The sequence below is a fragment of the Myxine glutinosa genome, chromosome 9, assembly GCF_964187855.1.
Source record: "Myxine glutinosa chromosome 9, kmMyxGlut1.1, whole genome shotgun sequence".
In the NCBI taxonomy this organism is placed as follows: Eukaryota; Metazoa; Chordata; class Myxini; order Myxiniformes; family Myxinidae; genus Myxine; species Myxine glutinosa.
The window spans coordinates 117,914,751-117,986,839 of record NC_136269.1 but is presented as its reverse complement, the minus strand read 5'-3'; the positions used below and the strand labels follow the sequence as shown (position 1 = coordinate 117,986,839).

General features: G+C 44.6%; 2 protein-coding genes across 18 annotated transcripts; one reads left to right on the top strand and one right to left on the bottom strand.

Moving 5' to 3' along the window:
- The first annotated feature begins 20,971 nt into the window (after positions 1-20,971).
- Positions 20,972-23,524, top strand: LOC144893732 (uncharacterized). The gene is made up of 2 exons (XM_078785127.1): positions 20,972-21,331; positions 21,386-23,524. Exons 1-2 carry the CDS (start codon positions 21,053-21,055, stop codon positions 23,522-23,524), a joined length of 2,418 nt encoding a protein of 805 aa, XP_078641253.1. The 5' UTR covers positions 20,972-21,052.
- Positions 23,525-24,735: 1,211 nt separating this feature from the next.
- Positions 24,736-61,363, bottom strand: LOC144888167 (DNA repair protein RAD51 homolog 2-like). Of its 17 annotated transcripts, none has more exons than XM_078784734.1 (10): positions 61,240-61,297; positions 59,939-60,069; positions 56,323-56,426; positions 54,874-54,987; positions 46,275-46,385; positions 46,020-46,156; positions 41,929-42,048; positions 39,752-39,818; positions 27,357-27,521; positions 24,736-25,159 (listed from the first exon to the last, which is right to left on the bottom strand). In XM_078784734.1, exons 3-8 carry the CDS (start codon positions 56,404-56,406, stop codon positions 39,809-39,811), a joined length of 576 nt encoding a protein of 191 aa, XP_078640860.1. In that variant the 5' UTR covers positions 56,407-56,426; positions 59,939-60,069; positions 61,240-61,297; the 3' UTR covers positions 24,736-25,159; positions 27,357-27,521; positions 39,752-39,808. The 17 variants fall into 17 exon arrangements, with proteins under 17 accessions (XP_078640860.1, XP_078640852.1, XP_078640851.1 ...); XM_078784726.1 differs by having other exon boundaries at positions 27,412-27,521; positions 59,884-60,069; positions 60,851-61,269; XM_078784725.1 differs by having other exon boundaries at positions 27,412-27,521; positions 60,851-61,269.
- Positions 61,364-72,089: the final 10,726 nt, after the last annotated feature.

Below are 72,089 nucleotides of genomic sequence, written 5' to 3'. Positions count from 1 at the left end.
GTACATGTGATGGATGTAATGGACCACAGCGATGGTAAATTTGACCGTGGATTTTGAAACAGTATGGTCCATTTCCTGGAGGAGATGAGATCTGAGCACCCATTGATGCAAAAGCTAATGCCGAATTGTAATTCCGGATATTGTCTCGGAAGTTGCGACATTTTCCATCGTCACCCTGATAAAGTTGTTGCAGTCGAGCAGGTACGGCAAATAGTGGAGGCAATTTAACTTTTCCCTTGGAACAACACAGTGTAAATCCATCCCCTTGTCCTGTTGATTCATTTGTGAAATGGTGTGCAGAACAGTACACACATGGTGACGTCATTGGACCGCATTTATGCTCTTGAACAATATTATCGGATACTTCGGCCGGATCCATTATGGCTGCGGTTGTATATGTTTGCTGAGCACTCCAACGTCTTTGTTGCTCAGCATGCCGTGCGAGTCTGTGTTGGCGTTCATCGACGGTCTCGTTCTCGCACCTCATCGTTGTTGCAGCAGCATCCTGTGCGAGTCTGTGTTCACGTTCGTCGAGGGTCTCGTTCTCCCTCCTCATCGTTGTTGCAGCAGCATCCTGTGCGAGTCTGTGTTCACGTTCGTCGAGGGTCTCGTTCTCCCTCCTCATCGTTGTTGCAGCAGCATCCTGTGCGAGTCTGTGTTCACGTTCGTCGAGGGTCTCGTTCTCCCTCCTCATCGTTGTTGCAGCAGCATCCTGTGCGAGTCTGTGTTCACGTTCGTCGAGGGTCTCGTTCTCCCTCCTCATCGTTGTTGCAGCAGCATCCTGTGCGAGTCTGTGTTCACGTTCGTCGAGGGTCTCGTTCTCCCTCCTCATCGTTGTTGCAGCAGCATCCTGTGCGAGTCTGTGTTCACGTTCGTCGAGGGTCTCGTTCTCCATCCTCATCGTTGTTGCAGCAGCATCCTGTGCGAGTCTGTGTTCACGTTCGTCGAGGGTCTCGTTCTCCCTCCTCATCGTTGTTGCAGCAGCATCCTGTGCGAGTCGGTGTTCACGTTCCTCAACTGTCTCGTTCTCCTGTCTCATTCGTTTTCTTGCTGCAACCTGTTCAAGTCTGCATTGACGTTCGTCGACGGACTCGTTCTCCCGTCTCATTCGTTTTCTGGCTGCATCCTGTTCAAGTCTGCATTGACGTTCGACGACGGACTCGTTCGCCCTTCTCATTCGTTTTCTAGCTGCATCCTGTTCAGGTCTGCGTTCTTCATCCATTTTGGAAATGGAAGTTTCCACGCACCGCATGAATTGTCACGATCCTCAATAGGAAGTGTCTCATAATTATCAAATGACAAATGGCAAGTAAATTACATTGTGAAAATTTAATATTTCAAATAGACCTATTTAAAGTGTATGCGCAAATAACTAATAAATAAAAAAACGAAGAAATATGTCTCGGTAATTTCCTGAACTCGGTAATTTCTCGGTAATTTTACTTCCGGCTAAAAATGTTGAATGAAATAAAAACGAAGAAATATATGTCGTTTTGTGACGACTGTCACCAAAGGTAAACGGTGAATTCACTCGGTTTATTCGGTTCGGCTCGGTTTAAAGAAAAAGCGATAATGTCGAAATGTTGACGTCTGTGTCATGTTGGGCGGTGTATGATACTTGTTGGCTGTTGGGCGGTGATATGGTGTATTTTTAAAAATATATCTCTGCGTTTTCCCGCGTTGCTGACACCGAGTCTAAAACCATGATGGTGAGTTATATTGGAGATAAAGGCGTGAGAGAGACTCAATGGCCTTGAAGTTACAGGCATTTGAGAATTCATTTCGTTCTATAAACGGCAACTTTCATCGGATTTTCTTCTCTTTTTTTTTCAACCGAGTCTAAAACTATGTTAGCGACTGTGAAAAATGAAATGATATATCGAATTTAAAATAGATATCGACACATTGCCGTCGGTGTCATGTTGGGCGGTGTATGATACACCATGACGCGATTTTAAAAAATATATCTCTGCATTTTCCCGCGTGTGTGGAATGTTTGTGGAAAATTAAAGATTTCAAATAAACCTATTTAAAGTGTATGCGCACATAACTAATAAAAAAAACGAAGAAATATCTCTCGGTAATTTCCTGAAACATATTTTACTTCCGGCTAATATGTTGAATGAAATAAAAACGAAGAAATATATGTCGGCATCATTGTTGACGTTTTTGTGACGACTATCATCAAACGAAATAGTAATATATCATAACGGAAAAGCAAAAGCGAATTTTTAATATATATCGACACATTGCCGGCGGTGTCATGTTGGGCGGTGTATGATACACCATGACGCGATTTTAAAAAATATATCTCTGCATTTTCCCGCGTGTGTGGATTGTTCTCAATTATTGCTGACACCGAGTCTAAAAGTAAAACCATCGATAAAAATGAAATCATATGGTGAGTTAGATTGGAGATAAAGGCGTGAGAGAGACTCAATGGCCTTGAAGTTACAGGCCTTTGAGAATTCATTTCGTTCTATAAACGGCAACTTTCATTGGATTTTCTTCCCGTTTTTTTTCAACCGAGTCTAAAACTATGTTAGCGACTGTGAAAAATGAAATGATTTATCGAATTTGATTTGAAATAAAACTGGGGGAGAGCAAGACACCACGGGCCTACAAAACAGGACTCAAAGCTATGCGAGTTAATAAAATGGTGGATATTTGTTTATAGCCACTCCCAGAATGGGTGGAGCTATGGGTGGAGCTACTCTGCAAACCGAGTAAGCCACACCCCGGACAGACACCCAACAGATAGACAGACAGACAGACAGACAGAATCATCTACGGCTATTATAATATAGATAGATATAGATATATATCAATGTAATCTTGTTTAAAGTGGATATGTTTTACTTTACGAATGAGTAAAGTGCATAGAACTAACCGGTGGGCAAGAGAGTTAATTTAAGGAAACAGAATGTGTAATGCTCGTGGACTGCCATCTGTGTAGAAAAATAGCCTATGGTCAGGCCACTGCCCATAGGCTGCAAATTCTTCCTCAGCAGGTCAGAGTATTTGACCTCTTGAACAGAAATAAGTACAAGCTAGCCAAGAGAGCCAAATAAGGTTTTGGATAAGGTACACCCTGCATGCTCTGTAACATCAAAGGGTTTTGGGGCTTTAAAACCAGGAGAAAGTTGCGAGCAGCGCGCAGAGTGGACGGGGAACAACTGAAGACTGGTCAGCAACTGAACGAGCTTCAAAAGACCTACAGACCGAGCTTCAACCAAGACCTACCAAACGAGCTTCAACAAAGACGAACAAAGACTCATTAAAGATCTCGGCTTAGTATACAACAATTCTCAAGTATACAACAAATTCTGAAAAGTGAATAAAACATTGATTTTGCTAAACCGAGTCTCTTGAAGTTTTAGTAACATAACACCAGAAATTGTTAATAATTCTCCAAGAATTGCATGCGGGTCCACTTGTCCAGCAACATTGCCTGCGGGTCCACTTGTCATGCAACATTGCCTGCGGGTCCACTTGTCCAGCAACATTGCCTGCGGGTCCACTTGTCTAGCAACATTGCCTGCGGGTCCGCTTGTCATGCAACATTGCCTGCGGGTCCACTTGTCCAGCAACAATGCCTTCATGTCCGCTTGTCTAGCAACATTGCCTGTGGGTCCACTTGTCCAGAAACATTGCAAGCGGGTCCGATTGTCATGCAACATTGCCTTCGGGTCCACTTATCTAGCAACATTGCCTGCAGGTCCGCTTGTCATGCAACATTGCCTTCGGGTCCACTTATCTAGCAACATTGCCTGTGGGTCCACTTGTCTAGCAACATTGCCTGCGGGTCCACTTGTCCAGCAACATTGCCTGCGGGTCCACTTGTCTAGCAACATTGCATGCGGGTCTGATTGTCATGCAACATTGCCTTCGGGTCCACTTATCTAGCAACATTACCTGCAGGTCCGCTTGTCATGCAACATTGCCTTCGGGTCCACTTATCTAGCAACATTGCCTGTGGGTCCACTTGTCTAGCAACATTGCCTGCGGGTCCACTTGTCCAGCAACATTGCCTGCGGGTCCACTTGTCTAGCAACATTGCCTGCGGGTCCGCTTGTCATGCAACATTGCATGCGGGTCCACTTGTCCAGCAACATTGCCTTCATGTCCGCTTGTCTAGCAACATTGCCTGTGGGTCCACTTGTCCAGAAACATTGCATGCGGGTCCGATTGTCACGCAACATTGCCTGCGGGTTCACTTGTCCAGCAACATTGCCTGCGGGTCCACTTGTCTAGCAACATTGCCTGTGGGTCCACTTGTCTCGCAACATTGCCTCCATGTCCGCTTGTCTAGCAACATTGCCTGCGGGTCCACTTGTCCAGCAACATTGCCTGCGGGTCCACTTGTCTAACAACATTGCCAACATGTCCGCTTGTCTAGCAACATTGCCTGCGGGTCCACTTGTCTAGCAACATTGCCTGTGGGTCCACTTGTCTGGCAACATTGCCTGCGGGTCCACTTGTCCAGCAACATTGCCTGCGGGTCCACTTGTCCAGCAACATTGCCTGCGGGTCCACTTGTTGAGCAACATTGCCTGCCTGTCCACTTGTCTAGCAACATTGCTTGCGGGTCCACTTGTTGAGCAACATTGCCTGCGGGTCCACTTGTCTAGCAACATTGCCTGCGGGTCCACTTGTCCAGCAACATTGCCTGCGGGCCCACTTGTCTTGCAACATTGCCTGCGATTCCACTTGTCCAGCAACATTGCCTGCGGGTCCACTTGTCTAGCAACATTGCCTGCGGGTCCACTTGTCTGGCAACATTGCCTGCGGGTCTACTTGTCCAGCAACATTGCCTGCGGGTCCACTTGTCTGGCAACATTGCCTGCGGGTCCACTTGTCTGGCAACATTGCCTGCGGGTCCACTTGTCCAGAAATATTGCATGCAGGTCCACTTGTCTAGCAACATTGCCTACATGTCCACTTGTCTAGCAACATTGCCTGCGGGTCCGCTTGTCTAGCAACATTGCCTGTGGGTCCATTTGTCTAGCAACATTGCCTGTGGGTCCATTTGTCTAGCAACATTGCCTGCGGCTCCACTTGCCAAGCAACATTGCCTGCGGATCCACTTGTTTAGCAACATTGCCTGCATGTACGCATGTCATACAACATTGCCTGCGGGTCCACTCAGTCTGTGCACTTGGTTGAGCTCCATTAGGTCGCTATCTCCTTCTCGTCTCGGCAGGTACATTCTCGGGATGCATTGATTTTTATGCCTTCGCCGACAGAGTTGCCAGAGGCATTATGTTTTCGGGTTGTCCGTCAGTACGTCTGTCTGTCCGTGTTAAACCTCGTTTTTCTCAGCAACCATGTGTCGGATTGAGACCAAACTTTCAGGGTAGGAGTGACAAACATGCAGAATGGTTTTATGATAATTGTGACGTCATAGGTCACGTGGTGTGGCAGCCATCTTGGATTAAAAGCAAATAATAAAAATATATTTCTCAGAGTTTGAAATCATCCAAGCAAATTGTAAAGTACTGCAGATGTTTCACCTTTTTAAAATCTCTTTGGACGTTCTCTTATTTGATGCCAGGGTGTATCCATATCCTTGCTCATTCATGAGGTTGTTCAGTGGGTCCAAGGCCAGGCAAAACAGGAGGGGTGAGAGGCTGTTTCCCTGTAAGATTCCTCGATGTATCTTAACTCCTCGTATTGTGATCTTTCCAACCGAATGCTGTAATATCAATGTGGTATTCCAAAGCTCCATTGCTTTCTTTATCAGTTTGATTATTTGGGGGTTGATCTTGTACAAATGATGGCTTTTCATTATGCATGGATGTGGGGCACTCTGAAAAGCTTTTTTGTCGTCCATCCATGCTGAAGATAATTTAGTTCTTCTTGTATTGCAACTTCAAGTATGGTCTTGTTTAATAACAGGTGGTCTATCATTCCATAGCATCCTATTGCATCCCTTCTGTTCTTCGTCTTGGCCTCCTTATAGTCTACTTGCCAAGCCTATAGAGCCCTCTTGTGAACCCGGAAATGTTGAGTACCCCAACGTTTTAAGTTAGAAATGTACAGTATGGGTCCCCAGCACTTAGAAACTGCCGGATGCTAACTTGCATATGTTGGGCAATTAGCAAAATTCGCATTAATAGCATTAACCCTATCAAACATAGGCCTGGGACACTGAAATTTCTGTTTCGCTCTATTGCTCCGTTTGAATGCTTCGTGTGAGCAAACTATTTGAAGGATCTGTATGAAATTTGGACATAATACACTTAGACAGATATGCTTTCCGTGAGTGTTCTTATAAAATAATTCCTGCGATCAAAATTTCATGTGAAAAAAGGGATGTAAAAGCCGTGGATTGTTTTTTACCCAACATGACTCCACCAGCTCTGAAAGAAGTCCCAAGAACTGATGCTTTCCAAGATGCCATCAAACAGAGTGTTTCAAGAGCACAGAAGAAGGATGCTGCTTGGCTCTCGCAGCTCCACTCTTCCCTCTTCCCCAGGACTGGGCAGCCTACAATGTTGTGCAAGATCTGATGACAGTGCTCCAAAGCTGAAGACGATAAGTGTCTTTGGACCACTGCTTGACTCGCCCCCTGCCCACCCTGATACAGTGCTCAGTACCATTGCCTACTTAGACACATCACTGAGGCAGCTTGGCATGAGCCACAGTCATATCACGTTTGACATGCAGCTGTACGTGATCGCTTGCTTGATCAAGTGGAGTGATTTGCAGCGATGGTCATCAGTGGTTCTCAGACCTGGGATGATGCACACTCTCATGTCATTCATCGGCTCAATCGGACAACTGATGAATTCAACAGGTGTGGAGGAGCTAGTCGGTGCATCATTTGGAGGCCTGAAATCCATCTTCAACGGGAAGGCCTGGCCCAAGGCTATGTGAGCCTTCCGTATGGGTGTGTCTGCTCTTCTTCATGACTTCTTAGAGGAGGGAGAGAAGACTCACGAGCAGATAACGGCATTCCTGGAGAAAGCCAGAGAGCACCCCACAGGCCGGCTATGGGTGGATTGTTTCATCACCCCTACCCTAATAGCTCACAGGTTCTGGCGAGCAGAAAGAGAGGGTGATTGGATGCTGCAACAACACTGCCTTGAAGAGATGCTGCCGTATTTCTTTGCTGCCGGTCATCACCACTACGCAAGATGGATCACATGGCATCTGCGCGACATGCAGTACCTTCCTGCTACTGCCAAGGATGACCTTTACGCTGGAAGCCATGTGTGCCGCCACTCTGATGATGCAGCTACAGTGAGTGGAGACATGTTTGGGGAGCAGACATGCATCAAGCAAGGGAAGGGAGTAGGAGGCATGAAGGGCATCTCCACCAACCCTGAGCAGGTCGCCGTGTGGATCCAATCTTTCGGCATCTGCTCCTATCTCTCCAAGTCATTGGATGAGATTTACGACGATGCTGAAGCACCGGATAAGACAATGAAGCCCAACAGACACAAAGAAGAGGGTAAAGGACGGCGGGAATTGGACGCGGAGGACCGGGCTAAAATCCTGAGAGTGCTACAGGAAAACTCCCATCCACTCACCATAGAGACCGCGACCCTCCACCATATCATAAATGGCCAGGTGGCAGATGAAAAGGTGAATGTGCAAGATGCATTGAAGATCGGACAGGACATAAGCACACTGTTCTCTTCATCACTTCCTGAGAGATTTCATGCGCCCATCTCAAATAAGGTGGTGACAATGACATTCACCAAAAAAAGAGTGAAGGTCAATGCGAAGATCATATGTGACCTTGAGGCGTTGTTTGCTCGGCTGCTGGTGGTGGGGAGCAAGAGAAGTATGGAGCTCTCTGCCCTCTTTGACTACGAGATCGGCCCGGTCCCTGCATCCATCATCGATGAGTATGGATGCCTCAGGAAGGGTAACAAGTCTGTGATCGTCCAGCGTCTTGGACTCCTTGCCCCCAATCCCCACCCACCACATGTTGTACTCGTTGATGCATCGCAGCTTATCTACCACGTGGTGTGGCCATCGTCAGGCACTGTGGCTGACCTCGCAGCCAGCATGGGGCGCCGGCTTAATCACTACATCACCGAAACATTTGTCATCTTTGACCGGTATGAGCAATTCTCTGCCAAAGACCACGAGAGGCAGAGAAGAGCTGGGGAGAGCTCAACAGAGTACCGACTCTCACTGACAACCCCTCTACCTAGCCGCGACAAAGTGATGAAGAACAAGACAAACAAACGGAGACTGGGTGAGCTCCTGTGCACACACAGCATAGGAGATCACATCAAGATGGTCAGCAAAGCAGACAGTATTGTCACTCATGACGAGGCTGACGTCTCCCTCATCTCATACATGTTGGATGCAGCCAGTCGCGGAGCTGAAACTGTCCGCATTCTCAGCGACGACACTGATGTTTTCGTACTCATGATCTATTGGTGCTGGAAGGTGGGTATCACATGTAACCTGCAGATGGAGAGATGGGATGGCACTATTCTCAACATCAATTCGACAGTAGAGAATCTCGGTGATCAGTGTCGCTCCATCCTGGCTATGCATGCTCTCTCCGGATGCGACACCACCTCCTATCCCGCGGGGAAAGGGAAGGTGTCCGCACTCAAGGCCATGAGAGTAGTACCTGGTGACCTGCTTCACTTCATCGGAGAGGAGGGAGCTACTGATTTACAGATTACAGAGGCAGTGAGTGGTTTCTTCCTGGCTCTGTACAACGAGAGGGAGTCGGCATCTCTGAACGTCGCCAGATATGACATCTACCGAAAGCGCAAAACCCCCCCGGCACTGAAGACACTGCCTCCTACAGAGCGCAACGCTCTCCTCCATGGCCAGCGTGCCCATCTACAGGTGCTGCTTTGGAAAGCAGCAGACTGCCCTGACCCACCAGCTGTGGACATAACAGAGTTTGGATGGAATAAGAAGGAAGGCGAGAAGGGAGAGGAAGTCATCATGCCCATCCTGGATGCAAGCCCCGTTGCTCCTCCTGCCGTGTTGGAAATGATCAGCTGTAGCTGCAAAGCTGGGTTAAAGCCCTGTTTAACAGCAAAGTGCAGCTGCGTAGCTGCAGGCCTGGCCTGTACCAGCTACTGCTTCTGCAAAGGCTCTGATCGTACATGTTGCAACACACTCACACACTCACAGCAAGAAGAGCAATATGACAAGAATGTCGAGTCAGGAGAAGAAGTTGAAGACGATGAGGATGAGTTTTATGATGAGGATATGCTTTATAACAGTGCAGAGTAGTAGAAGTGCAAGACGCTCTTTCTTGATGGAAGTTTTATGTTGTGTAACTAGTGCACATCTTTTTCAGCTCTGATAATTTTGGGTATACTTGTGTTTTAATTTTGAGGATATTATTTACCCATAGTCATATTATTCTAGTTTGGTATGGTACTTGCCTTTGTTACCTCTAATACCTGTGAATAAAAGTGGAGCAATAGAGCGAAACAGAAATTTCAGTGTCCCAGGCCTATGTTTTATAGGGTTAATGCTATTAATGCTAATTTTGCTAATTGCCCAAAATATGCAAGTTAGCATCCGGCAGTTTCTAAGTGCTAGGGTCCCATACTGTACATTTCTAACTTAAAACTTTGGGGTACTCAACATTTCCGGGTTCACATTGCTGGCAAGTCGACTATTATTGTATTAGGTGATTGTAGATCATTTCTGTGATGATTCCCATCAGGAGTTTGTACGTTGTTGGCAGACAGGTTGGGGTCATGTTGATCCTCTGTAGCAAATGTGGATGTAGAACTGTTGGAGGAGTAACACGACAAACGCACTAACTAACACACACACACACACACACACACACCGGTCCGTGAATTATAGTAAGGATTCATATCTGTTCTGCCATGTCCTTCAATACTCTCGGATGTTTACCCGGCATCAAAGCTTTTTCCTCTTTCGTCAACTCCAAGAAAGACCCAAACTAATGTGAAAGGCAAACAAATAACTAACACCAGGAGACGGGACTCCCGGCTTAACGTCCATCTGAGGGATGGACGTTAAGTTGTGGGAGAGCGGAGTTGTGGGAGATATGTTGAAGGCAACAGGAAGTTGGGGTGTGAAGAGAATGACAGAGATCTGTAATCTGGTGGTGAAAGAAGGCCGCATTCCAGTGGCTTGGGAACTGAGTACCCTCATCCCTCTATACAAGGGGAAAGGTGACCCTCTGGACTATGGCTCATATCGAGCGATAAAGCTATTGGAGCATGGAATGAAGGTATTGGAAAGGGTGTTGGAGAGGAGGATAAGGAAGAAGGTGAAGATCGACGAAATGCAGTTTGGATTTATGCCAGGAAGAGGAACGACAGACGCACTTTTCATTGTGAGGCAGTTGCAGGAGAAGTACATGGAGAAGAGGAAGAAGTTGTTTCTTGGGTTTGTTGATCTGGAGAAAGCATTCGATAGGGTTCCATGCGAAGTAGTGACATGGGCATTGAGGAAGTTAGGAGTGGAGGAATGGTTGATCAGAGTAGTGATGGCAATGTACAAAAGAGCGCGCACAGCTGTAAGGACGAAGGACGGGAACAGTGGTGAGTTTGAGGTGAAGGTGGGAGTGCATCAGGGGTCGGTACTAAGTCCAAGACTATTTGTAGCTGTGATTGAGGTGCTACCTCAGAACGTAAAGGAGGGTTTACCGTGGGAGTTGTTGTATGCAGATGATCTGGTGTTGATTGCAGAAAGTATGGATGGGCTGAAGGAGAAGATGAACAAGTGGAAGGAAAGTATGGAGACAAAAGGTCTGAAGGTGAATATCGGAAAGACGAAGGTGATGGCAAGTGGTAAAGCATGTGGTGAGGTGGAAAGAACTGGGAAGTGGTCGTGTGCTGTGTGCAGGAAGGGTGTCGGAGTGAACTCCATTCAATGTACAATGTGCGCTGAGGTGGTTCATCAAAAATGTAGTGGTCTGAGAGGGTCATTAACCAGTGTGGCAGCTACATTCAAATGTAAGGTGTGCACAGAGGGAGGTGCAGATGGAGGAAATGTTGAATTGGATCTTGGAGATGGTGTGAAGCTGGAAGGTGTGAAAACATTTTGCTACCTCGGAGACATGCTGAATGGAGAAGGTGGATCAGACTCAGCAACGGTTGCTGGAGTGAGATGTGCATGGAAGAAGTTTCGGGAACTGAGTGGCGTTCTGATGAGGAGGGGAGTGTCGTTGAAGCTGAAGGGAAATGTGTATGCTGCATGTGTGAGAAGTGTTATGATTTATGGGAGCGAGACATGGGTAATGAACGTAGAGCAGCAACGAAGGCTGGAAAGGGTGGAAATGCGAATGGTTCGGTGGATGTGCGGAGTATCGTTGAGAGAGAGGAAGACAAATGATGAATTGCGAAAGATGATGGGAATAGAGCCTGTGATTGGTGCTGTGAAGAGAAACAGGTTAAGATGGTTTGGTCATGTGTTGAGGAAGGATGAAAGTGACTGGTTGAGAAGAATGATGGAAATGAATGTAGAAGGAAGTAGAGGACGGGGAAGACCGAGAAAGACTTGGCTAAAGATGGTGGAAGAAGAAATGCGGGCAAGGGGGTTAACAGGGGGAGATGCAGAAAATAGGGCAAAATGGAGAAGACTGTCATGGGGACTGCAAGGCTAACCCCCGCTCTAGCAGGGAAAATGGCCTTAAAATGCATGTTGTTTGTTGTTGTTGAGGGACACGGCTCACATGTTGATGAATCACCTTACTTGTGAAACACCAGGATGGAAAATATATATACCTGGGTCTGGATTGCGAACCCAGGCTAGACAACTTGAAGGGGAGTATGCATATCTCTCGGCCATCCCGCCATCCCGAACTGTTATGATGCTCCAATAAAACTCGACTGAATCGACAAATAATGATCAATTGTTGTTCATTTCTTAACTCTCAGCACACAGGGTCGTTTCACGCCCGTGCCATCTGCACTCTGACATAACTCGCCGGAAATTGAAAGAGACCCGTTTGAACACGGAGAACATTTTGTACATCGATGCATGCCATCCTCCCCTTCATGTCCACAATTACGAAGAGCAATATAAAAAATAAAATAAAAAAGTACCAATATGTGTCCGAGGGTAGACTGCCCCAGTCAGGAAGCGGACAAGGGGATTATTTTGCCCCTGAATGAGTCAACGCGAAAATGAAACACAAAAACACACAATTTCACAGATTCAAACGGGAGGGTACTCTTCTCTGGCGCATTGAGCGTTGTGGAGGAACGGTGGATACAGAGTCCCAGGTCATTCTTTCAGTGTCCAAGACGAGCGGAGCGTTCGCGCAAGTTTTCGAGGAATCCGAGCCACCCGGAGCGGCCACGACAATCTCTGGTGGTGGTGGGTCAAACTGTTGTTCTGGCTGTGATAAAGCTGCAGGCTCGATTGACTGACAGTGACGGTCGGTCACATGATCCTGGTGTCGACAAATTTTGCGGCCGTTGTGCAGGAGAATCTCATAGGACAGTGGACCTGGCTTCTTGATGATGTCCCCAGGTAACACGTCGCACCCGCGTCAAAGTTGTGGGCAAACACTGGATCTGCAATGTTGACACAGCGACTGTTGGACGACTTATTGTGCACCAACTTTTGATTAAAGCTGACTCTGATGAACATTTGACAACATGTCTGCTTTGAGATTGTCAAGCGCCGATTTCAGGTGTCGTTTCATCAACAACTCAGACGGAGTTGCACCTGTTGTTGTGATATTTGAGCAGGAGACGGGACAGCTTTGTCTCAAAGTTTCCCTTCCGAAGTTTCTGTAATCCAGATTTGTTGATTCCCGCCAAACGTTCGACCAAGCCATTCGAAGCCTGGTGATGTGAGCTGACAAACTTATGTTCCAAACTGCCTCTGGAAGCAACGTCAGCACAACTGTTCAGAATACGTGTCAAAATCTCCCCATGAGGGTCGAATTGGTCGATATGGCCGAAGGCAGTCATGCTCTGGGTGTTTACCTTCATCTCCATGTGATGTAACTCGACTGAATCGACAAACAACGATCAATTCTCGTATATTGATAAAACTCTCGTCACACATAGACATTTCACGTCCGCACCATCTGCACTCTCACGTCACTACCGGAAACTGAAAGAGACCCATTTGAACACGGAGAACATTTTGGACATCCATACGTGACAGATACTAAATAGAAAAAAAAACTTTTTTAGTTTTGAAAAAATATCTTTTTTTTGATGAAAAACGTTGGTTTGACACGAACTGATGTGTGTGTTTACTAAAAGGGGGTTCTTCTTCATTGTGAAATTGAGTGTGTGTTATTTACTTATTTCTGCTTTTGTTTACAAATCATGGTAAAATGTGTTTCATTTATCACTCGTTTTGGGACTCAAATGGTAATCGTCATGTTAAAACTTGATGTGACGGTAAATCTGATGATGACGTCAACATTTTTTCAGGATCCGGTATTTCAACATTTGGCGTCCCACCACAGGTCATAATCCGTCCATAAAGTTTTGGGATATCGTGCCATGTAACGTTTTTGAGCCGGCCATCTCTCAATGGTGAAAAATTTAAAATTTCTCCGGATTCGTCCTCGACACACTCAGCCATTATGACGTCACGACGGTTGGGCATGGTCACAATGATAGATAGAGACGTACATTGTTGACCTCACTTGGTGATCGACGAGCAGCAGAGAAGATGTGGTTTCTCATCGCGGTGTTGATACTCGCTCTTAGCCGAAGTTTTGTAACATCACGACCAACACAGCAGGTAACGGGTTTGTAAGAGATAATGTACTCGGGGAAGGTACACCACACGACAGGAGATACGTAGTTGTAGTTGTGAAATACTTTTGCTGTTTAAACCGGTAACTATGGAGACAACGAAAATGCAAATGACATCTCCTGTCACGGAGCTGGTAATCTGGGCCTGAGAGAAACGAACGAACTACCTATGGTGTCAAATCTTTTATGTAGTGTATGTTGAACAAACTCCTTAATCTAGGCCCCTATGAGATTTAGCTCCCGGTCTAGTACCACACATTGCACTCGTTTGTAAGGTGCAAATTGAGAACCGATAACATACAACTCAGGCTTGCCAAGGCTTAGTAGGTTGCGCACTCACCTTGAGCTGTCCTACCTGGGTTTGAATCTTGATCCATGCATAAACTGCCACCCTGGTGTTTCACGTGCAGAGTGGTACATCAGTGTGTGTACCAACCATCGGAGGAACGTTAAGCCAGAGGACCCGTCTGCCAGCACTCGTTTCTCACAAAGAGGAGGCGAGTTATCACCAGCATTCTGAACAAATCACAAATTGCTTCCCAAACCCTCTTGCAAAACTGCCCTTGGTCACCAAAACAATATGACCAGTAGGAGTTCAATGGGGGCTTCATCCTGTGTCCAGTGGATTGAAAACGGGCTGATGGATGATGGATGATTGATGATGGTGATGAAATGCATCTTGAAAAGTTGGGTCTAAACCCTTTTCTAAAACGGATGATAAAGTTTCCCCGGAAAAAAAAATTCACAAACATCTTGTTTTTTATGTCACCAAGTTTTCGATTTTGTAAGCGAATTGTAAAAATATTGTTTAGTTTAATTTAAAATGTAATAAACGTTTCTCCTGTCCCTGCCCTTGTCCATGTCCATGGATGTTCCAGATCGATGCTGTGGAGGGAGCAATGATGTCCCGAGTTTGGGATGTCCTGGTGGTCGCAATTGCGATGTTATTGTTTGCCGGAGTTAAATCATTTGAACCATCTTCCTGGTTCAAGAGGAAGAGCCACAAAACAAAGCCCCGCACTCAGTGGTGAGGAACACAAGTGACGTTTAAATCAATGTTTTACTTTCTCTCAATATTTTCATCCAAGGGGACAAGATAGCTCAGGAATTTAAAATGAATTGACGTTGAATTTTTACAAATAACTAGCAAAGGATCGACCCTCTGGTGGGTCGAGTTTGCACATTACTTGCTGAAAAAGAACAGTCGGTGTTTTCCAAGAAAACTATAGAGCTGTTTGTGTGGTCTGTTTTATGGGACTTCAAAAGGGTTAAGGGTCTTAAGTGTGTCAGGGTTGCAGGAGTTCTAAATGGTCTTTGGGGTCGTCAATGTTCTTAAAGGGTTTTGGGTTCCAAAGGGTCTTCAGGGGTGCAAATCGAAAGAGGTCCAAGGGGTCCAAAACAACAACAACATGCATTTTAAGGCCATTTTCCCTGCCAGAGCGGGGGTTAGCCTTGCGGTCCCCATGACAATCTTCTCCATTTTGCCCTATTTTCTGCATCTCTCCTTGTTAACCCCCTTGCTCGCATTTCTTCTTCCACCATCTTCAGCCAAGTCTTTCTCGGTCTTCCCCGTCCTCTACTTCCTTCTACATTCATTTCCATCACTCTTCTCAACCAGTCGCTTTCATCCTTCCTTAACACATGGCCAAACCATCTCAACCTGTTCCTCTTCGAAGCATCAATCACAGGCTCTATTCCCATCATCTTTCGCAATTCATCATTTGTCTTCCTCTCTCTCTCTCTCTCTCAACGATACTCCGCACACCCACCGAACCATTTGCATTTCCACCCTTTCCAGCCTTCGTTGCTGCTCTACGTTCATGACCCATGTCTCGCTCCCATAAATCATAACACTTCTCACACATGCAGCATACACCTTTCCCTTCAGCTTCAACGCCACTCCCCTCCTCATCAGCACGCCACTCAGTTCCCGAAACTTCTTCCATGCACATCTCACTCTAGCAACCGTTGCCGCGTCTGATCCACCTTCTCCATTCAGCATGTCTCCGAGGTAGCAAAATGTTTCCACACCTTCCAGCTTCACACCATCTCCAAGATCCAACTCAACATTTCCTCCATCTGCAGCTCCCTCTGTGCACACCTTACATTTGAATGTAGCTGCCACACTGGTTAATGATCCTCTCAGACCACTACATTTTTGATGAACCCACTCAGCGCACATTATACATTGAATGGAGTTCACTCCGACACCCTTCCTGCACACAGCACGTGGCCACTTCCCAGTTCTTTCCACCTCACCACATACTTTACCACTTGCCATCACCTTCGTCTTTCCGATATTCACCTTCAGACCTTTTGTCTCCATACATTCCTTCCACTTGTTCATCTTTTCCTTCAGTCCATCCATACTTTCCGCCATCAACACCAGATCATCTGCATACAACTCTCATGGTAAACCCTCCTTTACGTTCTGAGCCAGCACCTCCATCACAGCTACAAATAGTCGTGGACTGAGTACAGACCCCTGATGCACTCCCACCTTCACCTCAAACTCACCACTGTTTCCGTCCTTCGTCCTTACAGCTGTGCGTGCTCTTTTGTACATTGCCATCACAACTCTGATCAACCATTCCTCCACTCCTAACTTCCTCAATGCCCATGTCACTACTTCGCGTGGAACCCTATCGAATGCTTTCTCCAGATCAACAAACCTAAGAAAGAACGTCTTCCTCTTCATGTACTTCTCCTGCAACTGCCTCACAATAAAAAGCGCGTCTGTCGTTTCTCTTCCTGGCATAAATCCAAACTGCATTTCGTCGATCTTCACTTTCTTCCTTATCCTCCTCTCCAACACCCTTTCCAATACCTTCATTCCATGCTCCAATAACTTTATCGCTCGATACGAGCCACAGTCCAGAGGGTCACCTTTCCCCTTGTATAGACGGACGAGGGTACTCAGTTCCCAATCCAATGGAATGCGGCCTTCTTTCACCACCAGATTGCAGATCTCTGTCATTCTCTTCACACCCCAACTTCCTGCTGCCTTCAACATATCTCCCACAACTCCCGTCGGCCCTCCCGCTTTTCTACTCTTCATTGCTTTTATCGCTTCCTCAACTTCCTTCTCAGTTATCTTCTCTGCCGGTCCTAAAACTGGGTTACTCTCTATGTTGCCATCCCATTCATTCTCTGCATTCATCAGCATTTCCACATATCTCTTCCATCTTCAAACTTGTACATGTGCAGAACCAAATTTGCAAACAAAGCGGCCGGATCTGAACCCATGGGTATGCCCACTGTCTGCTAGAGTATCTTGGGATCTGAACCCATGGGTATGCCCACTGTCTGCTAGAGTATCTTGGGATCTGAACCCATGGGTATCCCCACTGTCTGCTGGAGTATCTTGGGATCTGAACCCATGGGTATGCCCACTGTCTGCTGGAGTATCTTGGGATCTGAACCCCTGCGTATGCCCACTGTCTGCTAGAGTATCTTGGGATCTGAACCCATGGGTATGCCCACTGTCTGCTGGAGTATCTTGGGATCTGAACCCATGGGTATGCCCACTGTCTGCTGGAGTATCTTGGGATCTGAACCCATGGGTATGCCCACTGTCTGCTGGAGTATCTTGGGATCTGAACCCATGGGTATGCCCACTGTCTGCTGGAGTATCTTGGGATCTGAACCCCTGCGTATGCCCACTGTCTGCTAGAGTATCTTGGGATCTGAACCCATGGGTATGCCCACTGTCTGCTGGAGTATCTTGGGATCTGAACCCATGGGTATCCCCACTGTCTGCTGGAGTATCTTGGGATCTGAACCCATGGGTATGCCCACTGTCTGCTGGAGTATCTTGGGATCTGAACCCATGGGTATGCCCACTGTCTGCTGGAGTATCTTGGGATCTGAACCCATGGGTATGCCCACTGTCTGCTGGAGTATCTTGGGATCTGAACCCATGGGTATCCCCACTGTCTGCTGGAGTATCTTGGGATCTGAACCCATGGGTATGCCCACTGTCTGCTGGAGTATCTTGGGATCTGAACCCATGGGTATGCCCACTGTCTGCTGGAGTATCTTGGGATCTGAACCCATGGGTATCCCCACTGTCTGCTGGAGTATCTTGGGATCTGAACCCATGGGTATGCCCACTGTCTGCTGGAGTATCTTGGGATCTGAACCCCTGCGTATGCCCACTGTCTGCTGGAGTATCTTGGGATCTGAACCCATGGGTATGCGCAATGTCTGCTGGAGTATCTTGGGATCTGAACCAATGGGTATGCCCACTGTCTGCTGGAGTATCTTGGGATCTGAACCCATGGGTATGCCCACTGTCTGCTGGAGTATCTTGGGATCTGAACCCATGGGTATGCCCAATGTCTGCTGGAGTATCTTGGGATCTGTACCCATGGGTATGCCCACTGTCTGCTGGAGTATCTTGGAATCTGAACCCATGGGTATGCCCACTGTCTGCTGGAGTATCTTGGGATCTGAACCCATGGGTATGCCCACTGTCTGCTGGAGTATCTTGCGATCTGAACCCATGGGTATGCCCACTGTCTGCTGGAGTATCTTGGGATCTGAACCCACGGCTGTCTGCCGGAGTATCTTGTTGCCAAATGTAAAGAAACTGTTGTTTAGCAGAAATCGAATACTTTCTTTGTTTACTTTTTTTTTAACTGCATGAATATTGATTATTATCCTTTACAGACCAGTGTGCTCTGTTTTGATATACATTAATGTATACCATATTACCTCCTGCAAATGCTTTATCTATTGCTCTGTGCAATGCGGTTACTAGCTTGTCATGTGGAATGTTTGTGTACAATGTGGAAAATCAAAGGTTGAAAGACATTTTGCTTTACCCTTGTTATTAATGTTGTGGACACTGTCGATTACCAGTTTGGAATTGTCAACGATCCAGAATTTCTTAATACCAGATTAAAACTTCACTTTTTCATGGTCGTTTTTAAAGCATTTATAGATTCGTTTCATTGCCGCTGTAATACTGCCCGACAAAGGTTTCAAGCTACATTCTCTACTTGCGATGATGAACCTCATCTTACAAGGGTGTTTGTGCATTTTTGGGATCCAGTAAATGAATGGTAATTTATGGTGTTTATCCGGAACTAGCAGTCTTCTCACCGTTGAGTGATTTGTATGGTGTTGTATCAAGTCTGCTTTGTTGTCGTTACTTATTTTGTAGGTCTTTGAAATTCCCGTGTCGAAGCACAATTCTTCCAAAAGTGTTTGAATGTAGAATGTTTTACATACAAATGCAATATTATTATTTGCTTTGTCAATTGGAACAATAACACATTGTGTTTGAAGCTGCCTAAAGCAATCAGGTGCCTCTGGATTGTTTAAAATTGCCTTTGGATTATCGATTCGAACTTTTTTTTTCAAATCAACAACTCTCCTTTTCACATGTTTCTCTACCTCCTCCAACCATAAAGCCATTTGTGTGTTTGGTACTTTGTGTTCATCAATTTGTTGTTTCATCCATTCACCCAGTCCCATCATTGTAAGTTCCATTGCTTTATTACAGTTTATTCCTTTATTTTCTCTATAATTTGGTCCTTTTGTAAGTAATGCACGTAATCTTTTATCTTTTACTATTCTGAGATCACCTGTGATGACGTGTTTATGATGTGGATCTTTGAATGCGGAATGTTCACAATTACAATGACGTGTGTTATTTAACCATTCCTCCACATCTATAGATTGTACAGTGTCCTTGTAGTTGAAGATCTTTCCCCGAATTGAATTTACCAAAATGTACACAACTCTTGGTCGTGTTGTATTGTTTCTGGAAGTTTAGTCCACACTTCCTTATGTTGAAGTATTTTCTCTATATTTATCATTTCCATCCCTTTGTTATCAAACATAATTTTGATGACATCATTGTCTTTTCTACGATTCACTTTTTTTAGGTTTCTCTTTGTACATTTTATGATCAATCATGTCCAGAATTGCTTCCATGTGTTGGATTGGGAGTTCCTCTTGATCGTCCTCTTCCATTTATCTGTTCACGATTTGCCAAACTTCTTTCAGTTTTTTTATTATTAAGGGATTGATCTTAATTCTGCTGTTGTTACACACACACACACACACACACACACACACACACACACACACACACACACGAAACAAACACTTAAAACAGCCACCGTCACTTGCCGGGATACTCTGGATACCAGCGACGTCATAACAATGGCGCTGTTTTTCTCACTGTACTCAACAGTGCCTTTCCTTGAGGAATTTCCTCCTCCTCATCGATGCAAACCGATGGGCATTATCAGTGCCCTATCCTTTTCAAGCAAGGAAGCAGCACGTACCATTTTAAAAGTCTTTGGTGTGACTTGAACCGGTCCAAACCAGATGGGTATTTTTTGGAGACACCATCTCCTTACTGGATTTCCATTGGCTCCCTATGGGAGCTCATCCGCTCTTTGCCAGGTGTTGTTTTTGGTCCTGTCTCGGTGTCACAGTCACCCTCCCCACTAACAAAGCCAGTGATGGGTGTCCGTTTCGTCACCGATAACCTGACCATGCGGCAGGAAGCACTGGCTTTCATATTACCAGTGGCAGTCCCAAAAGACTGACCTGACCGAAACCTGATTTCCGTTCCAACAGGACAATGACCCCAAACATAGAGCCAAAGCAACACTGGAATGGCTTTAGAACAATAATGTGAAAGTTATTGAGTGGCCCAGCCAAAGCCCAGCCATGAATCCCATTGAGAATCTGTGGAAAGATTTGAAGATTGTTCTTCACCGACGCTCCCCATCGAACTTGGCAGAGCTTGAGCAAATCTTCAAGGAAAAATGGGAGAAACTCCACAAATCCAGATATACAAAGCTGATACATTCATACCCAAGAAGACTCGAAGCTGTAATCACTGCCAAAGGAGCTTCTACGAAGAAGTGACTCACGCGATGTAAATTTGATATTTCTGTATTTCCTTTTAAATTATTTTGTCGACAATTTAAAAAAAAGACACTTTGATATTATGGGGTATTATGTGCAGATCAGTGACAAAAAAAATCTCTATTTAATCCATTTTGAATTCAGGCTGTAACATAAAATGTGAAAAAAGTCAAAGGGTGTGAATACTTTCTGAAGGTAATGTATCTCGTTTGGTATCATGCATTTCGTCTGGTTGAATGTTGAACTTTGCCTGCATGCGGAGCTTTTCAAACGCAGCGTGGAAAGCTCCCGCCGGAAACGGGGGACAGTTGAATGTGCGACCATATAAATACATGGGCAGATGCCACACTTCACATTATATTTATATTAATAGATACCGCACTTGATTTTAGCTCAAACTGACAAGTACCGTCTTTGTTTCTTGCAGTTTTCGATGTGGCCGGAGACATTTGCAGAAAAAAATGGGGAAGAAAGAGCAGCCATTGCCTGAGGAGGTTCAAGAAAAGGAAGTAATGGAGATGCAGGAAGTAAAGAAACAGCTGGATCGAATAATAAAAGAAAGAAATGCATTGTTAGTTAAACAAGAATTGCAGGAACAACAATTAGAGCGAAAAAAGTTGTGGCTGAGAGAGAAAGAAAAAGTGCAGGAAAGGCGTGAAAAGTTGTCACGAAAAAAAGAAGAGCTGAAAGAAAGAAAGCGATTAGTTCAGCTCAGAGAGCAAGAGGTGCAGGAAAAGGAGGTGCAACAAAAGCGATTAGTTCAGCTCAGAGAGCAAGAGGTGCAGGAAAAGGAGGTGCAACATAGCTATGAGGAAGAGGTATGGATGAAAGAGAAAGAAAAGCAGAAGAAAACAGAGGAAGAACAGCAAATGAAAAGCAAGGAAGAGGAAATGAGGAAAACAGATGAGGAAGAGCAGATGAAAAGGCATGATGAAAAGCTAAAGGAAAGAAAGGTGGCAGAGTGGAGGCAAATCCAACTGGAAGATCAGAAAGAACATGCGGAATTTGTACAATGGAAGGAATCGGTATGTCAGGAGCATACACGAAGAATGCTTGAGATCCGACAAAAAGAGCAAGAAGTTCGAAAGAGTGAGTGCATAGTGGAGGAATTAGAGAAACAGATTTGGAAAAAGGGAATGGAGTGCGAACAACTGCAGGCTCAATTCGAAAAAATGAAGGCGTTAAAAGAACCGGAGATAAAGCATAGAGAGCTTGAGACACGCCGACAAGAGGAAGAGGTCAGCGAACGAGAACGGGAAGTTGAGAGAAGGGAGAAAGCGGTACACCGAAGAGTGGAAGAGGATCGTGTGCGACAAGAACAATTTGTAGAGACAAAGACAAGAAAAGAGGAAGAATTGTTGTGCAGAGAGCAAGAGGCACATCGACTGGAGCAAGAGATTTGTAAAATGGAAAACGATGCGCTTGCACGGGAACACGAGGTTTGGCAAAGTGAGCAAAAGCGAAGAGAACAGGCAAAACACACGGTGACGGATCAGGGAATAAAAGATCCGTTTGAGAAATTTAATGAGATGAAAGAGGAGGTAGAAGCAAGTGTTGGTGGAGAGGAGGTGGAAGCAAGTGTTGGTGTAGAGGAGGTGGAAGCAAGTGTTAGTGTAGAGGAGGTGGAAGCAAGTGTTGGTGTAGAGGAGGTGGAAGCAAGTGTTGGTGTAGAGGAGAAAGAAGCAAGTGTTGGTGTAGAGGAGAAAGAAGCAAGTGTTGGTGTAGAGGGGGTGGAAGCAAGTGTGAGTGCAGAGGCAGAAGCAAGTGTTGGTGTAGAGGAGGTAGAAGCAAGTGTTGGTGTAGAGGAGGAGGAAGCAAGTGTGAGTGCAGAGGCAGAAGCAAGTGTTGGTGTAGAGAAGGTAGAAGCAAGTGTTGGTGTAGAGAAGGTAGAAGCAAGTGTTGGTGTAGAGGAGGTAGAAGCAAGTGTGAGTGCAAAGGCAGAAGCAAGTGTTGGTGTAGAGGAGGTAGAAGCAAGTGTTGGTGTGGAGGAGGTAGAAGCAAGTGTTGGTGTGGAGGAGGTAGAGGTAGCGGAAGAGGAGGTAGAGGAGGTAGACGAAGAAGCAATTGTTGGTGTGGAGGAGGTGGAAGCAGGTGTTGGTGTAGAGGAGGTGGAACCAAGTGTTGGTGTGGAGGAGGAAGAAGCAATTGTTGATGTGGAGGAGGAAGAAGCAATTGTTGGTGTGGAGGAGGAAGAAGCAATTGTTAGTGTGGAGGAGGCAGAAGCAATTGTTGGTGGAGAGGAGGCCAAAGCAATTGTTGGTGTGGAGGAGGAAGAAGCAATTGTTGGTGGAGAGGAGGCCGAATCAAGTGTTGGTGTAAAGGAGGAAGAAGCAAGTGTTTGTGTGGAGGAGGAGGAATCAAATGTTGGGGTAGAGGAGGAAGAAGCAATGATTGTGCAAACGGTTGGTGAATGGAAACTGCGTCGGCAGCAACTACGGGATGAGAATGCCAAAGAGTTGTTGCGGAATTGGGATGAGAGTCAACGGCTGAAGCAGGAAGAAGAACAGCTGGTGAAAACAAAGGAAAAACTCTTGTTGAAAAAACAAAGAAAGAAGCAAAGGGAGGCAGCAAAGAAAAGTGTGGGAATTGAACAGAAACCCCACGGTGTTGGCAGGACTCATCAACCACAACAGAAGCCTCACCGTGAAGATGGGCTGCAACAGCAGCAACTAAAACAGCAGGAATGGAAGCCTCACCATGATTATTGGCAGCAAACACAACCAAAACAACATGTTGTTGAAGGGATGCAGCAGGAACAGAAGCCTCGCCGTGATTCCTGGCAGCAACAGCAATACCGTGAACAACATGAAGAGCAGCAGCATGGTGTTGAGGTACCCTACCATATTCATGACCTTCAACAGGTAAGCATTCTTCAGGACTTTGGAGAAGTTGGAGTGAACATACAGGTGATAAACACAGCCAACCGAAGATGAACATGATAAGTTGAAATAAATTTGGCACTTCGTCTTTGACAGACATTGCTGTTAATTCTTGCTTTGATGAAGAGGAATATCCTTAATTGTGGAAATAATTGTAATTATAATTTTGCTGGGAAAGTCTAACTTATTGGTTCAGTCATTCCCCATGAAGGATCATTCCCAAGCATTTTAACTCCCCTCGATTGGATTGGATCAGCTAATTCAAGCTTTTCTCGATTACATGTTCCATCAGTGCATTTTCTGATGTGTCCTTTCCTGAACAAGTTATCAAACTGATGAAGACATCAATGTATTTAATCATTCATATTTTGTTTTTCCAAAGGCCCCCCAGAAGAGGCGCCCGTTCCCTCCTCCACCACCCTCCTGCATGAAACCATCGTACAAGTTAGAACGTAAGTCGCCAAGAATCTTGCCTTACATTACCAATTATCCCAAACTTTGTCGACGCTGCACGTTCTTCACCTCCATCGTGTCCCATTTTCTCTGTGCCTCAGAAGTGTTGAAAACAAACGAATATTTTGCTGCGCTCAAAGCCATCCAAGCACCAAACACATCTTCCAATGTGGTGGAAGTCTGGCATGAGTGTTAATGTATCCATACAGAAGCCAAGTGTGCACCTGGATGATCATTAAAATTAATTTTTTGAAAAATTATTTTTTCACAATTCCACTTTCAATCAGTGACAGGTGACTCGAGCTGCCTTCTCCGGAGGAGTTCATCAGGGTTCGCTTCTCGGCCATCAGATGAGGTTTTAATATTTTAAAATTCGTGCAGTAAGTGGGGATGTGTGGGCTCGGCATGAGGCACAGGAATGATGGATCAAGTCGCTTAAATTCCCTTGTAAAGTGACAGAACGTAAACATTCTTCCTCGTCCCGTGGGAGTTGTTGATTAAGAAAATACAAATGTGAAACTGCAGAGAAAAGTGAAATAAAACATGAACTTAAATACAGAAAACGAGGGAGAGGAGAGGCACAGAAAAAGAGATCGATAGATATTCATTCCAGGATTGTGTTCGGAGGCAGCAGAATGATGGAGATTATGGTGACGATGCTGTTGACTGCTTTTGCTGATGTGTGTGCAGCGAAACCAGTCATCGTAATGGCCGCTGGAGACGAAGATGAAATGCTTGGCAGTGACTCTGTCATCTTTCCGCCGTGCAAGCGCTCCAAGAACACAAAAAAAAATGCCAGGTTGATGATGATGGCGAATTCAAAATTTTTTAATTGAACATCAATCTCCAGAACTAAGGTACGATAAACACACGATGGACTCGACTTAATCACTCGAGTCCTTTTTGTGACTTTGTTACTGTACATCACATGTGACTGTTACTGTATTTCATCGACGACTTTATTACCGTACTGTACATTATGTGTGACTTCATTGCTTTAGTTGTGTGTTTTAATTACTGTACATCGTGCATCACTTCATCTATCTAAATGAGGCGTGACTTCGTTACTACTGTCGTATGATGGAGATGATGATGACAATGCTATTGAGTGGTTTTCACTTGCTTTTGTTCATGTGTTGCAGAGGAAAAAGTCATAGGAATACCCAATGGAGAGGAAGATGCAATGTTTGGCAATGGGTCTCTCTCTCATCACTCCACCGAACAAGTGCACCAGGACTAAAAAAAAACAAACAAAAAAAAACACGCAGGTTCATTCAAAAAAATTGGGGATCCATCCAAATTGGGGATCCATCCATAAGCATCTTTCATGTTTCTCTCACCTTGGTTTTCATTTCAACTCTTCCTGAATCACAATCCTGTTCTACGTTTGCTTGAAACTGCTCAAAATATTTCCTGGAGGTCAAGTCCAGCTCCCTTCTAATCAGCAGTCAATATCCTGGGTACCCATCTCACTGAGAACTTTCTCATGCCAGATAAAATTCTAGTATCCGGATCCGATTCTCGGTGAGGATGCACTGATCCATTACTGAGTCTCACCAACGTATCTGCTCATCTTCAGTCATTGGTCAAAAGCTTGTGGACCACGTCAACCTCTTCTGGTGTGGCGGCTTCGTTGGGACATCAAGATCTTGGCTCAGACTAAGTGCTGTTTCTCTCTCAAATAAATTCAGCTGCCCAGTTGTTGTTTACAGCGGCAAATGAAGGAAGGGGCATCATCTGCCAGTGTTGCCACCATGTCCTCATGGATTTCCTTTGGACCTTTCGTATGGAGTTACAATGATTGATTATTACTCTGATTTCACACTTTTCCATTGACCGACATGTTGAGACTTCTGGTCCTGTGAAAATAAAGAAAAGTGCGTTTTAAAATAAACTAGAACTGCCACTTCATAACTGCTGGCAGTGATGACCGGTTTACTCCGCCTTCCCGCTTTCATACAATCCCACTTTCATTGGACGTGCTTTGATACAAACTCCCCTTCAATACAACCCAGATACACACACACACACACACACACACACACACACCCCCGCCACACACACACACACACCCACCCCCCCCCAAACACACCCCCCCCCACACACACACACCCACCCCCCCCCCCCACACACACACACACCCCCGCCACACACACACACACACCACCCCCCCCCCAAACACACACACACACCCACCCCCCCCCCCCCCACACACATCCCACCCCCTCCCCCCGCCACATCCCCCCCCCCCCCCCAACACACACACATCCCACCCCCTCCCCCCCACACATCCCCCCCCCCCCCAACACACACATACACACCCCCAAACACCCCCCCAACACACACATACACACATCCTCCCCCCCCCCCCCCAACACACACATTACACACCCCCACACATCCCCCCCCCCCCCCCCAACACACACATACACACACGCCCCCACACATCCCACCCCCCAACACACACATACACACATCCCCCCCCCAACACACACAAACACCCCCCCCCCCCTACACACACACACACACACACACACACACACACACACGAAACAAACACTTAAAACAGCCACCGTCACTTGCCGGGATACTCTGGATACCAGCGACGTCATAACAATGGCGCTGTTTTTCTCACTGTACTCAACAGTGCCTTTCCTTGAGGAATTTCCTCCTCCTCATCGATTCCCCGCCCGCCAGGCATTGAAATAATTTCCACAAATACATTCTGCTGTGGTGTCAAGTGGTGACATCTTCATAATGAAATTTTGCATTCTGTGCAAATTGCCAGAGGAAAGTGGACAAGAGGCCCTTGTTCTTTGTGAGAACAAAAGCAAAGCAATCAATTAGGCTACTGATGCACAATGAGATGGTATTTCGTTTTCAGAAAGATAAATAATTCACAATAACCTTAAGTTGGCTTAGCCCTGGTGTTGGCTTAGCCCTTAACCCTGGTGTTGGCTTAGCGGTTAGGGTGCCGGCTTGGGATCCGAGGATCCTGGGTTCGAATCCCGGTCGATCGCTGAATTAACGCCAAGGGGGTTGACTCAGCCTGTCATCCTTCCGAGGTCGGCAAATTGAGTACCAGCTTGCTTGGATGAATGATCACGGTGTGTACCCTGATTTAGAACAGGTACACTGTATCCCTGCACATCGTAAGAGCGTGACCAAGGGTTGGCGTCAGGAAGGGCATCCGGCCATAAAAACATTGCCTCAAACAGGGAACCATGATTGTCATGGGGCCCGCAAGGCTAACCCCCGCTCTAGCGGGGAAAATGGCCTTAAAACGATCATTCATTCATTCATATTCATTCATTCAACCTTAAGGAATGTCGTGTTGACAGAAAGCACTGCAACAATAACTGTAGCAGACCAATTAGGAAAAGTTCATTCATCGTTACTGAAGTAGAAGCTATGTAGTCATCTGCAGACTTACGAGAGAGCCAACGCATTATTATTATTTTCCGAATTGATGCAACTTCTATTCCGACCTGCCGCTGCTGGGTATTCAGAAACCGGAGAACAAGTCTCGTATTAGCACTGTGGCCCCATGATGCGCCCAAGGCTGCGGTCACAAAGGACTCCTCCACTGATGGTTCTTCTGCACAAAATACACACCAAAATTAGAGAAGAGAGTACATAAAGAACAGGCGAAAAGGAAAGGGGAACACACGGCAACAAGGCCATCAGAAAGCGATCCAAATCGGTACCAAAGAAACTTCTTGTTTGCTTTGCCTGAATTTCTGACTCATCTTACTCCAATTTTTATTTATACAAGAGTCTGACCTCATTAAGGAGCTAATTGACAAACAAGAGAAGGAAAGGAGAAATAATACAAAAACGAATACTCTAACAATGGCCCAGAGAGAAACTGTGGGGTAAGAATTAGTGAGTGGAGAAGGCATTGTGGAGACGTGGATGTGCAAGGGTTAGCACACGAGGTCGTGAGGGGCAGCACATTACAAAGCCTGAAGTGAGGAGAACAAGGTAATGGACACAGCGAGATGATCAGATGAATTCACACAAGGGAGAATATGCGTCATGCTTGAATTGAAAGGAATGTTCCAGGTTCATGATAAATTGCTCACTTTTTTTTCAAGATCTGACAGGAGAGATTCTGCCGCAGCCTTCTGGACAAGTGGTTGAGGAATTATAATGCTGAGAGATGAATCATCTACAAAGTGTTAAAATGAATTTTCTAGTGATGTATGTGAAGGACAGGATTGTTCTCAGAAAACCACCTTGAGGGACACCTGCCTCCAGAGGTACAGCATGGCATAATATTTCATCAAACGCAACCTGGTGCGTGTAACGTCCAGGAAATTTCAACGCGAGTGGAGGAGGGAACACGAGATACCATTAGCCGACAGGAAGGAAATCAGTGCAGGATGCAGGATAGAATATAAAGTGCACACATGATACGTCGTGAGAAGAGCTTGGCCTCTTGTTTGAAATTGAGTGCATTCATTTATGAAGAAGCAATGGAACAATCAAGGGAAGCAAGGAATTTCTCTCCACCTTGGCAGAAGGGAGGTCACATGCTATCAGAGGTTTCCATTGAACGGGACAGGGTGGGTGCAGGAACAGAGATTAGAAATTGTGGCCTTGTCTATAAAGACGGTAAAGGCAGTCAACCCTAACATAAGCCATGTACATAGTGATCCCCATCTCCTATCCTTCAAGTTACTCCCATCCTTCAAGAATGGAAGAACCCATTCGGAGCACGTTCCAAAGATACAGTTGACCAACTGCCACCAAGCTCTTGTCGATGGAAAGAAGCACAGCTGCGAGTTAATGTCTCAGATGGGCCTGGTGTTGAGATCTGGTGTGATTTAGCACAAAGACATGATGGTTGCGAGCTTTATGGGGAAACGTCAGCTTCCTGTTGGTGAGGTCGGCTTTCTTGCAGGAAGGGTAAGCTATTCTTCTGGCAATTGGCTACTGCATCAATCACTGTACCAATGACGATATATATTGACAGAATAGGCAAAGGCAGGAAGGTGGTTTATTGAGAAAAGTGTCGCATGCATTGTCGATACATCCAGAGAAGAAAGAGAGTGGAGCAGTTCGCTGGAGATGGAAGACTGCATGGAAGACTAATCTGCCCGATTAAAATTCCCAACAAGGCAGTGCCCTGGTGACCACCAGATAGATGGACAACTTCAAAAGTGGATGATGGAAGGAGCCATGGGGAGATGAGGAAGAACAATAAAGTTTGGAGATGTTGTAAATAACCTTTTGAAGTTCATGTAATAATTCTTCATCAGCCATTTTAGCACACTTGGACTTTAGTCCGGTGAGCTACTGTGATTGAGTAGTGTCCGTCAGTCAGTCAGTGAGTCTGTAAACACTTCAGTCATTATCGCTTGATCCAAACACACGATTTCGATGAAACTTGGCCACAAGCTTCATATGTGATGCCTAATGAAGGTGTATTTACCGCACCAAAATCTGCGCTTAATAAGGGGATCAATGTGGGTCCAGGTTTGAACCCCCCCCCCCAAAATAGGTATTTGCTCTCTTCTCTGTTACATGTTTTGTGTTTCATCCACACCTACCAGTGATTCCCTGGTTCTACCAGGTGAGTGCAGTGGCATTGTCCCCATTTAAAAAAAAATTCAGAAGGGTATTATTGCTCTGACGTTTTACTAAAGTCTCTTGGTATAAAATTTCCAAAGTATCTACACGAGCAAGGAGCACAGGGAACGTTCTATTGCAGGCAGTCGAGTGGGAACTTCAATCACCTCTTCTTGGACAATACAGTATATAGTTCATTATGATATAATAATAATAATAATAATAATAATACATTTATTTTATATAGCGCTTTTCAAGAAGCCCAAAGGCGCTTTGAAAGAGTACAAAAAACAAGTGCAAAAAGACAAAAATCAATAGGTAAATAATCAAAGCAAAAGGAAGGAGAAGGAGAAGAGATAGTCAGGGGTTAAATGCTGTGGGTTAAATGTTGAATGCAGTGTTGAGCAGGTGGGTCTTGAGTGATGTTTTGAATGTGGGGAGTGAGGAGGAGTCTCTGATGGTGTGAGGTAGTGAGTTCCAGAGGGTGGGAGCAGCGATGGAGAAGGCCCTGTCCCCCCAGGATCTGAATTTGGTCCGGATGGGGGGGGGGGGGGGGGGGGGGTCAGGAGGTTGGTACCAGCAGAGCGGAGGTTGCGGGTGGGAGTGTGTCTGGAGAGGAGGTCAGCCAGGTAGGATGGGGCCAGGTTATGGAGGGCTTTGTAGGTCAAGAGGAGGATTTTGTACTGGATTCTCTGGGGGATGGGGAGCCAGTGAAGCTTAAAAAGGACGGGGGTGATGTGGTCACGGGTCCGGGAATGGGTGAGTAGACGGGCAGCGGAGTTCTGAATGTATTGGAGTTTATTGGTGATTATTGAGGGTGAACCATAGAGGAGGCTGTTGCAGTAGTCCAGACGGGAGGTGATGAAGGCGTGGATGAGGGTTTCTGCAGCCGTGGAGGAGAGGGATGGACGGAGACGGGCGATGTTTTTCAGGTGAAAGAAGGCTGTTTTTGTGATCTGTTTAGTGTATTTGTCGAAGGAGAGGGTTTGGTCAAAGATGATGCCAAGAATCCGGATGTGAGGGGAGGTGGATACTGGGAAACCGTCGATGTTGAGGGCAAAGTTATGGGTGGATTTGGTGAGCGTTTTTGGGCCAATGATGATTATTTCAGATTTATCATAGTTAAGTTTGAGGAAGTTGATTTGAAGCCAGGATTTTATTTCAGTGATGCAGTTTGTCAGGATAGAGTGGGTGGCGGTGGAGATGGACTTGGTGGAGATGAAAAGCTGGATGTCATCGGCGAAGCAGTGGAATTGGAGACCATGACGGCGGATTAAGTGACCAAGGGGGGACAGGTACAGGATGAAGACGAGGGGGCCAAGAACTGAACCTTGGGGGACACCTTGGGGGAGGGCAGCAGTGGGGCATTTGCAGTTATTGATGGAGATGAACTGGCGTTTGTCAGAGAGGTATGATTTGATCCAAGAGAGGGCAGTGCCGGTAATGTTAAAGGTGGTTTCAAGTCGGGTGAGGAGGATGGTGTGATTGATGGTGTCAAAGGCTGCACTGAGGTCGAGGAGGATGAGAATGTTGAGGTTGCCGGCATCAGAGGAGAGGAGAAGGTCGTTGGTGATTTTGAGGAGAGCAGTTTCAGTACTGTGGTTGGAGCGGAATCCGGATTGGAATGTTTCATACAGGTTATTGGCAGAGAGGTGATGTTTGAGTTGAGTGGCTACAGCACGTTCCAAAACTTTTGACAGAAAGGGTAGGTTGGAGATGGGTCTGAAGTTGTTTAGGGTGTCAGGGTTTAGTCCAGGTTTTTTCAGAATGGGGGTAACAGCAGCAATTTTGAGGGATGGTGGGACAATGCCTGCAGACAGGGAGGAGTTTATTGTTGCAGTGATAAGTGGAGAGAGAGCAGGAAGGGAGGCCTTGACAAAGCTGGAGGGGATGGGGTCAAGAGTGCAGGTGGCAGTTTTCATTCCTATGAGGAGTTCAGAGAGGTCAGTAGGGGAGACTGGGTAGAACTGAGACAGGGGTTGGCAGGATAAGGGGGAGCAGGTGGTTTGAGGGGGAGCAGGTGCGGTGGTGGTTAAGCTGTTGTAGATGTTGTCAATTTTGCTTTGTAAGAATGAAAGGAAGGAGATGCAGTTATCTCCTGTGAATGACTGGGTGGTGGTGTTCAGGGGGCTGAGGAGTTTGTTTATTGAAGAGAAGAGTGCTTTTTGGTTTCCAGAGCCAGAGTGGATAATTTGAGAGTAGTAGGCGGAGCGGGCGTGGGAGAGGGCATCTTTGTAGTGCTGTAGGTGTTCCTTGTAGGTTTGGGAGTGAATTGTGAGACCTGTTTTATTGCGGAGTCTTTCAAGTTGGCGAGCACGAGTTTTCATCAGGCGGAGTTCAGGGGTAAACCAGGGAGCAGAATGGGTGAAAGAAACTGTTTTGGTTTTTATAGGTGCAAGCTGGTCAAGGCAGGAGGAGAGAGTGTGGTTGTAGTAGTCAGTGAGGTCAGAAGGGGTGTGGAGGTCAACGAAGGGAGAATTGGACATTTTTTCATTTTTTCAGGTGGATGAGAATGAGGTTGGTGAAAGAGCGTTTAGCTTACGGAAGTTGATAGTGCGATAATGCCTTGGTGCTGGGGTGGGGATGTTGATGGTCATAGTGATGGCTAAATGGTCAGAGAGGGTGAGGTCGGAGCCAGAGAGATGGTGCAAAATTAATCCAGTAGAGCAGACAAGGTCCAGAATGTGCCCACGGTTATGGGTAGGAAAGTTGACATGTTGAGTGAGGTTAAAGCAGGTGAGTAAATCAGTGAAGTCAGTGGTTATTGTGGAGTCAGTGGAGTCCATGTGGATATTGAAATCACCAAGGAGGAGGATTGAGGGGGAGAGGGAACAGAGCTGGGTCAGAAAGTAGGAGAAGTCAGACAGGAATGATGGGTGTGGTTTAGGAGGGCGGTAGACGACAGCCATGACTGACTGCGTGTGACCAGAGAGTTTAAAAGCCAGGTGTTCAAATGGTGGAGCAGATGAGATGGAGATGAGGCTGGTCTTGATGTCCTGTCGGTGTATTACGGCAATTTCACCACCTCGGCCCTCCGAGCGTGGTTTATTGATGTATGAATATCCATTGGGTGTAGTGAGGTTGAGTGAGAAGTAGTCCAGAGGTTGTTGCCAGGTTTCAGTGAGACAGAGAAAGTCCAGTTTATTATCCAGAATGTAGTCGTTCAGGATGAGGCTTTTGTTGTTGAGGGACCGGGTATTGAACAGAGTGAGCTTCATGTTTGTTTGTACGGTGGGGATGAACTCAGGTGATTTAGCCAGGGTTTGCAGACAGGAGGTGCGATCGTGTGCGTTGCTGTGACCAGGTGCGCTGGGACGATGAGTGGGAGTGCGCTGAGCCGACCAGAGTATGGGAATGAAGTGACCTGTTTGTAAGTAAACAAACTTACGACCAGAGCCTCTATGAATATATCTGGGTCGTCGCAGGAGTCCGTGGTATTCGATTGCAGAGATGCATGATGGAGTGGAGTAAGTGTTGAGCAGAGGTAGCCTTGCAGCGGAGTACCATAGAGCCATGTCAGGCAGGAGCGAAGGGGACGAGGACAAGGCCAAGGTCAAGGAGGACGAGTAGGCCTTGCCAGTGGAAGCGGCTTGCCAGAAGCGGCGAGCAAGACAGTAAAGGCCGAAGCGGCAGACGAGCGCAGGACAGTTCGGGAGCGGGCCTGAGGCAACGGTGGAAGAGCCGGGCAGGCGAAGCCAGGAGCAGAGCCGGGACCGAGCAGAGAGCAGACCAACGGCCAAAAAGCCGCCACGGCCACCAGAAAAGCAGACTATGTACAATGACCCAGTCGGAGAAGCGGCGAGCAAGAGAGTAAAGGCCGGAGCGGCAGACAAGGCACAGGACAATCCGGGAGCGGGCCTGAGGCAACAGTGGAAGAGCCGGGCAGGCGAAGCCAGGAGCAGAGCCGGGACCGAGCAGGAAGCAGACCCAACGGCCAAAAAGCCGCCACGACCACCAGAAAAGCAGACTATGTACAATGACCCAGTCGGAGAAGCGGCGAACAGGTAACGCCAGCGTCCTCTCCAGACCGGACCGGAAGCGGCACTCCAATCATGAGATATGGCTTGAAAAACGAGATTTCATTGTTATATTTACATCCAACACCGAAGGTGGAAGGAGGTCATGTTTTCACCCCTGTCTGTTTGTCTGTGAGCAGGATATAGTTGTGAGCAACCCTAACAAAATATCTCAAAAGGTTATGGATGGATTCGGATGTAACTTGGACAGGTTGGGTGTGTGACAATGATGAAGTGCTTAGATTTTGGTGAAGATCCAGACCTGCATCCGGATATTAGAATTTCTAGTGATTCTACTCCATTGTGAGATAGGGCCAAAAACGAACGTAGCACAATATCCCAAAAAGTTTGTGACGGATTTGGGCGAAACTAGGCGGATGAGTTGGTTGGGTGACAAGAACAAGGTGATTAGATTTTGGTTAAGCTGCGGATGCAGATCTGGCCTATCAGAGGAATACAAAAGGTAAACCGTTCAGCCTGGCACATGTATGCACTCTGAGTGCCTGTTTTATTTACACCTGTTACTCTCTTTGTGTTTCTCCTCTTCTTTCCTGTAAAAACGGTTCAGTTCTCGAGGATAATTGACCCACGTCTTTTTTTCCATCCTCCCCTTCGTTCTTTGACTTCCGATGCTTGATCCTGCTGATTCAACTCTGGGCCCATTCATTCCACAACATAATCCCCACTCACCGCCAACCACAATTCCTTCCCTCTTTTGCTCTAAATAAGGATTAACATCAACAACGCTAGCTTCACCTCACTTCTCACTTGTCTCAACTTACTCTTCTCAGCTTTGTTGATCAAATTAATCGTTTAACTTGTCTGCCGCTGCAGACCAACGTGTCTTCACAGAAACTAGATTCCATTGTTATTTTCATGTCCTATTTCATAAAACTGCCAGAAAAAAAATGTTCACACTGGAATTAGCGACTAGCAAAACGTTAAAGTTGAATGAAGCACAGAAGTAACCTTTTTGTGAACGGGTTGGAATTTTGCGTTACTTTCTTGTATTATTTCTTCCTATTTCATGGTACATGTTATGCCGACTCTTCTTCAAACAGAAACACGGTTCCTACTGAATTATTCAGTCCATACCAAATCGTGGGAAAACAAACGAGGAGTATGATGGCATTATTGTGCAGGCGACACCTAAATTCAAATTAGAAGGTGCATCTCCGTCATTTTAACCACCCAGTGGTGATCAGTCCAGGCGTGGCACTGCGGTTTGAATTGCTGTTGTACAGGTCGAAATTGGAAGAAAATAATAAAATTACTTTGAAGCACAAAAAGTGCAACACAAATTAAATAGCAATAAAACGTGTTGTTAACTCAGCAAAAGAACTGTAACTGACTTGAGGTGTTCTGAAACATGCAGGGCCGGATGCGCACTTGAGGTCAAGCCTTGGCGTGTTTGTTCCCACGTGGTGTATTACATGTTTGGGCGTTTTGGCAAGCGGCTTTGGGAGGTCGAGTGATAATGTATAACGAGCCGAAACCCGTGGAACATCCACGGAAGGGAGGATGTGGTGTATGGATAGAGTGTACCATTATGGGTGGCATAGGGGATTTGCTTGTCCGAGTAAGAGTGAGGAAGAAAGATGAGAATGAAGAGTGCGTATATATGGATGGCATAGGGGATTTGCTTGTCCGAGTAAGAGTTAGGAAGAAAGATGAGAATGAAGAGTGCATATATGAACAACGCTCGCCGACACCGGCACAAATGCATGCTCTGGATTGTCCACTCAGTGGATGGCTTGCTTTCGCCTTCGCCTGTCCAATCAGCGGACGGCTTGCTTCGCTTTCGCCCAGCAGACGCCAATACGATGGCGTCGTAAGATGGCGTCGTATCGGCAGTTAATCGGATGCTTTTGGGCCCCAACGTCGGCTAATTCAGATTTTTCGAGTTTGGCTGTATGTGATAAACAAAGAGCGCGGTTCGTAGATCGTAAATCCATTAGTGCCGTGGGCATCGGGTCACTGCGTGCGGCGTAAAAGGGATAACAAAGTCGAGTCCTTACGCTATTATTATATAGATGATTGTAAAACTGAAACGATCGTGTCGAAAAATAGTGTGTGTGCAATAGTGTGTGTGCAAAATAGTGCAATTACATCCGCCTCATGGTTACTACCCCACTCACAGGAAGTGAAAAGCGGGGTTAAGCGATTGGTTCAGTTCTGTGTGTCCATTTGTCCACAAATGTAAATTTATGATTGAGGAACAACTTAATTTCAATTGAAAAAGTTATATGTTGAACATGAATCAGAACATGAATCGGAAAATGAACCTATTGTTTCGTAGTACTTTGGCTCAGAATGGTCCCGATCGCACGTGCGCAGAGAGGAGTGAGATAAATTTTAAGTGGTGAAGCCTCTTCAATATTTGGCTCTGTCTGTCCATCCATCCCATCATAAATGAAGAAGAAGAACCTTTCTAACCCATGGTGTTAATTTTTGAGGGTTCTTAAGTGTAATTCTAAAGGGTTCTTCTAAAGGTTAATTCTACAGTGTAATTCTAAAGGTTAATTCTAAAGGGTATTTATGAAGGTTAATTGTCCCCCGTCGCACCGCGGAGCGAAAGGGGGACTATGGTTTTCCCCTCCGTCCGTGTGTGCGTGCGTGTGTCCGTGCGTGCGTAAGCGAAGGACCGAATTCTAATTTGGGGTGCAGGTGCAACCCACGTTAAAATCCAAGATGGCCGCCACCATGTATGTCTGACACCACGTATGTCTGAACCTTGTGAGCGGAATATCTTGAAAAATAAGCGAAGTACCAACTTCTAATCTGGTGTGTGGGTGTATCTAGGCATAAGGAAGAACGCTATTGAAAATTTGATTGCCACGTCATAATCCAAGATGGCCGCCATCATATATATTTCTGAACCTTGTGAGCGAAATATCGTGAAAAATAAACGAACTACTAACGTCTAATCTGGTGTGTGGGTGTATCTACGCATAAGGAAGAACGCTATTGAAAATTGGGTCGCCATGTCAAAATCCAAGATGGCCGCCGCCATTAATGTCTGAACCTTGTGAGCGGAATATCTTGAAAAATAAGCGAAGTACCAACTTCTAATCTGGTGTGTGGGTGTATCCAGGCATAAGGAAGAAGGCTATTGAAAATTGGGTCACCACGTCAAAATCCAAGATGGCCGCCACCATATATATGTCTGAAACTTGTGAGCGAAATGTGTTGAAAAATAAACGAACTACTAACTTCTAATCTGGTGTGTGGGTGTATCTACGCATAAGGAAGAACGCTATTGAAAATTGGGTCGCCACATCAAAATCCAAGATAGCCGCCGCCATGTATGTCTGAACATTGTGAGCGGAATATCTTGAAAAATAAGCGAAGTACCAACTTCTAATCTGGTGTGTGGGTGTATCCAGGCATAAGGAAGAAGGCTATTGAAAATTGGGTAGCCACGTCAAAATCCAAGATGGCCGCCACCATATTTGTCTGAACCTTGTGAGTGAAATATCTTGAAAAGTAAACGAACTACTAACTTCTAATCTGGTGTGTGGGTGTATCTACGCATAAGAATGAATGAATGAATGATCGTTTTAAGGCCATTTTTCCCTGCTTGAGTGGGGGTTAGCCTTGCGGCCCCATGACAATCATGGTTCCCTGTTTGAGGCAATGTTTCTCTGGCCGGATGCCCTTCCTGACGCCAACAAGAGGAACGCTATTGAAAATTGGGTCGCCACGTCAAAATCCAAGATGGCCGCCTTGCGTCTTCCACTTTGTCAACTCACATCACTTCAACGACGGGGGACCAAGGCGTAACGCTTGTTCCAAAGGGTAATTATAAAGGTTAATTCTAAAGTGTAATTATAAAGGTTAATTCTCAAGGGTAATTCTTAAGGTTAATTCTAAAGGTTAATTCTAAAGTGTAATTCTAAAGGGTTCGATATAGTAATTCTAAAGGGTAATTCTAAAGGGTAATTCTAAAGGGTAATTCTAAAGGTTAATTCTAAAGGTCAATTCTAAAGTAATTATGAAGGCTGATTCTAAAGTGTAATTCTAAAGTGTAATTCTAAAGTGTAATTCTAAAGTGTAATTCTAAAGGGTAACTCCCAAAGGGTAATTCTAAAGGGTAATTCTAAAGGGTAATTCTAAAGGGTAATTCTAAAGGTTAATTACAAAGGGTAATTCTAAAGTGTAATTCTAAATTGTAATTCAAAAGGGTAATTCTAAAGGGTAATTCTAAAGGGTAATTATATATATTTTTAAATAACCACCTTTAGAGGCCATTTTTCCCCGCAAAGCGGGGGTTGGCCTTTTTTGGGGACCGTGGTTGTTGTTGTTTTTCGGTCCCCTTTTTGAAGCAATGTTTTACGGCCGGATGCCCTTCCTGCCGCCAACCCTTTTTGTCGCCTTTTACGACAAACAGGGAATTACCAGTGAACTGGTACTCAATTAGCCGACCTCGGAAGGATGACAGGCTAAGTCAACCCCCCTGGCATTAATTCAGCGATCGACCGGGATTCAAACCCAGGATCCTAGGATCCTAAGCCGGCACCCTAACCGCTAGCCCAATACCAGGGATCAAAGGGTAATTCTAAGGTGTAATTCTAAAGGGCAATTATAAAGGTTAATTCCAAAGGGTAATTCTAAAGAGTAATTCTAAAGGTTCATTCTAAAGTGTAATTCTAAAGTGTAATTCTAAAATGTAATTCTAAAGTGCAATTCTAAAGGGTAATTCTAAAGTGTAATTCTAAAGTGTAATTCTAAAGGGTAATTCTAAAGGGTTCAATATAGTAATTCTTAAGGGTTATTCGAAAGTGTAATTCTAAAGGGTAATTCTAAACGGTTCAATATAGTAATTCTTAAGGGTTATTCTAAAGGTTTATTCTAAAGAGTAATTCTAAAGGTTAATTTCAAAGTGTAATTCTAAAGTGTAATTCTAAAGTGTAATTCTAAAGTGTAATTCTAAAGTGTAATTCTAAAGTGTAATTCTAAAGGGTAATTCTAAAGGGTAATTCTAAAGGTTAATTCTAAGGTGTAATTCTAAAGGGCAATTATAAAGGTTAATTCTAAAGTGTAATTCTAAAGGGTAATTCTAAAGGGTTCTAAAGGGTAATTCTAAAGGTCAATTACAAAGGTAAATTCTAAAGGGTTTGATATAGTAATTCTAAAGGGTAATTCGAAAGTGTCCTAAAGGGTAATTATAAAGGGTTCAGAGGGTCATTCTTATGGGTTTTGTTCGTTTCTCGGCTTTGCCTATTCCACATTAAAAATGGCAAACTGAACCGCTTCCTTCGGACACGGGTGCGATATTTAATTTTCTTTTTTTTTAGCATTGTCTGCCTGTCTGGCAGTCAAACAAAATTGAAAATCATTGCAAACAGAAAATTTTGTGTTTAAGGATCTCAAAGGAAACAACAGGCATGAAGAACTAATGTAAAGTGTTAGATAAGGTGGTGTATAAGACCCTGCATCAATGATGGTAATCTTTCGGATTTTTTTTATTTATTACAACCTTTAAATCTTTATTTTATTTCAATTGAATTAAATACTTCAACAATGCAAAACACAAATTGCCCTTTTCCACTTTCAAAACCCTTCCATTTAGCAGTACTTGGACAAAATTTTACGGCATTTTCGATCATCTCGGCCAATCAAATTTGCCGCTTGTAGACCCCGCTTATATGCTGGTTCCTCAAGACGGCGTGGGGTAAGATGTACTGTGAACTCTCTAGTTTCTAGATGTTGCAAATGTGGAACCTGTGTGGCTCAGCCTAGCATGGAGAAAGAATCCATTATCAGGTGGAGGAGAAAAGGCATTTGTGACAATCAATGCTCATCGAGAAGAAAAAGGATGTTGCCAAATTTGCTCCGACAGTAATGAACTTTGGAAATGTGCACCAGCTTGATCTTCACCATACTGTCAAGGAAACCACGTATCTTTTATGTCAATGTTAATGTACTCAAACCCCTGCCTCACACCAATATACCACAAGACAAGAAAGATGAAGATGGGCAATTTGGTTCCATTCATATCAATATTGAGAAATTGTGATGAAAAATAGCAGAAGTGCAATAATTACTGGAAGTGTGGCACATTTATTTATCCGACTTTTTTTGGGAGAGGAAGATTAATTTCGATCATTGTGTTGCACACTGATCTCACTAAAGATAATGATGTGTCCATGTAACAAGTTTTACAATCGGAGAAACAAACCCAGAACATTAAGCATTTAATTTCTTCTGATAAAGGAAGATATCCGGTGTTGCTCACCTGTTATCTCCAAAGCAGATTTCGGGCGATCGTTAAATCTTACTGTGATCTGATTCGTCAGCAAGATCTAAAATAAGAAAACAGAAGATAAAAATTTCATGTATTAGGCAACGGCATACAAAAGTCTATAAAAACAAACAAACCACTGATGTATTGTTAAGCATTGGTCTTTCTTTCTTTGGTATTGGTCTTTCTGGCTTCAACATACTCCTCTCCGGCCGAGCTCCCCCTGCTCTGTCTGTGCCCTGCCCCCCAAATATTCCTGCAGGACGCACAAGATCTGCCGTCAACTCTCTTCTGGTGAAACTGCCAAAATCAACTCTTTGTCTTGATTTTGCCTTTTTCATTCCTCACCTTCACTCTTTCATTCCTCTTTTCTACCACCTCTGGAACAATCTCCCACACTCGCTTCAATCTCTCTCCTCCCTCCAGGTCTTTAAAACAGCTGTTCACCACCATCTCTTATCTTCCCCCATCCAAAACCTTGATCTTTTCTTCCCCCGTTAAAACACCCCAAATCCACCTCTTTCAATCCCCAACTTCTTTCCTGAAATTCCTAGTAGTGTTCATTTGCTTTATACCATGTACTCCTCCCCCCCCCCCAGCCCTCCCCCTTGCACAGATCTACCGACGTCCCTGTTCCCTACTGTTGTTGTGCTTGTGTTCTTCTCTCTCTCTCTCCACCTCTTGTCTCCCGCTCCCTTCATTGTATGTTTTATGTGTCTGTGCATGTTTTCATGTTCAATGTGTTAGCTCTTACACGAGCCTCGATTCTGTATACAAAAAAAAAAAAGAAGCAAAGATTACAAGTAAAATAAATAAAAACAAATAAATGAGCACATTTCCAAGATTGATGACAAAAAGATCAATCTATATCTACAGCGTATAGTAATCCGCCAAGGTGTCGAGGAGGGTGGGGAAGGGGGTCCAAGGGTGGAGCTAAAGGTTTTTCCTTGACAACCCCCACCCCATCCTTTGAAATCCTCATCGTTCATACACTCAAAGCCACGAAGGTGTTATTTGAATGAGTGGACCCAAAGAGATGTAAATCACTCTGTGACAAGACTTGACTAGATGGAGGGTGATACCAAACTGCCCAACCCATCTCTCGTACAGTATAGCATTGTACACATTTACTGTGTGAGACAAAGCATTATCATGGCAATAACATTACATACCGAGACAGTATACCACTGACCATCCCATTTCACCATGGAGCTAATCAATGGCCGTTTTACCACGTTCACGGAGTCTTTCCTGCATGATTTTAACTATTGAGGTCCTGACACGCGATATATTGCCCGAAACAACTAGACTGATGGTTAAGCTTGAATTTTTTTGAGTGATAGGAACCAATATCTCCACTCTATGCGAGAGAAATCACGATATCCCTCCCTATCGTCGAACTCCAGGAGCTACGTTGCATTGGCCGGACGAGGTACCTTTTGCTCAAACATTGAATTCCTTTGATAAACTACCTCGTACCAACCTTAATCAATTTCCAGGGATAATTCATTATTTTTTCCACATTTCTGTTTCTGACATCAAGTTCTGCAACTGACAATTTTATAGTCCGGCCACAAATCACACCCAGACAAAACAGCTGTCTGCTTCCTTTCTGGTCTTGCACCCCCTACTCTTTTCATACTTTTTCCACCCCCCTCTACCCACAGGTTTCTCCAGGGCACACATGGTCCGCCATCAATCCCCTTCTGGTGAAACTACCTAAAACCAGGATCACTGCTCACCTTCACTTATTTGTTCCTCTTTTTTCCCACCTGAGGAATCAACTTCCACATCCTCTGCAATCTCATTGTTCCCTCTAAATCTTCAAGACAGCTGTTCACCACCATCTCAGATCGTCCCCCATCTAAAACCATGATCTTTTCTTCCCTCGTTAACCACACCCCAATCCCTCCTCCTAAGTTTCCAGTTTTAACTCCTTGGAGTTTTCCTTCTCCATACATGCGTTTTGCATCCGGATCCCTTCAGTGTGCTAAGTCTTACACAAGCCTCGACTGTATAACATAAAATAAATAAAGATAAAAAAGAAAAAATAGACAATAAAATATCATAAATAACACCAACAGGCCAACCTTAAGTTTCAATAGGATATGGTATATAGCATTAGTTAGGTATGGGGCAACATCACAGATCGAAATTTCACAATGTTTTACCTGTCCATTATATGTTGTGTGCTGAACTCCCTGTACAAATGTACTCTGCCTGTCATTTCAAGGAGTCTTTCCTGACAGGCAAAGTACTCGGAATAGCGTTTCTGAGCAATCTCCATCAACCTATGACATAAAAAGGTAAAACCTGTGTGTTTAAAGGCAAAACGCAAGCAAATCTCTGGGTGACAATTTACCAAATCAGACATGTCAGTATTAAGGATTGATAAGAAAAAAACAAGGCGAGAAAAAAAGGAAATATCTATATATGACACTGTATACAGTCGTGGAGTCGTCTGAATCCATCGGTGGAGAGCATCATCAAAAAACAACAACTGCAATGGGCTGATTACCTCTTAAGAATGAGCGATTTAAGGATCCCGAAACAGCTATTTTATGGGGAACTGCCTGTGGGAAAACGTGGCATTGGGAAACCTAGAAAGCACGCCAAGGATTGTCCAAACGCGACACGAAAAAGCTGCGATATTGACCCGACCAAGTGGGAGCATCAGACCACAGATCGCTTGTTTTGGAGAAGGATTGTCAACAAAGGCATCAGAAAATTTGAGAAGGTGAGATGTGAGCGTATCCACCAGGCTCGCTTGAGGAGAAAGAATCCAGACCAAGCGGTATCAACCAGATTCCAGTGCGACATGTGAGGGAGACCGTGCGCAACTGCGGCTGTGGCCTCGCTGCGCATTCTCGTGCTTACCACAGGACATGATAAACCAACAGTCTTCGTCGGACTCGACGTGACTTCCATCATCATCATACAGCCATGGCCAAAAATATTGGAACCCTTGCACTTTGCTCAAAGAATGCACCATTTCTTCCAGAAAATTATTGAAATTTAAAAAATCTTTTGGTATTCGCAAATGTATTTCTATGGTTTGCAGTGGAACAAAAAAAAGCTGAAAAATTTGTTAAATCTTAGATTATTCCACACAGAAATCCTAAAATGGCCCGGACAATATTATTGGCACCTTTTAGAAGTTGTTAGAAATAATTAAGTGTGTGGTATAAACAGGAGGTCGCCACTCCTCTCTGTCTCTCTGCTGACCGTTGGGGAATTCACCCTCTTCTGTCCGTGCTGTTGGAGTCAACTGGACTCTCATCCACCAGATGTGCAGAGCCATCTGCCATTTGAGCCGCATGACTGTGGACCATTACCCTGGGAAGGGGGGCTGACAGGTACTACACCTTGCCCACAGGTGACCTAGGATTATGCAAGGCAGGGGCATCCATCTCCCTGAGGTATCAGAAGACACCCGCATGCCCAATGTTTGCAGTGGAACAAAACAAAAAAAAGCTGAACACATTACTAAATCTTACATTATTCCACACAGAAATCCTAAATTGGCCCGGACAATATTATACAACCTTTTAGAAGTTGTTAGAAATAATTACATTTCATAACCTCCTTGGACGTGGCCGCAAGAGAAAACTTGATCGAAGATTGCAGCGAAGGATTGTTCGACTGGTGGAGAATGCACCTGGATCAACTGTCAAACAGATTGAAGCTGACCTTCAGACACAAGGTATGACAGTTTCAACTCGCACCATCCGCAAGGCATTTTGGAGCGCAATGTTCAACCCAGTGGCGGAAAGCTGGGTCTCCGTCGAAGGTCAAGGGTCTTGCAGCAAGACAATGACCCCAAACACACTTCAAAAAGCACCCAGGAATGGTTCAAGACAAAACGCTGGACTGTTCTGAAGTGGCCAGCAATGAGTCCAGATCGAAATCCCATTGAACACCTGTGGGAGATCTGAAAACAGCAGTTGGGAGAAGGCACCCTTCAAATCTGGGAGAGCTGGAGCAGTTTGCACACGAAGAGTGGGCCAAACTGCCAGTAGGGAGGTGGAGGAAGCTCATTCATGGCTATAGGAAGTGCTTGACTGCAGTTATTTTGTCCAAAGTCTGTGCTAGCAAATATTAAGTCGAGGGCATAAATAATTTTGTCAATGCCATTTCTTTTTAATTTTCTTATTTAAAAGGATATATTAAGTTCTGAATCAAAAACAAAGGGTCTGTAATATTAACAGTGAAATAAAGATTTGTGGAGACCAAATAATTTTGTCAATTTCAACTTATTTTTAGAGAAAATTGTGAGTTATTTGAAAGAAGTGCAAGGGTGCCAATATTTTTAGCCATGACTGTATAAGAGTGAGTTGTGTGTACGAGTGTGTGTGTGTTCGAGTGTCTGTGTGTGTACGAGTGTCTGTGTGCGTACGAGTGTCTGTGTGCGTACGAGTGTCTGTGTGCGTACGAGTGTCTGTGTGCGTACGAGTGTCTGTGTGCGTACGAGTGTCTGTGTGCGTACGAGTGTCTGTGTGTGTACGAGTGTCTGTGTGCGTATGAGTCTGTGTGCGTACGAGTGTCTGTGTGCATACGAGTGTCTGTATGCGTTCTAATGTCTTCGTGTGTACGAGTGTCTGTGTGCGTACGAGTGTCTGTGTGCGTACGAGTGTCTGTGTGCGTACGAGTGTCTGTGTGCGTACGAGTGTCTGTGTGCGTACGAGTGTCTGTGTGCGTACGAGTGTCTGTGTGCGTACGAGTGTCTGTGTGTGTACGAGTGTCTGTGTGCATATGAGTCTGTGTGCGTACGAGTGTCTGTGTGCATACGAGTGTCTGTATGCATTCTAATGTCTTCGTGTGTACGAGTGTCTGTGTGCGTACGAGTGTCTGTGTGCGTACGAGTGTCTGTGTGCGTACGAGTGTCTGTGTGCGTACGAGTGTCTGTGTGCGTACGAGTGTCTGTGTGCGTACGAGTGTCTGTGTGCGTACGAGTGTCTGTGTGCGTACGAGTGTCTGTGTGCGTACGAGTGTCTGTGTGCGTACGAGTGTCTGTGTGCGTACGAGTGTCTGTGAGCATACGTGTCTGTGAGCGTATGAGTCTGTGTGCATACGAGTGTCTGTGTGCGTACGAGTGTCTGTGTGCGTACGAGTGTCTGTGTGCGTACGTGTATGTGAGCGTATGAGTCTGTGTGTGTACAAGTGTCTGTGTGAGTATGAGTCTGTGTGCATATGAGAAGACTTTTCTTTGACTTCTATACAACTCCACACCCCTTGGACCAATCTCCACCAAATTTTTCACGAGTGCTGGGGGTACCCAGGGTCAAGTCAGGGGCATCAAACCTCCCTCCTCCCTCCCCCCACACATCCCAAAAGGAAATTATCTGTATGCATGTGTGTAGGCACTCAAAATGAACAGTTTACTTTTTAAATTCCACCGATATGCCGGATCTGCATCCGGACCTGAACGAGAATCCATTCAGCTTCTCCCTTGTCACCGACTCTACTCATCCACCAAGTTTTGTCATAACCCATCAATGACGTTTTGAAGTATCGTGCTCCATAAAATTTTTGCCCCTATCTCTCAATGGTGAAGAATCACTTTTCAATTCTAGAATCCGGATATTCACCAAAATTGAATCAATTTGTCCTCATCACACACCCAACCTGTCCACCAAGTTTCGTCCGAACCCATCCATACCATTTTGAAATGCAGTGTCGTGCTCTATATAGTTTTTGCCACTTTCTCTCTCAATCGTGAAGAATGGCTTTTGAAATTATCGTATCCGAATCCAGATCTGCACCAAAATCTCATCAACTCGACCTTGTTGTTACACAAACAAACCTGTCCAGTAAGTTTCATCCGAATTCGTGCACAACTTCCTGAGATATCCTGCTCACTGACAGATAAATAGACAGAGAGACAGGGATGACAAACGTAACCTCTGTCCACCTTAGGTGGCGGAGATAAAAACGGCGGGCCCAATGCCCAACAAATTTTGCATATGTGTTGGCGGTTACCCACAGCCACTAACTGGCAATCACAGAGGTGGAAGGAATCACTGAAAACTCAAAGAGGTGGGCTGGGGAAGGGTTAATTTTCTTGCTTTTGAAATATATATATTTTTAAATTGATTAATTTCAAGGAGAGTGCTGTGCAATGAGGGCATGCGTACCTGTGGCGGTGATAAGATTGCTTGCAAGAGGAAGTGATCAATAAAAGCAAAGCATATGGAAACACCAAGAAGGTTTGGTCTAAAGTCGATTAAAACTGAAGTGAATGGTTATCCCACAACGTGCTCACCTCAATGGTGAAAAGGCTCCTTCCGTGTCAATATATATGACGGGGCTGTCCAAGCCACCCATTCTCATAGGAAGAGTGGCCAGTACACTCAGCATCATGCAGAGCTGCGTCTTACCACAGCCCGGTGGCCCTGACACCTATGTGGGTGAACAACAATAAACCTGTTTGGAAGTTACGATATTAAGTGTTATCGGTAAAAATCAACCAAATTATTCAGGCTTCATTTTTCCAGCTAGACAAAGACATACTACATACCTCTGTGACTGAACCGCAGGCAAGACCTCCACACAGAGCATTATCCAGAGACGCCAATGATGTGGGTAAAAAAGCAGACTGCTGCTTGTGTTGTTGTTTTATTTCAAGTGCCTGATGACATTGAAAACATGTTTTAAAAAAGTAATGTGCAATACAAATATAAACAGTTGATCAGTAAACTTCCTCGGACAAACATGTAATGTCAATAACGGCACTCAATTTGCAATAAAAACAAAAATAACTTGCACAGAAATCACAAGTCAGACAAATATATCAGTAACTAGAATGGCACTCGGTAGAGCGCATACCTCCGCCAGGCTGAACACTGAACACTCCATGTTTTGTATCCACTGATAGGTCAGATCTGGATCCGGACCTCAACCAAAATCGAATCGGCTTGTTTTTGTCATCTAACCTACTCGTCCACAAAGTTTTGTCATAACTCATCCATAACTTTTTGAGATATCGTGCGATACTGTCGGACCCCGCTATTCATGGTTCCGCTATTCGTGTGATAAAATGTGACCTGTTTCTCTATACACGGAAAAGTGCCCGGCAAATTCGCGATTGTTTTCCTATTCGCGGCCGTGTTCCTCGAATTTGTGGTTTTTCAGTGGTTAAAAAAAAAACCATGAGCCATTAGCTTCACATACGGTATTTATAAAACCTTCGTGGATTATCGTTGATATTGAGGGATTTACCTCGCCATTCACGGATTTTGTCTCCATTCACCGTTTGGTCCTCTCTATTCGCGGATTTTTGTGACTCGGGAACCTATCCCCCCTTTTTCCATTGAAGCAATGCCCCGCTATTCGCAGGTTTCGCGATTCGCGGATTTTCCAGGAACGTACCCCCCACGAATAGTGGGGTCTGAGGGTATATCGGTTTTCGCCCGATCTCTCAATGGTGAAGAATCAATTTTTTTCTTGTCAATAACTTTTTGGGATAACCGGCTCACAGACAGACAAACAAAAAAACAAACAGACAAGGGTGAAAACATAACCTCCGGTCACCTTCGACAGAGGAGGTAAATATCATGAGTGTACTTTCACGTGGATGAAAAGGACATGAGTAGACAACGGAAAAACGCACATGGCGTGTGGGATTTCAACCTGGGTTCCCCACATAATGAGCCATCCTGGGTTCAAATTACTTTGATAAACAGAACAACCCAATTTTAACAAGCTGAAAGAAATGAATGAATGATCGTTTTAAGGCCATTTTCCCCGCTAAAGCGGGGGTTAGCCTTGCGGGCCCCATGACCTCAGGGATCCCTTTTTGAGGCAGTTTTTATGGCCGGATGCCCTTCCTGACGCCAACCCCTAGTCACCTCTTACGATGAGCAGGGATACGGTGTACCTATTCTAAATTGGGGTACACACCGGGATCATTCATCCCAGAAAGCTGGTACTCAATTTGCCGAGCTCGGAAGGATGACAGGCTGAGTCAACCCCCCTGGCGTTAATTCAGCGATCGACCGGGATTCAAACTCAGGATCCTAGGATCCCAAGCCGGCACCCTAACCGCTAAGCCAACACCAGGCTTGCCAATTTCGGTGAGGTCCAAAAATCAATGATCTTCATTCGTATGTCAAATTCGATGACAAAAGCTTTAATAACATAGGGAAATGCAAGCAACATGCACTTTAGCTGGTAAAGTTATTTATTACACAGGAAGTGTAATTGATCAGTCGTGATCTTTCTATCGAGGAGTGTCTGATAGGGCAGGATTCCAAAGTCGACGGTAATGCATTGAGAGGCTGATCTATCAGTGGGTGTAAAATGCCGGGGTACCTGCACTGCCATGGTCATGCATTGACAGTGATCCAGGCATCTACTTCCTGGTTGATTTTGATGCCATCAGTGTGCCTCTGCTCTGGCTGGGGGCTCATTTGGGCTCTTGATGTAACCAAATAATATTTCGTCCACTCTTGCAGCACAGATACCCCTGGTGTCAGTGCTTTTAACTTTGCAATGTCCCAGGACCTTACTCACAGAATTTCAGCTCCGACTCTAATTTTTGATGAAAACATGGTATCTTCTCGATCTATTTTTGTACTCAAAAGCCAGGGATTGTACTGTAAAAAAAATCGTCCCCCCCTCCCCCCCCCCCTCTTGGAAACTCTGAACATGTCACTTCTTACTCCTAACCATCAACTTTTGTTCATCCTGCCCATCGAACCATCTTCCAATATAGCAAGGCTGACAGGGATGGCTTACGTTATTTTCTTGCTGATGTTCGCTGGAACTCAATTCTTTGACACAACCCACCTGAAGCTGAAGAGGAAGTTACTGAGTGGATCCACGTTGGCATGGGCTTCTTTACCCTTTCACCGATCGACCAAGTGAAACCACATGCTCAACCTTTGACGTCCCTGGGTCTCTACTGTTGTTGTGCTTGTATGCTTTCCTCTCCCTCCCCCTCCTGTCTTCCGCTCCCTTAATTGTACGTATGTTTTATATGTCCGTGCACGTTTTCCTGCTTAATGCGTTAGCTCTTACACGAACCTCGACTCTGTATACAAAAACATTGGGGCAATACCCCTGGCACTCACCTGGTAGAATAAACAGTATACTGCACCGACTGAAGGCATTTTAAACGAATTTCAATGGTTGCTAGAAGACAGGGCAACATGTACAATAAAAAACCTATTTTAGGGGGCAAACCCCACGCCCCTCCTCCAACCCCATATACCTCCGAAGACCCCAATATTTCTAATGCCTTGAACAAAATTGGTACATCATGGGTGATTAAGGTTGTGGTGAAGTTTCATCGAAATTGCGTGTGTAGTTTCTGAGAAGAAAGTAAACACTTATTTTGGGGGGCAACCCCCCCTTAAGCCCCTAAAGGGGCAGATTTTTTTTAATGCCACGAATAAACTTTGGGACAGCACAGGTGGTGAAGGTTGTGGTCAGGTTTCATCGAAATTGTGTGTGTAGTTTCAGAGAAGAAAGCAAATACCTATTTTGGGGGTTCAAACATGGACCCACTTTGACCCTCCGTAGATCCCCTTAGACTTAGATTTTTTTTGTGCCAGAAACAAACTTTGATACATCACGGGTGATGAAGGTTGTGGTCAAGTTTCATCGAAATAGTGTGTGTAGTTTCAGAGGAAAAGCAAATTCCTATCTTAGAGGGTCAAACCTGGATCCACTTTGACCCCGGGGAACCGCCTTAGACCCCGATTTTGTTAATGCCGTGAACAAACTTTAGTTACAACCCAACAAATATAATTTGTGCCAAGTTTGGTCAAAATCCCTTCAGCGGTTTCGGAGAAGAAGTTGCAAGTGCTTATGGACGGACGGACAGGCTGCCGGATGACGCGCCATTGCATAAACTCCCCTGAATTCGTTCCAGCTTCATCGCGGTAGATTCCAATGATTCTGAAAGCTTTGGTTTCAACAGCGTGAAGCCGAGCGAGATGTGAGGAAGGAGCACCAGCCCAGAGGGGAGAACAGTATTCCATTGAGCTGCGGATGAATGCCTTGTATGTGGTGAGGAGCTCAAGTGTGCCAAGGAAGGACTTCGCACGACGGATGATGCCCAGTCGGCGACTGGCTTTGGAGGCCAGCTTGGAAATGTGGTTTCCCCAGGAAAGATCATGGCAGATAGTGAGACCCAAAAGCTTGAGTTACAGAACTTCTTGGAGAGGGTTGTTGAGAAAGTAGATGGGAGGGTTGTCCAGTCGGTCTTTTCGGAGAGACATAGTGAGAGTGTGAGATTTGTCAGGATTGAAAGACATGTTCCACTTGTTTGACCAGTCTGTGATTTTGTCCAGGTCTGCAGAGAGTGAGGAGGCTGCAGACTGCCGATCTGAGGGATGAGGTATGGAGCGGCAGAGAGTGGAGTCATCAGCAAAGAGATAGAGAGGATTTTCCAGAGAGTCGGAGAGATCATTGATGAAGACCAGAAAAAGCACAGGGCCCAGAACACTGCCTTGGGGAACTCCAGCCTGAACAAGAAGGGGAGATAAGAGAAATCCATTCAGGGCCACACGTTGACTACGACCAGAGAGGAGGTCCGCAAGCCATGTGTGGAGATTTCCATGGATACCATAGGAGGAGAGTTTGGAGAGCAGAGCGGGGTGCCAAATCGTATCGAAGGCAAGTGATATGTCAAGGAAGACAGCTCTGATTTCCTGTTTGGCATTAAGGACCTCCATCCATTGTTGAGACAGCAGAAGGATCACGTCCAAAGTAGAATGACCTGGTCAGAATCCAAATTGATGATCAGAGATCAAGCCATTGGAGAAGAGGAAGAATTTGATGTCAGAAGTGATGATAGATTCCATGACCTTGCTGATAATTGGGATCAGGCTGATTGGTCTGTAGTTGCAAGGATCTGTTTTTGCACCTTTTTTGTGTAAAGTGGTAATGTTTGCTGATTTCGCAGTTGATAGCAGATGACCTTGAGCAAAAGAGAGGGTGAAGAGAACAGACAGAGGGTGAGATAGAGCGGCAGAGCAGGATTTTAGGACCCGTGGGCTGATGCTGTCTGGTCCAGTTGCAGAATCAGAGTCGAGGTTTGACAAAAACTTCTCCACCTTATCAGGAGAGAAGTAACTTGGCTTGTGTATGCATTATTTCAAAAACCGTTCAACATTTAGCTTTCATATTACACAGACCTATTCGGCCTATCACAAAAAAGGCAGGGGGCCTGGAGTATCAGCTCCTTGTTCAATCAGTATCATTGCGTTGCCTCAATTGAGGCGCGTCACTTGTTTCGTCTTGCAAGTAAGCACTGTAAATGAGTCTTAGAGAATGTTAAAGCCCCAGTCACACCGGGCCTGCGACCAGGTTATGACCTAGCTGCGACCGAAAATTTGGTGAATCGCGGGCAAATCGTAGAAAGAGCGCGCGACTGGTCGCAGAGGTCGTGGGTGATCGCCAGAGCAAAATCAGTCGCAGCAAGGTCGATGGTCATGTTCAAAACTTCTGACCTGCGATTCCAAATCGTAAGAGGTCGTAGACAGGTCTTACATGGTCGTACCACCAGTCGTGCATGATTGCGGGTCAGGTAGTCGCACGATTGGTCGTGCTACTGGTCCTGCCACCCGACGATTGGTGGTGCCACCTGTCGTACGACCTCACGATCGGTAGTGCGACCAGTCACGGCCTGTCCCGACTGGTTGCACGACCTTACGATTGGTGGTACCACCAGTCTTTAGCTCGCAGACCAGTATATTTGGACCATTATACTATAATATTATATTATTATATGATATTATATTATTTTATACCATTCGCGTGTGTTCGGCGTGTTTTGCTGTGCGTGTACAACAATGTTTTTGTCAGTGTTTAATGGTTCGACGTGTGTTGACAAGACGCTCGCTAAACGACTTTAGTAAATTCGGTCCGATGTTTTGATTTAAATCGCTTAATTCTTAAACAAGGGCTGGCAGGTACACAAACTCGGCTCCAAGCTGTCTACCCTGGGTTCGAATCCCAACCAAGCTATAAAGTGGCATCGTGGTGATTCATAGGCAGTGTGAATCATCATTTCCAGGATCGACGTTAAACGGGAATCCCGTCTGCTGGCGTTAGTTGGTAGACCCCACGCCACAGTGTCCTTCACGAAGAGGAGGCGAGCCATCACCGGAATCCTGAATAAAGTACAAATTCCTGTCCGAAATACTTCTGGGAATGCAATGGCAAACCACCAGTACAGTGTGACGATTGTCAAGAAACTGTTTCGGTAGGACGGAGTCTTTGTCATACAGTATGGAGTATGGGACTGCACATCAGAATCCTTTAACTTTAACATGATATAAATAAATATTTAATACAGGATGTCATTCTATTCTTCAACACGATCTTCTTCCTGTGACTTCTTCTTCATTAGCCCACCTTTCTTGAGGGGTCGGCCGGGGGAAGCTTGGTCTGAGTTTGTCACGAACCGGTTGGCCAGGCCTGACGTTCCACTCGTCAGGGCAAGGATTTGTAATTTGTTGAGGGTGCCTGCGATAGCTCGCCGACTCTTCGTGAAGGACATCTTGGGGTCTTTAACGTCCACAAACGAACGTCGGCAGACGGCACGTCCATTTAACGTCCATCTGAGGGATCGTAAACACATTTATGACATTTTATAGCTGCGTCGGGAATCGAACTCACGACTGGCTGTGACTGGCTGCGACTGGCTGCGATCGATCGTGTGAGCGGTCGCAGGTCGCCACCACTCGTCGCACGATTACCTACGATTGATCTTGCGATCGATCTTCTCCAATCGTTGGTGATCGCACGACCACGCGTACCACCAATCGTACGATGACCTACCATAAGTCCAAAGAGCAATCGCTGTTTGCGATCGCAAATGGAGAGCGTAGCAAACATTGACGATTGGTCGTACCTCGGCCAGATTGCCATCAATCGCACGATCCAGAAATCGTACGATCCAGTGTGACTGAGGCCTAAGCAACAGTATGCAGAATCTGTGTGTGATTCTACCTCAATTCAACAGGTAAGATCCAGAGATTTTTGGAGAATTGTTAACAGCATTCTCATCCATAATCGATCATCGATTCTTGTCCTCTTCAATGGCCCTGAAGTGCTAACCTCTCCTATTGATGAAGTCAACATCTTTTCTGAGCATTCTGCTGCAAACTCCACATATGCAGACCACGGACACCCATTGCCTGCTTGTCCTTCCCGTGTTCACACCAGTTTGTCCACTATTATCATCACACCCAGGAAAGTTGCGAAGATTATTCAAGGGCTTGACATCTCAAAAGCTGCTGGACCAGATGGAATCTCTGAAATTACTTTGAAGATGTGTTCACCTGAACTGTCTTCTGTTCTCTCAAAATTGTATCGCTTATCTGTGCTTCTACCCAGCTAAAAGCAGGCTTTTGTAGTCCCTATCTTTAAAGGCTCCGATGAGAAATCTGCTCCTTCCAACTATCGACATATTCGCCTTTTACGCATTATGAGCAATTTGTTTGAATCCCAGATGAAACTGCAACTCACAAGTCATCTGGAAACCCACAACCTCTCAAGTGATGCCCGGCGTGGCTTCCGACATTCAATATCTACTGGTGATGTTCTATCCCTAATTAATGAACATGTGAATCGGGCTTTGGATCATCGTGGTGATGTTATGGTTGATGCTCTCGACATCTTGACAGCTTTTGACAAAGCGTGGCACAAGGGCATTTCTGGACAACTGATCTATAAGCTAAAATCGTGTGTCATCTCTGGAAAATTTCTTCCGACAATTTCTGACTTCCTTGTAAATCAAAAAGATCTCTGTGGTACACGAGTGACAGTCATCCCCGGTTCTGGGTTGTGCCCTCCATTGTTCTTGTTGTTTATGAATGACCTGCCTGGTTGTATTCTTGCACAGTTAGCCATTTACACAGATGATTCAACACTGTACGAGTATACTACATATCCAGGAACCATGCATGTCTCCTCCATCCCGTGTTCAGGCCAGTGCCACCCTTAATCAGGAACGAGAGAGTGTGATTAACTGCGGAAATGATTAGCTCATTACTTTCAACCAAAATAAGACTCACTTGCTGTCTGTGTGCAGCTCGAGATCACCCAATTTTCCAACCATGTCTATGGATTATTCACCTTTGCAGGAACTCCTTGGTATGTATCCATCTTCGTGGATTGGACATCAGCTCAAACTTCAGATGGGAAAAATGCATCTCTGGTATAACTAAAGGAGCCTCTCATTGCCTTGGCGGCTTATTCCGTGCTCGGCGATTCAATCCTCCAGCTGCCATGCCCTATCCATACAAGGCCACCATACGACCCGTCATGGAGTGTTGTTGCCATATTTGGGCTGATGCCTCTCACCTCTCTCCTTTATATAATCCAGCGACGTGCTGCCAATCTGGTGGGACAGGAGTTACATCGTCCCTGGAACCTTTCAATCCACTGCTCTGTATGTTATTTGAGCCTTTTCCCCAGATAATTTTACGGAATGTGATCTTGAGGGTCGAATCACAGGTTGTTCCACCTGAGCGTACTTTTAGTTACTCTACACGTTTGGCAGCTTCTTCCCATCTCTGCTCTCACTGTAGTATCTGTCTCGAGGACGAAGACAATCCACAAACCAGACAGCCACTCTTCTAGTTTCTTTCCCCGTACTGCACCCCTTTGGAACTCTTCACAGGCATCCTGCTTCCCCCTCAATCCTAACATACCTCAGTTCAAGAGGAATCCTACTATATAAAATAAGGCAATTCTATGTATGCGTGTGTGTTTGTCTAAAATTATCGAAGAAAACATGGCTGGGCTGATTTCCACCAAAATTTGCACGTTGATAGTACCAGGGTCAGCTCATGGGCACAGGCCCAATCCTCCCTCCCCTCTCCCCCCCCCCGTTCTTTGTGAGGGGGCGGGGAGGGAGGACATGAAGTTTGCCTGCACACCCACATAGTGAAAGGGGGGGTTATTAATCAGGGCACAAATTATATTTGCCCCTCCTTCCCCATTATTTCCCCACCCTTTACCCCTTCCCAGCCGAAGGGAGCGGGTGTTTTTGTGTAAATGTCTCTTTAATATAAATACTCTCCTTTGTGTCGCCCCCACCTTTGAGTGGCTTTTACTTTGTGGCGCGTGAAATTTCATAAAGGATATTTTAAAAAACTTACAGTGGTAGTTTTCGGACAACAGTGCTTGCTGATAGTCATCATCAGCTGTGATAAATCCTCATAACTCCTCCCAGTCATCCTCAGTAGATCCAGTGGAGACAATGTTAGAAAATCCTCGAGGAGGGTGGGGAGAATTGAATAAGAAAAAAAAAATTCCAACAATGAATTCCACAATATCAAATATTTAAAGCTCTTTCTAACCAGTCACCGGTATAAATACATATTTAGTGCTTTCTGTGGGAGGTGAGAAAATTGAAATTTGCCATACTGATGCGACTGAAACCACGATTCAAGAAAAATAAAAAACAAATACAGAGTTCACAGAACACCTTACCTCGCGTAGTCTTGAGAAACAAGGACATGGACGGGGTTGACAAGCGGAAAATTTGATTGGTCGTGATGATGTAAAATGCCATAATATTTTGTGCAAGTACTGCTAAACGGAAGGTTTTTTTGAAAGCGCTAAAAGGCGATTTGTGTTCTACAGTGTTCAAGTGTATAATTCAATTGAAATAAAATGAAGATTTTAAAAGTTGTAAAAAAGAATTTTTTCCGGAAGCTTCCCGCTGTCTCTTTTACGCCACCTTATTTTCAGAAACATTCATACTTCAAGTTCAATATTTGATTACAAATAAACAAATCATAGCTGTTGGAAACAATTCCATGTACACGCCGAGTCTTTCGACAAAAATCAGTTTGCTCCTGCAATTCGGTCTCTGTTGAAGAGTCATCAACCGGTCAGGTCAGCAGGGGTGGTCTTAGTGATTTTGGGGCCCTGTCAAAAGTTAAAAATAGGTCCCCACACCTCCTTTATCCCTACCCAACCCATTCTGAACAGGGATAAAACGCCCAATTTTCACAATGCATGTTCCTCCAATAATGCACCGCAGATTGTGATTTTAACTTTACTCTATTCTCCAATATTCACCAAAACAATGCAGAAAACATCGAGCTATCACAATAAAAAAAGGAAATTAATATTACAATCGGAATGTAATAACTCTACATTAATTTGGCATCTCAGTGTGAGTGCATTGTGATGGTCTCAAAAAACAACATACTCTACCTATAACTCGGAAACAATGCGGTCGAAATGTTCTTACCTGTTAGCCCGAACGTTACCGCTACTGCTGCCGACACTGCTGCTTCATTCTCGGATTTACTTTTGAGGGAATCATACAGTATATCACCCCCACCAGCCAGGGTGCCTTAAGCAAACCTTCAAGTTTGCACCCTAATTCTCCCTCCTTCAACCCCCCCCCCTCCTCCCCCCCAGCATGGGGCCCTGGGCAATTGCATTGATCCACATGTGCCCACAACACAAATTCAACTTATCAGTTACTATCTAACCCTAACCCCAGTTCCTTTTTCAGTATCAAATAAAATACCATCAGAAGGTCCATAATAGAAGGAAGAAATGGAGGGAGAAGGGAGATAAGCAAGTCACACCTGGCAGGTCACAACCTGTTGCTTTGCCAGTCGTGAACACAGTTCAGCGGGCAAACCAGCTCGGCGGAGATTTTTGGAGGCCATGGCTCTACGTCTGTCCAGTTCTGGTGGACAAACAATCACATAAGCAACATCACAATGCAGCTTTGTCTTTGGATTATTGTTATTTTTACTTTATTATCATTGTTTTACCGACGTTTACATGCTTGCATCATCACAAAATATCCACCCTCACCAAACTGTAACTTGAAATACCTGAGCTCACTCAATGTGTTGTTCTTTTTGGCCGAAGAACATTGTCTACATTTTTACCTGCAACATGTTGCAGGTCTACAAGAGCTTCCCATTGCTGTTGTTGTTGGGGTTCTTGTTAAGGATCGATTTCTGAAATGTGCAACCATTGGTCAAACAGCTGCCAGACCACACCCACATCTGTCGCTTGACTCCACCCTCTGTAGCACAAGTTAAAATTATATGGACGCCATCTTGGTGTTTTGGTGGTCCAAACACAATAGGCCTGTAAGCCTCCACTGATCATACACTGCCCGGGTTTGTGGCATGAGATTTCCATTGGGTTGGCTCGATTGTTATTCACGATGACAGACCCCGAAAAATCTAATCATATGTCCCCGAGGACCCAAAAGACCCTTGAGGACCAAAAAGACCCAGATGACCCTGATGACTCAAAAGTCCCTTAACACCCAAAAGTCCCCAAAGACCTAAAAGTCCCAGAAGATCCAAAAGTCCCCAATTAAAATTTGGTCCAATGAACGAACAGGCCCCCGAGTGTAATAAATATTTGAACTGACATTTAGTGTTCCTTTCATCTTTGTTTTGGCATACTGCATCGCCTGGAGTGGTCTATGGTCAATTAATTTACATAGGCTCCGCCCCTACCCTCTGTCCCAGCCCTATTGGTTAAAGGGAAACCACATCAGTTATTTTGAGCATTTCTGAGTGCAGGTCATTGTGTGGGTTGAGGCTGGATGAAGACATTACTCTTTGAGAAACGAGCAATAAGACAGAGCTGCAAGATACAGTCAGGGTTACGTAAAACAATATAGGAACATGTGCAGTGTTTGACTTTGCTGAATAAGATATCTTGGCACTTTTGCTCCAAGATTGGGTATCCTCTGAGTACCATATTCCATTGTGTTATTCCACATTATATAAAATTACAGAAACAAGTGAATAAAAAAATTTATGCTAAATTAAAAAGGCAATGTAGGGATGACAAACTAGAGTCAAAAAAAAGGTCCTAAACAAGATAGGGATGATGTTGGTTTAGACTTAGAGAGTAGCTAACAGTATTGCCATCACATAACAATCCCTACATCACTGCCTCCAGACTATTGTCTCGAGATAGGCCGAGCTAAAAGTATTAGAAGCTCCTATAGTTCATTTCTGCAAAAGTATAAGAAGCTCCTATATAATTTCAGGGACTTCTTGCAGCTTCAGTTGTCTTTCCTACTTTTCTTTTTTATCAACTTGGAGTAACCAATCACAAATGGAGATAATTATAGAATGCTGTTATTGGAGATGTTCATGCATTTGTAAGAAGTTGCTGATCATGTACTGATATTATAACATTGTACTCATCTGCTAATTTGTAGAGTCCAGGTGGTTGTTGTTGTTGTTGTTGTCAGTGTGTGGCTGCACTACAGGAGTAATCAAGTACTGGTGTAACCAGTGGAGTGTTTGTAGAAGCTTGAAGCAATAACTGATGAAGTATAAATGAGGCAGTAATGTTGGGATTGTTATGCGATGGCAATACTGTGAGCTACTCTCCAAACCAACATCATCCCCATCTTGTTTAGGACATTTATTAGACTGTAGTTTGTCATTCCAACATTGCCTTTTTAATTTAGCATAATTTTTTTTATTGACTTTCACATGTCGAATAATAATAAGCTTTAATCAAGCCCATCAGAACGCACAGTACATCAGAATGCACGGTAACCAAGGGTTATGTTATATAATCAAGCAGTATGTTATATCATCAAATGTTATGTTATATAATCAAGCGTTATGCAACACAAATTCCGAAAAAGATTGTGTTATGTAATTTTTGAACATATTGCAGTTAATCAATCTGTGACCATGTGACAAATCAAGGCAGTGTTCTGGGCCCTGGGCTTTTTTGGTCTTCATTGATGATCTTTCTGACGCTGGAAAATCCTCTATATCTCTTTGCTGATGACTCCACTCTCTGCCGCTCCATGCCTCATCCCTCAGATCGGCAGGCAGCAGCCTCTTCAATCTCTGCAGACCTGGACAAAATCACAAACTGGTCAACCACGTGGAGCATGTCTTTCAATCCTGACAAACCTCACACTTTCACTTTGTATCTCCAAAAAGAACGTCTGGACAACCCTCCCATCTACTTTCTCAATAATCCTCTTGAAGAAATTCTGTAACTCAAGCTTTTGGGTCTCACTATCTGCCATGCTCTTTCCTGGGAAAACCACATTTCCAAGCTGGCCTCCAAAGCCAGTCGCTGTCTGGACATCCTTCATCATGTGAAGTCCTTTCTGGGCACTTCAGAGCTCTTCACCACAAACAAAGCTTTCATCCGCAGCTCAATGGAATACTGCTCTCCCCTCTGGGCTGGTGCACCTGCCTCACACCTAGCTCGGCTTCACGCTGTTGAAACCAAAGCATTCAGAATCATTGGAATCTCCCTCGATGAAGCTAACTCCAAGGGCCTTTCACTTACTCACCACAGGCAGGTTGGTGGTCTTTCTGTCTTCTACCGACTCCTCTCTGGCCTTGCTCCCCCAGCTCTCTCTGGGCTCTGTCCCTCAAATATTCCTACAGGTCGCACAAGATCTGCCAGAAACCCTCTGATGGTTAAACTGCCAAAATCAAGACTCTCTGCTCACCTTCACTCCTTCATTCCTCTTTACTCCTGCCTCTGGAACAAACTCCCACACTCTCTTCAATCCCTCTCCTCCCTCCAAGTCTTCAAAACAGCTGTTTACCACCATCTCCTATCTTCCCCCATCCAAATCCTTGATCTTTTTCTGCCCAGTTAATACACCCCAAATCCACCTTCATCAAATTCCGTTTTCTTTCCTTAAAGTTCCTGTCGTGTCCATTTGTTTATCCCGTATAGCCCGCCCCAAGCCTCTCCATTCCACACATCTCCCGATGTTCCTGTTATCTGCTGGTGTCTGTCTCTGTCACTGTCACTGTCTCTGTCACTGTCACTGTCACTGTCTCTCTGTCTCTCTCTCTCTCTCTCTCTCTCTCTCTCTCTCTCTCTCACACACACACACACACAAACACCCCCTTTATGATATGTTCTATGTGTTAGCTCTTACACCAGCCTTGACTAAGTGTGGAATGTTTTATGAACACCAAGTCGGAAGGGTAGCGCCAAAAAACGACGAGGGCCCCCCTGGGTGAAAAAGCAAAAACAAGTGGGAAAATGTTGTCAGATGGGAGTGCCCCAGATGAATGACTGTGGCCCACAGTAACAGAAAAGAGGAGGTGAGGGGCTTCAGGGAAATTTGCAAACAAGGAGCGTTCCCAGTGGCATGGACAGTGCAAACGAGTGACCTTCGAAAGGCCTCCCGGAATCCCGTGTTCAGTGCTGCTCCAGTCGTGAACTCACAGAGAAGGGGACCCACGATTCTGCGCCAGGTGATGAGAGAATCTCCCAGGGCACTGCACCTGCGTTAAGACCTATAGCTTGCTGGTGGTGAGTGTGGGGAAACCGACTTCAACGGTACTCTCCAGCAGGCACTGCAGAACCAGGAATGAATGCAACAGGTAACGCAGAGAGAACCCCCTAAAAAACAATTTCTTATGGAAATAATAAGCATGTTGGGCTCACTGTAAAAACCAAAAAAAATCCTTATTTCAAAATCTTGAATATTTTTCATATCTTGGGGAAAACAATTATCATCCTTGAAACTAACAGGCCCATCTTTATGGGATGTGTGTATGGTAAGAAAATACGTCAAAAATTCTCAAAGAGTAGAAATTCAAAATAACCCCCGCCCCCCCTCCTCTCCACTTTATGGGACGGGGACAGCCCCTCCCTGTTGAAACAAACACAAACACACTTTATGGGATTGGGACAGCCCCTCCCTGCTGAAACGACCCCACCCCCAATTTCAGGGAAGGGGCCAGCCCCTCCCTGGTGAAATGACCCCCACCCCCAAGTGTATTTGTTCACATGCACCCCCATTGCCTGCACCGGAACGACCCCAACACCGTTCCCCCGGACACGCGTACATAATAAATAGATGGGCCCTTTTGAGGGAGAATGGAGGATTTACCTCAAGTGTTTAATCAATAAAGGGTGTCGGACCCTCCCTGCTGAAACGACCCCACACCCGTAGCGTAATAAAGGGTGTCAAACCACGACCGGGACATTTGTATGTAAATCAATTTCAACTGACGTCACCCAAATAACGAATCATAAGCCTTATAATGTATAATAATCGGGGTAACTTACGAAAGCTTTACTTAAATTGGTGGAGAAAAGGCGATGCCAAAAAAGCATTTCTGACCGACTAACCAGTAAAAGCAGCACTCTGTGGGTGAAACCTTGAGGTGTGTGGAAAGAACAACCCAGGAGCGCTGGTTCCTCGGGCGTTTAGTGTTGAAAACGTTCATCAGGATTCCATCGTGATCGAGGAAATGTTTTATAAATTAACATTCTCCACATTAATAGGCAAAGCAACGTGAACAAAACATTATATTAATGCAGACCCTTCGTGAATCAACGTTAACATCGTCGCGCCTCATCTTGTAATAAACACTGAAGAACAAAAAAAAAATGTTCAAGACTCCCATGAGCTCGTGGAGACGGTGACATTATCACGGTTTTACATTATATTCGATTACACACAGATTGTGTTTGTGTTCAACGCCGAGAATATATATCGAACCAACAAACCAACGTACCAAGTAAGTCGAAAAACACACCTTGGCCGTAAAGTCAAAACTCCTCCACGACGCTTCACGTCTGCCGCGAAGGGGCGCAATCTCCTTTTTCCGAATTCCGGATTCGCCAAACCATGCAAGTTCATCATCCTGCGAAAAAATAAACATAGCGGCAATGCCCCCACCCACCCCGTATACATCCACCCCGTAAACATCCACCCCGTAAACATCCACCCCGTAAACATCCACCCCGTAAACATCCACCCCGTATACATCCACCCCGTATACATCCACCCCTCTCCCACCCACCCCGTATACATCCACCCCTCCCCCACCCACCCCGTATACATCCACCCCTCCCCCACCCACCCCGTATACATCCACCCCTCCCCCACCCACCCCGTATACATCCACCCCTCCCCCACCCACCCCGTATACATCCACCCCTCCCCCACCCACCCTGTATACATCTACCCCGTATACATCCACCCCTCCCGTATACATCCACCCCTCCCCCACCCATCCCGTATACATCCACCCCTCCCCCACCCATCCCATATACATCCACCTCTCCCCCACCCACCCCGTATACATCCACCCCTCCCGTATACATCCACCCCTCCCCCACCCATCCCGTATACATCCACCCCTCCCCCACCCATCCCATATACATCCACCTCTCCCCCACCCACCCCGTATACATCCACCCCTCCCGTATACATCCACCCCTCCCCCACCCATCCCGTATACATCCACCCCTACCCCACCCATCCCATATACATCCACCTCTCCCCCACCCACCCCGTATACATCCACCCCTCCCCCCACCCACCCCGTATACATCCACCCCGTATACATCCACCCCGCATACATCCACCCCTCCCCCACCCATCCCGTATACATCCACCTCTCCCCCACCCACCCTGTACACATCCACCCCTCCCCCACCCACCCCGTATACATCCACTCCTCCCCCACCCATCCCGTATACATCCACCCCTCGCCCACCCACCCTGTACACATCCACACCTCCCCCACCCACCCCGTATACATCCACCCCTCCCCCACCCACCCCGTATACATCCACCCCTCCCCCACCCACCCCATATACATCCACCCCGTATACATCCACCCCTCCCCCACCCACCCAGTATACATCCACCCCTCCCCCAACCACCTCGTATACATCCACCCCGTATACATCCACCCCTCCCCCACCCACCCCGTAGACATCCACCCCTCCTCCACCCACCCCGTATACATCCACCCTTCCCCCACCCACCCCGTATACATCCACCCCTCCCCCACCCACCCCGTATACATCCACTCCTCCCCCACCCACCCCGTATACATCCACCCCTCCCCCACCCACCCCGTATACATCCACCCCGTATACATCCACCCATCCCCCACCCACCCCGTATACATCCACCCCTCCCCCACCCACCCCGTATACATCCACCCCTCCCCCACCCACCCCGTATACATCCACCCCTCCCCCACCCATCCCGTATACATCCACTCCTCCCCCACCCACCCCGTATACATCCACCCCTCCCCCACCCACCCCGTATACATCCACTCCTCCCCCACCCACCCCGTATACATCCACCCCTCCCCCACCCACCCCGTATACATCCACCCCTTATACATCCATCCCGTATACATCCACCCCTCCCCCACCCACCCCGTATACATCCACCCCTCCCCCACGCACCCCGTATACATCCACCCCTCCCCCACCCACCCACCCCGTATACATCCACCCCTCCCCCACCCACCCACCCCGTATACATCCCCATATTAAACGTTTGCCTTCTCCCTGCGACTTGATATCTTCATCATTTTAAAACGGTGTTATTCATGCAAATATGGCGGAGATTTTAACATTCTTTTCACTTCCTTTATTCCCACCATGTGTGGAATTGGGTGATTTAAACGGGGTGTGATTGTGGTGTACACCGTGCATACTGTGTGCCAAGCAGGTAACAGGTTATGACTTGTATCACCTGGCTGCATTTGAAAGAGACTGCTGAACACGGTGGTCCAGATGTGTTGTGACCCCAATACAATTCTATAAAACGTTATATTTATGTTTACCAATGGCTTGGGTGTGCAATGCAATGTAAGCAATATAGAAATGGCACATGTAAACCTTATTAAATGTCTACCCTTGCCTGCCTGAGGAGATGGTTTTGTATTTGAGTGCGTTTGTCTGTCTGTCTGTCTGTCTGTCTGTCTGTTTGTTTGTCCACACAGAATAAATTTGATTTTCTCTTCAACCGTTGGTCCGATTGACAGGAAATTGTCACCACAGGTGCAACTCCACCTGTATAATTTATGATACTTATGACGTCATAGGTCACGTGGTTCGGCCGCCATCTTGGAAAAACCGAAAATCTTTGCACCTCTTTTTCTCCGAAAGTGCTGAATATAAAAAATTGAGACATGGCTCATTGTAAAGAACTCTCAATGGAGAATAAAATATGTTAATGATGATGTTTTAGGTGCCTCCATTATGACGTCATAATTCGACAAGTACAAAACTTCATCCGATCAAGGTGAAATTTCTTGAGCATAATCTCGGAAAAAATTGGTGGAGAAAAAATAATAACGATGACGTCATCAGTCACGTGGTTCGGCCGCCATATTTGTTTTAACACGAAAGCTGAAAAACCACTGAAAACACATCCTGGCGAGGGTTTTGCAATCTCTGATTGCTCTTTCCTGTTATTACTTGCAAAATCGAAAATTCTTCTGGTATATTGATTGGTCTTGTGCATTAGTCTGTGTTTGTCTGTCAATCGCGGAACCGATCTTCATGAAACTTTATCAAGTTGCAGAGGTAGTCACAACTGAGAAGCTTTTTGATTTTGAGGTCAAATTTCTAAAATTGCCATTTTTCATCCAATTGACTTGAAAGTTGAACAGCATTTGGATATTGAGTCACAGAATTGGAAAAACAACTATTTTTGAGGTCTAAAGGTCAACTTAACATCAAACTTCTAAAATCATCAATTTTCATCTGGACAAATTATCAATCTTCATCCGCTTGTCTAGCAACATTGCCTGTGGGTCCACTTGTCCAGATACATTGTGTCAGGGAATAAATATTCATATTAACAATATTGCTAGAATATATATATATCAATGTAATCTTGTTTAAAGTGGATATGTTTTACTTTACGAATGAGTAAAGTGCATAGAACTAACCGGTGGGCAAGAGAGTTAATTTAAGGAAACAGAATGTGTAATGCTCGTGGACTGCCATCTGTGTAGAAAAATAGCCTATGGTCAGGCCACTGCCCATAGGCTGCAAATTCTTCCTCAGCAGGTCAGAGTATTTGACCTCTTGAACAGAAATAAGTACAAGCTAGCCAAGAGAGCCAAATAAGGTTTTGGATAAGGTACACCCTGCATGCTCTGTAACATCAAAGGGTTTTGGGGCTTTAAAACCAGGAGAAAGTTGCGAGCAGAGCGCAGAGTGGACGGGGAACAACTGAAGACTGGTCAGCAACTGAACGAGCTTCAAAAGACCTACAGACCGAGCTTCAACCAAGACCTACCAAACGAGCTTCAACAAAGACGAACAAAGACTCATTAAAGATCTCGGCTTAGTATACAACAATTCTCAAGTATACAACAAATTCTGAAAAGTGAATAAAACATTGATTTTGCTAAACCGAGTCTCTTGAAGTTTTAGTAACATAACACCAGAAATTGTTAATAATTCTCCAAGAAGTGGTGGCCCGTAAGGAAGTCAACTCCACAGAACAAGGTAAGCTTTTGTTTGTTATCTGTGTAGTCTGATGTTAATCTGCGCAAAATAGTTCAGTGTTTGAGTTTTGTGTGTTTGTTTATATGTGGAAGGAAAAAATCACGAGGCCTTTAACAGGTTTCAGAAATCATGACGATTTTTTTTTCTCTTTTTCTTCCAAAATTTATGTATACGCATTTTCAGGGATGGTGCCATGGATCGTCACAAAGATCCACTAAAGCCTTTTGTCTTTAGAAAAGGTGCTGTGCTTTCATGAAGGACCACTGATATGGTATATACTGTAATTATTGTACGATTTTTTAATTTCAGAAGTCATGACGAAAAATTTTTTTTTAATAATAATAAAAAAAAAAATTTTTTTCTCTGTAATTTGAAAATTTTTTCGGTACATTCTACGAGTGCAAAGAGCCACTAACGTATCCCGGGACGTTAGCGAAAAAGGGTGCTGCATTCGTCCAGTCATGAAAATATTTTGTGTATTTATTTGATTTTATGCGTTATTTCAGTTCAATGGTCTGTGTTACATATCTCCTCATTCCTTTTGTATGATGATTCGAATTTGCTGGGTTCCTACGGTTGAGACTTATATAATATTTTTCCTGTGGTGAGCCTCGTTTTTGATGTGGTCACGAGGGACGAGTCGATATGCTCTCGCACGAGTGGAACAGCGTTTTTCAAGCGATTTTTAATGCGATTAAAAGCGATTTTTAAAAGCGATTTTACAGTAAAAAAGCGATTTTATACAGCATCTGCACAGTAAGCCAAATAATGGTAAAATCGACTGGCTCGATTTTAAGTCATAAAAAATTCCATTGTGGCACAAATATGGGTTTTTGTACCTTCATAAGAGTTAATTCAAAGCGGTTTGGACGCACGTCTGCATTTTATGCACATTTATGTGTGTGATTGGCCAAATGTGCTCTTATGAACACAAGAAATTGTAATCTTATGAATTATGATGTTCTGACAGGGATGACTTGATGAAGTGCACCATCAATTCATTTTTCCCATGTAGGACAGTAATGTAATTTTTAATTTCTAATGTAATGTTTGTAATGCAACGTAATTTAAAAAAAAAAAAATAAAGTTTCCGTGTCATCTCCAAGTAAGACTTGCACACACTGATGCCAGTAATTGTATCCTGCCAGTGGAATGCGTGCAGGCAGGTTGCCTATGGCAACCGTTTGGTGTTGTGTTCTGGGCCCCAGCCTACACTTCTACATATGGGATCAGAAGCGATTTTTTAAGATGTAACCTCTTTCACCTTTTCTTGCCCTACACCCCCCAACCTTCCCTCGCCCTTTCCCCCTCCCTCCTTCCGCCCCCCCCCTATCCAAACCCCCCATTTTTTCTTCCCTTCTGTATCCCTTCCCCCTTCCTTTTTTTCTCTCCAAACTTACTTTTACCTGTATATTTACATCCTGAGTAAAAAAATATATATATATTTTTAGGATTTTTTTATGGCGGCGGCCATCTTGGACCACAGCTAAAAATCCTTCAATCAAGATGAAATTTAATGAGAGCCAATCCCATGCTACTGTGATCCGTAATCTCTAAAAAAAAAAATAGAACCATCGAATGTACCTTTGATCATTTTATATTTCATCTGTCTTTTAAGATTTAAAAAAAAGGGAATTTATTGATATAAGATACTATGACATTTGACAAGGCAATTAAATGGAGGGAAACCAATGATGAAATATATTGTGATCTGGTTATACATGAATGAATTTACATGTACATGAATTTGTTGACCCCAACCCAATCCTAACCCTAACTTCATTCTACCATTATCCACCCCCTCCAAATCATATTATATTACTGATTGTATGAGGCATGTATAGGATCGTTGATTGTATGGGATTGAATGGGATTGCATATCCCATATGGATCCCATGTTGATTTAGCATATCACCTCATTATGTGGCTTTATGTGTTTTTGTGTGTGTGGGTATGTGTTTTTCATTCTCATTTTAAATTTCTCCCTCTCCCTAAAAAAATATGGCCCCATAGTGTTAAAGTGATGAGTGCCATGATACGACACAGTTGGAATGGTTAAAATAATACACAGATGAGTGTATGATTTGCACCGAAGGTCGAGAGGGACAATAGTATCCATCATATAACCTTTCACAGCCTTGTAAGGGAGAATAAGTGCAGCCAATCATACACAGTTATTTTTAGACAAATACAATGAGTGTCGTATTTCGCATAGTATTGATACCCTTAAGCCCCACCCCTCCCCCAGCCTCATTCCTCCCTTGGCATTCTGCCACTTCTCCTCCTCCCTTCCCCACCCTTTTCCTCCCCTCTTTCCTCCTCCTTTCCTCCTCTTTTGTTTCACTTTTACCTGTTTCCCTTTTCATAGTTCTCATTGTTTTCTCTCAGTGTTGATGAGATTCATGTTTGTCATATTTTGATTATTGATGTTCATTCTCAAATTTTGTTAATGATAACTGTTTCGTTGTTGATTATACCACGTGGATGTATTGATACAGGTAATGCTTGTCTTCTGCAATGGATGATTATGGTATGATTATGAATTTCTATTCACTGGTACACATTTCAGGAATCTTACACCATTTTAATTGTCAAGAACTTTGAGTGTCTTTCAAAGTGAGACATGGTGGGTGACACATGACATGACATGTGACATCACATGACGTGTGACACGTGTGACATGTGGCACGTGACATGTGCGACATTGCCCAATGAACTGGTTCATATCTGTCTGATCAATTTGGTTGATTGTCTCACAAATGAAGGGTTGAGTTGCCTTCAGTGGTTGTTAAACTTTAATTTGTGATATGATGTCCACACAGGATTGAAAAAATATGTCAGATATGATCCAGAGGCAGAACGGTGATTTGTCAACTGACGGCAGATATGGGTCAAACGGTGACCATGGACCGACGATCATATTTCCCTGTCAGTAGACGGAACTGGTTTGGCAACATTGGGAAAAGGTTTAGGTATAGAGTAATGTTGATCCCATATCATAGTTCAGTATCAGACATTGGTTTCAATTCGGTATCAGACTGATAAATGTGAATTTGGATATTATCATTTATATTATTTTATTATATATTTTTATTAGAATTTTATTGATGAATATTGATAAATTGATTGAAATTGCATAATTGAATTGATTCTGATTCTGATCCGATTGATCTGATTGATTTTGATCTGATTAATTTAATCTGATCTGATTTTATTTAAATTTAATTTAAACAAGTCAATTGATGGATGAATAAAAAGTGCGGTCTCAAGAACGAAGCTTTGAGACATTTGCAAAACATCAATGTGCAGACAACCTGGGACGATGAGCGAGGTGGTGAGTCTAGTGGTTATTTGTTATATTATGTGGTTATTTTTGTTTGACCCCCCCTTAACAGGACTTACTGATCCAGACTCATCTGCAACACTGTTCAGTGAGATTGGGGTGTGGGAAAGCCACAGGGCAGGGGGACTCTCTGGAAATCACCTGAAGTCATCAAGTGGACAGGTGGAGAGATACTTCCTGGAAGACCACAGAGTAGAGCTTATCGGAATAAGCTAGACAACAACGCATTCAACGCTACTTTGTATAAGGTGGAACAAACTTCTGCGATTTTTGCAGTACACACAGTTGATAGTGGATACAGGTGTAGTCCGATGTGTAGTCCTTGTAGTTATTTGATATATTGAGTGAGTATAAAGAGGTACTCACACACAGGCAAAATGGGAAGTGGATTCTGCAAGATTAAACAAGGTCAATTGGATTTGAGTCAAAGAGGTGCTTGTATCAGCTCCATGTATCAGAAATATGGGGCAGAATCACTTAAAGATGTGGAATCCTGGCATGAATGGAGAAAAGGACGAATAAGGGAATTCCCACAGGATGGCACTTTTGGTAGAAACGTATTGGCAACACTCAGAAAAGAATTGGAAGCAAGAGGGCGACAGAAGTTCAAAGTGGATTGGCAACCATTCTATTACTGGGACGCTGAATCTAGGGACAGGGAGACCAAAGCAAAGATGGGGGGCTTGAAGAAAGAGGTGAAACAGATACAACATAGGTTGTGTAAGGTGGCAAATCAGATGCCTCTTCGAGTCAGCAATGGAGAGCAATCCCAACCCAAATTGTATCCAGAAGCCAGATCATACGAGACAAATGAACTGGAAGACGAAACTCCTCCACCTTATCGGAGACATATTGTATATCAGCCACAGGTAGTGCCTGTACCTGTACCTGCCGAAAGACCAGAACAGAGTGCAGCGATTGGTTCTAGTCAACAGAGGACAGGTGAAAGACGTGACCCATTTGAGGTAACTACCCAAGAGGGTGCAATTGGGGCACAGGAACCGACTCAAAGTGGGCAAACGATGCAACCAGCTGCTATACCTTTATCATGCTCTCCATTTCACCATACAAGGAGTAAGGGTCGGGTGATAAATGCCGATCAATCTAACGATCAATGTGATTGGCTAATGAATGATCAAAAGTTGACTCTCTCACAAGGAGGGTTTGAGCAATGTGGTGTTATGAATTTTCCTCAGCGGCAATTTCCAGGGGCAAATCAGCAACAACCAGATCTGATGTATAGACCATGGCAGGTACATCAATTGAAGGCATTGCAGAGTAGTATGCCATCTATCAAAACAGATCCACTTCAATTTGCGGAAGAACTGCGGTTAATTGTGGAAACTCAGTTGCCCACTGCAAGAGACATGGAAATACTTTTGAAGTGGTTAATTCCTAATACCACCACTTTGAGGAACTTAATGCGTGAGGCCAACTGGGTAAATACGGAAGATGGACAGGTTGACATGCCCACGGAGGCTAGAACGGCACAGATCAATAAATTGAGAGAGGCCATCAAAAAAAAAAATTGCCACCAATGACGGATTGGAACAAAGTGGTTACATGCAAGCAGAAAACAGGCGAAGATGCTAGCGATTATTTGGACAGATTGCGAGATGTTTTCCGACTATATTCAGGCATAGACCGGGCACAAATTGACAATGCCTTAAAACCCCTTTTTATCAATGGTCTATTGCCCAAATTGAAGAGTGAAGTGGAAAGACAATGTATTGCTTGGGAAGGCAAGCCAATGCAAGAAATATTGAATTACGCCTTGCATCATCAGCGGATTCAAGCCAGGAATAGTGCTGTAAATGCCGAGAAATTGATGCAATTACAGACTCAAGCCCTGATGACTACGAATCAACGCAATAGGTTTTCTGGGCAACAACGCAACAATGCAGTAGGAGATAACCAGGGAGTGGGGTGGCAACTCAGGGATCTGGAGAGGCAGCCCAGCGATACAAGTGAACAGGTGGACAAACCAGCCAATGACAGACATCGATGTTTTAATTGTGGAAATATTGGACACTGGAAACGATGTTGTCCATATTCAAATAGGAAGACGAGTTCATAGGACGAACCAAGATCAAGGGTACCAGTGCTTACCGGTACCTCAGATAACGATTAGGCCTTCATTGCTGCAGATCCCAAATGACGACAGGCCTCAACAGATTAAATCATAAGACCAACATGAATAATTGTTCATGCTTCTTGTCTCAAAGAAAATTTTTTCGGAGCAAGAATGAATTTTACTTTTGCTTATTAGCGAATTAATAATTAATTGATTAAATGCCAACATTGGATTTTTGGAACATGAATTAAAAGATCCAGAATTAGAGTTCATTCTGGAAGCCTCATATTTGCCAATTATAAATGTCGTTTTAGGGAGTATTTTGGGCGAAACAATTTTTTACAACAAAACAATTTCAAAAAAAATTTTTTTTTACAAAAGTATGGAACATTGCTTTGCAAAATTTTTCCGAAACCAAGTGACGAGCATCACATGATCAGCAGGTGGGCATTTTGGACTATTTTTTGCATGCTCATAGGTCAGTGGTCGACTGACATGTAAATAGAGGTGTTGTAAAATTTGTACAATTTGTAAATTTGTACAATTTGGATAAATTATTGTAGGACCAAAAAGGGTAATTTCAATGTGACGTTATAGGGGTTTTCTAAAAAAAAACAAAATAAACTTTTTATCTATTTGTGTATTAGCGTTTCTAAAATTAAAGGATAAATTTTACGAAATTGAAATGCAATTGACACCCATCTTGATCTGTTAATGATGGTTCAAATGCAAACAAATATACATAATGCTTGGGTTTGTGTATGTTTGTGTGTCAATGTTTTTTTTGGTTTTGTGTGTCAATCTTACAAGAATATCCAGAAAATTCGTAAAATAAAATAGGAATATAATTTGATTATGTACATTATCTCTTTTGTCAAGGGCGATGGAAGATACGGATTTGATGTGCTAGGTTATGAGCAGCCATTAATTAATAGTAAAATTGTGAGTAATTTTGGGATTCTATTTTGATAGAATTTATATGAAAATAACAGCTATTTATGGATAGGAGCTTCATAAACAAAATGAGTACAAAATTAGCCAAATTTGGAAGTGGTCTTACATTGACTTTCCAGAGTACTCTGCTCATGGATTTTTACATATATAAACTTGACCTTTATCTGCATATAAATTGTGCTGTATGTATGGATGTGTCTTAGGCATAGACGATATGGGCAGATAGTAAAGATAATTTTGTTGAATTGAACTATTGTGAGTTTTAAAACGAAGTGCATTGTGAATCTTAAAACCAAGGGGCAGACGTGAACGCGCTGTTATGTTTTTTACACTCAGAACACGATGTTACGTGTACCTGCAACATATTTTGTTAATCTGCCACACCTATATTGGCATACTGGTGTCAGTAGTATTCACTAAGTTGCATAGAAAATGGAGGAACAACTTTTAAGGGAGTATACAACCACGTATTTGGATATTTTCTACAAAAGTAGGGGTTTCAATACGTAGTAGCTGTACACATGGGATTTATCAAATTAAGTTATGCAGTTTAAACAAAGTTACTGGTAAACAGAAGGGAAATGGATAGTAAATAAATTCTTCAATGCTGGGTAAATTTAATGAGATATTACAAAGACTTATAAGAGCTACTGTTCTTCCTTATAGCAGTGGGAAAAGGGTGAATTAGAACCAAATGAATCTATAAATGAATGTGATAGGGA

Bases quoted from the DNA above. Each gene is read 5' to 3' on its own strand.
- LOC144893732 (XM_078785127.1), top strand. From the start codon at position 21,053: ATGGGGAAGAAAGAGCAGCCATTGCCTGAGGAGGTTCAAGAAAAGGAA. The intron at 21,332-21,385 runs GTGCAACAAAAG...CAGGAAAAGGAG, and splicing joins AAGAGGTGCAGGAAAAGGAG to GTGCAACATAGCTATGAGGA.
- LOC144888167 (XM_078784729.1), bottom strand. From the start codon at position 56,406: ATGGCCTCCAAAAATCTCCGCCGAGCTGGTTTGCCCGCTGAACTGTGT. The intron at 54,988-56,322 runs GTGTGACTTGCT...ACCCTCCTCGAG, and splicing joins AACAGGTTGTGACCTGCCAG to GATTTTCTAACATTGTCTCC. The intron at 42,049-46,019 runs GTGAGCACGTTG...TTTATGTCATAG, and splicing joins GGAGCCTTTTCACCATTGAG to GTTGATGGAGATTGCTCAGA.